Below are 72,089 nucleotides of genomic sequence, written 5' to 3'. Positions count from 1 at the left end.
TAGGCTCTTAAATCCTTCCTTCATCCATCGTAAGATAACCCAAAACTTGAAAACTTCAATCACACAAAACTCAACAAAGCCTTCGTGAGATCCGTTAGTATAACAATAATAAATCACTACTATAAGTGATGTATCACACCAATTCATATTTTGTTTTTGTATTATATCTACTGTATTCCAACTTTTCTATGGCAAAAACTCATCAAAGAAAACCATAGAGCCATCAAAATAAGCACACAACACAAAGAAAACAGAATCTGTCAAAACAGAACAGTCTGTAGCAATATAACTATTTTGAATACTTATGTAACTCAAAAAACTCTGAAAAATTAGGAAAACATGAGAAATTTGTAGATTGATCTACTGCAAGTGGAATGGGTATTTTATCGCTCGCTGGTAAAAAATGAAAATTATTTTCGTGAGTGTAAAAGTTTCTATTTTTTCAGCAAGATCAAACAACTATTGCCCAAGAAGATCCTAAAGGCTTTACTTGGCACAAACACTAATTAAAACACAAAAAACACAATCATAACCGTATCGTAATTGTGCTAACACTCAAAAACAGGAAGCAAAAAGCAAAAATAAATTTTATTCATTGGGTTGCCTCACAACAAGCGATATAGTTTTACGCCCTTAGCTAGGCATAAAGCAAGGATCTAAGTTTTGTCATCTTTGTCCAACTCTTCAATCAAACACTTAGAATCCTTGAAAGATTTAACATAAAGACTTTCAATAGAAACACTTCTAGGAATAAATTTAAAGATTTCATTCTTGCAAAAAGGATCTCTTATCACTTCAACAAAATCAGGGTGGATACTGATCATCTTAAGATCTCCTTTATTGCTATCACTAGAATTTGCACCCTTGTTTTTGTATCTCCTACTCTTTATGGGAGTTTACTCAATAATTTTAGTGGTAGTAAAAGCCATGCTTAGATTACTAAAGATTTCTTCCAATTTACCGATCTGAGACGGACTTTCTTCTATTCTTTCATGGATTAAGGTACCCCTCTCTTTCAACAACTTAAAAATATCGCCTCCTTTTGACCCAAGATTGGTAGCAAAATTATGTAGCTTTATATGTATAGTTTCCATATGATCTTCAGTGAGCATTTTCTTTTCGATAGCATCTAGTCTTTTCATAACATGCTCAAGATTCAAAATTGTTTCATTAACCATAAGAGGTGGTGAGCCCACTAAATTTCCCATAGCCTTAAGAGCATCAAAAGGAGGACTCATTAAGAAATTTCCACCAGTAATCGTATCAAGGATGAATCTATACCAAGTGGTGATGCCAACATAAAAACAACGCAGAAGCACAATGGTAGATTTCTTACGGATGGATCTATTATGGGCATTGCAAATTATTTACCAAGCATCTTTTAAACTTTCTCCTCCCCTTTGTTTAAAGTTGAGAACCTCGTTCTCGGGGGTGCAAGCAATAGAGGAGTAATTATCCATAACGGAAAATAAGATCTCACACACAAAACAGATACAGGAACAAAACGACAAACAGAAAAAAGAGGCGAATAAAACGGTAAATTTTTGTGAAGTGAGGGAGCGGAAAACGAGAGGCAAATGGCAAATAATGTAAATTGCGAGGAGATGCGATTTGTGATTAGGAACCTGGTTATGATGAAGATCCTCCCCGACAACGGCGCCAGAAATTCCTTTTGATGTCGCTTGAAGCTATGTCGGTATTTCCCCAAAGAGGAAGGGATGATGCAGCACATAAGCGGTAGGTATTTCCCTCAGATATGAAACCAAGGTTATCGAACCAATAGGAGAACCAAGCAACACAACGTAAACAGCCCCTGCACACAAATAACAACACCTCACAACCCGATGTGTTAAAGGGGTTGTCAATCCCTTTCGGGTAACGGTGCCAGAAACGGCGTGTGACGGGAGATAAAGTTGTAAATATGGATAGATCGAACGCCAAATAAAATAAATTGCAGCAAGGTATTTTTGGGTTTTTGGTTTAATAGATTTGAAAATAAAAGAAAATAAAAAGGTAGATCGCAAAGGCAAATATATGAGAAGGAAGACCCAGGGGCCGTAGGTTTCACTAATGGCTTCTCTCGAGAAAAATAGCAAATGGTGGGTAAACAAATTACTGTTGGGCAATTGATAGAACCTCAAATAATTATGTCGGATTTCGGGTTCCGGCAGACCCTTGAGGTTCGAACACTGGGGTGCGCACGGAGATTTCGCCTCCTACCTACCTGCACCCCTCCGCCTTGCTAAGATCTAAGCTAAGGAAAGAACAACACAAGAAACACAGGATTTATACTGGTTCGGGCCACCGTTGTGGTGTAATACCCTACTCCAGTGTGTGGTGTGGTGGATTGCCTCTTGGGCTGATGATGATGAACAATACAAGGAAGAACAGCCTCGCGAGGGTCTGTTCTTGGCTGGGGGGGGGACGAACTGCTGGGAGGAGTTCAGTCACCCTTCTCTTTCTCTCTGATTTCGATCCGATCCTTGATCCTCGATGCTCGATCTCGAACCCCCTCTTTTCCCTGTGGGTGGCTGGTCCTATTTATAGGCAATGGCCCTGGGCCTCTCCCCAAATATTGAGCGGGAAGGGAGCCAACAATTGGCCATTTTGAAGGGGAACATATGGTACACTTATCCTGACTAAAGTTGGTCCTCGCCTGCACAAAGCTCTGGTGGTGACGCCGTCTTGGGCTCCACGATGACCTCCATCTTGCAGTCCTCCTGGTCTTGGTCTTGTTGCACCGAAATGGCAACCTTTGCCTGATGCCTCGGTACCCCGCGGCTGCGCTTGCCCCCTTTGCACCAAAGGGGAAAGGAGGACACTGCGCGGGCTGGCGCCCGCCTGGCGCCCTTGGTCGTCATGGCTTGCGTCACGGGCACCTCATGAGGTACCCCGCCTTGATCTCTCCGCCTCCTCACGAGCCAGCCTGGTGAGGCCGTGTCTGAGGAAGCTCCGTGTCGTCTGCCCCGCGAGGCTTGGCCCCTCGCGAGGGTCTTGGGTCTGTGTTGATGAAGATGGGTCGTGCTGGGCCCCCCTTTGAGCCACGCCGCAGGCCGCATGCAGGCAAGTCTGGGGACCCCCATTCCCAGAACGCCGACAGTAGCCCCCGGGCCCAAGGCGCGCCCGGATTTGGCCGTGCAGGGAGGCGGAAGGGCAAGAGCGAAGCGCCGCGGGCCCTAACAGCCTGCGGTCTTAGGCGCCGCGTGGCGGTTGATTGGACGTGAGCACCTTAGCAACCGCGCGAGTTGATAAAGGAGCGGCATCCGCCTAGGATTTGCTTTTTGCTTTCTCCGGTTGCTGCTCAGATCCCCTTTCTTGCGCCTCTCCTTCCTTCCTCCAAAATTTCTAGATCCACTCCGACTGCGTGACCTAGGAAGCCATGGCGCCTCGTCAGTCCCCGGCCGTAGCTTGGTACTCGTCTGCCCTGGACTCGCCGAACGTGTCGGAGGCGAGCCTCGCCCGGTTGCGCCGGATGGCGGCGGCGTGGGGCATCGACGGGGCGAAGGTGTTCAAGGCCGGCTCCGCCACCCCTGAGGGTCAAGGGAGCACCTTCTATCCGTTCTTCGTAAGTGCCGTTGCTGCTGGCCTGGTGCCTCCCTTCTCCGAGTTCTTCTTCTCTGTCCTCTGCCATTATAAGCTACAGGCTCTGCATCTCCACCCCAACTCCGTCCTTCTCCTGGCGATCTTCGCCTATTACTGCGAGGCTCATGTAGGGGTGTAGCCCTCGGTGGCCTTGTCGCGCCACTACTTCTACCTCCGGACCTCTCGCGGTCCTGCTTCCGCGTGCGCAAGCTTCATCGCGTACGGTGGCGCCATTGCCATTTCGAACGCCGGGAAAAGGATTGAGGGCTTCAGGAGCAAGTGGGTCTTGGCAGATGCTGGGCGCATCCACCCTCGGCTGATCTTGCCCACGGAGCAACCCACGAGCTCCAGCGATTGGGGCCGAGCGGAGCTCGCGGACCCCCGCGTGAGCTGGTGTTGGAGAAGATGGACGCGGATCTGAGGCCGGCCAACATGGCGGCGGCGAAGCTGACCGGCGCGTCGCTGCTGAGGGAATTCCTGGAGCACCAGCTGGCTCCGCTTCGGCAGTACTCACTTCCAATGTGGAGGCCCCATCCGAGCCCCGCGGCCTTGGCCGATGGAGATCTAGCTGCGGTCCTCCAATCTCTGGTCGGGGACCATGTGGCGAGGTTGGAGGGCGCTCATACGCCCTTGTTCCTCCGCGACGACTGGGAGCAGGTAGTGGAGTCCATGCCCGTCTTCAACAGGGACGGGCCCGTGCCCATGGAAACTCCCGAGGAACCGGTGGACGTGCCCTCCGACGACTCCAACGAAGAGGAGGAAGGAGGGGAGCGGGAAAAAGGGCCTGACTCTGAGGCGACTGGCGGAGAGTCGAGGGCTCCCCTCCCCCGGCGCAGGTCCCGCATTCTCCGCCTCTCTCCGAGCGATGACGATGAGGCTGATGACGAGCAGGACAGTGGGAGCTTGCCCCCGATCCCGAAGAAGGACAGGACCGGGCTGATCTCCCGCGGGTCTGCCCCGGCCTCGAGGTGGACCGCAGACGCACCTTCCGCTTCCAAGCTTCCGGAGGTTGACCCTTCTAGCCGGCTTTCAGGCTTCAAATTTGGCCGGAGGCCGCTTGAGCTCACTGGCGATGACCCGTAAGTGCTTGATTCTTGTCTTTATTTCTTGTTCTGCTTCTGAGGCTTGACGTCCGCATCTCTTGGATAGGCTGGCGCCCGCAGCAAAGAAGCCGAAGGGAGCTCCTGAGGTTCCATCTGTGGCAGCGCCTCTGCCCGCGAAGGAGGGTGACCGCGACGCACGGGCTTCTCCTGCCCGGTCGTCCTCGCGAGGCCTGGCTGAGCCGGCGGGGGCGAGCTCAGCCCCCATGGCCCAAGTGACTCCCGTGGTGCCTTTGCCTACTGCCGCCACTACAGCCGTTGGGGCGCAGCAGACTCCGCCTCAGGATGTTGTGGCCGCGCTGCCGCCTTCTCCTTCTACTCCACCGACTGCTGTCTTTCCGACTCCTCCTGCCGTTTTGGATCGTGCTGCTGCTGAGCTGGACCGGCTGCGGCAGGATCTTCTTGGCACCGACCCTCGCTTGGTGGCCGGGCGCTTGGAGCTGGCTTCAGGATGGATTCGCTCCGACGCTTCGAGTTAGGCGGCGCTTGTCCAGGCCTCGACAGCTTGCGATGATGAGAAGCAGGCTGTCCTTGAGGCGAAGGCTGCTTGTGATGTAGCCCTGGGGGAGGTGGTTGACGTCCGTGGTCGCTGCAAGGCGCTGGAGGACGAGCTGCAAGGCCTGCGGGGCCAGCTCGCAAAAGAGGTCTGCCTTCGCCAAGAGTAGGAAGAAGGCGTGAAGGCTCGCGAGGCGGCCGTAAAGGAGAGGGAGGTCAAGCTCAGGAAGCGCCGCGACCGCCTAGGCGCGCTGGAGCAGGAGTTGGGGGCGAGGAAGGCCGAGCTGGACGACAAGGCTCTGGTTCTTGCAGAGGACCGCGTGGCCTTCACGGAGATGGAGGCGAAGGCTCGCTCCTCGCTGAGGACGCTTTACGACAGCGGCCTGGAGAGCCCGCTGGCTGGCGCCAAGGACGGCCCCGCCAAGCTGCTTCCCTTCCTGGTTCGTGCTCTTGAAGATGTCGCCCTTAGCGTTGGCCCCAAGGCTGAGGCCGAGGCGCGTGTCCTGTCTTCTGCAGCGCTGACACGGGTCCTCACCCACATCTACCTTCGCGGTCCCGGCGTCGACCTCGACAGCCTGCTGGAGCCAGTAAGCGGCGAGCGTGCCGCTGCCGCTGCCGAGGCCGTGAAGTGTCGCGTGGAGGCTCTGCTGGGGAAGTTCCGGGCCTTCAGCACCAAGCCGAAGCAAGGCGCTGCCGACCCCACTGCTCCATGAGGCGAACCCACTCCGCGCTGCTCCGCCGCCGACAAGTGACTCCGTTGTGGCTCCTGTCCTGCCTTTAATTCCTGCACATGTATCATGCCTCGGGGAGGCGTTTAAACTTGCGTTTGGCATTGAGATAACAGTGTGGACTATAATATTTGCTTTTGAATTCCTTGAGATTTACGCTCTTCCTTCCTACTTGCTTATGTTCTACGCCGGTAGAGCCCGGCCCCGCGCATACCTCAGCCGCCGTTAGCCCCGACCGGAAACCAGGACGGGACCAAGGAGTGAGGGGCTACGTGACAAGTTAGGCTCTTGAGTCGCAATGCTCAGGAGTCCCCCTTAGCGCATGAACAGCAAGTAGGGAGGTATGATGTGGGTGGATCTACCTTTCTACGTCTGCAGAGCCTGGTCGCGTGCATACCTCAACCACCGTTAGCCTTTCAGAACTAAGGAGTGAGGGGCTACATGACCAGTTAGGCTCCTGAGTCACGATGCTCAGGAGTCCCCCTTGGCGCACGAACAACAATTAGGGAGGTATGATGTGGGTGGATCTACCGTTCTACGTCTGCAGAGCCCGGCCGCGCGCATACCTCTACCGCCGTTAGACTTTCAGAACTAAGGAGTGATGGGCTACGTGACCAGTTAGGCTCCTGAGTCGCGATGCTCAAGAGTCCCCCTTGACGCTCAAATGGCCTTCGTACCTTGGCTCCGCTCGGGGAGAGACGCGTGACGAACCAGTCCTGGGGGGCCTGGCTGGGCGCCGTGCGTCTGGGCGTGACACAGGCGCAGCCCCTATGCCCAGCCCCCTCACGCGGCACTCCCGAGGGGAGGCGTTACGATGAGGCTAGACACTGAGCTCTGGGCTCCCTGAGGTTGATGCGGCCCGGGGGCCACCCTCAGTTGTTTATCACCAGCGCGGAGCATAGCGCTTCCGTATGTGTACGGGCATAGCCGCTCCTCGGCAGTGTCGTCAGCCAGCGCGGAGCATGGTACTTCCACTGGTACGTGGGAGGGGCCCCACCCTCCGGGAGGAGCCCCCGGGGCATGTACAGCCCCGCCCTGACACGTGGCTGGCACGGTAGGGCTTGGCGAGGTGTATCTGGGCACCCGTGAGCCAGCGCGGGACTCAACCTCTAGGCGGGTTGCGCCTGGCACTGGGCCTTATCTTGTGATGTGTCCCTGCAAATTTGGTTAGATGCCAGCACTCTACGTCCTCGGGTCCCGGCCCTCGAGCTGGTCTCAGCCGTCGCTGGTATGCCAGGTCGCGATGCCGTGGACAAGGCCAGAGGGTGAGGGCTGGAGAGCCAGTAAGAGCCCTAAGTCGCGATGCTCAGGTACCCCCCCTTTAACGTGCAAGTGGTCAGCATGGAGAAGAAGAGGTGCCGTGGACCGGCATCAAATAATCAAGCATGGTGGGTCGAACGCATAACCGGAAATAAATGCAAAAGGGATACATGCCGCTGGGTCTGGCCCGAGCGACTTGGGGATGATGCAGCCTGAGGGGCGCCCCCAACAAGGTAATCTAACAACATGAAATAAAAGGGGTACATGCCGTAGGGACGGACCCACGCGGCCTGGGAATAATGCAGCCCTGGGGGGCGCTCCCAGCTGGAAATGAAACTTGAAAGATGTCACGTGATGATGTTGAGGACGAAGGACCGTTGGTGTAGCAGACTCGGTGGGCTGCGGAAGCCGAACCTCACGAGCCCCCTGGCCTAGGGGCCTCGGGAGGCTCCAGAGGCGCTGGTGGCTCCTCGCGGACCATCTCCATCTCCGCCAGGGCTGCGGAACGCCTGGCCTCTTGTGCCTCCATGATGCCCCTCATGAGGCGCTGGTATGTGGCAGCCGCGTTCGGCAAACCGTAAGGCATGCGAACGTAGCTGTGGGGTGGACCTCCGCAGCGCCCCACTCGCGAGGGCCAGAGGCGCTCCAGAGAGGCGACTCGATTGAGCCCTGGTATGTCGATGCAGACGCACAGTCCACCATCCTCGCCTGGATGGGGAGCCACTGCTGGTAGGCGGTGGCCGCCTTTCATGACTCTTGACTCCTGTAGCTCCTGAATGGCCTTGCTGACGAACTCCTGAGGGTCTGGCTCTCCTTTCCTTTCTCCTTCTTGAAGGAAACGTGCTTCGAAACACGCCTCCATGTGGTGCCCAAGCGCCTCCCTCGTGACCTTAGCCAGGTCGGTGGCCCTCCAGGGGAGAGCCCCCGAGCCCTGCCTGAGGAGGGTGCCGGGCGCGCTTTCCTATGTGATGGAAGGAGGTTCCCCCTGGGCAGGCGCGGGCCCTGAGGGGCCTGCCTCCTGAGGGGCCGGGCCGGACGATGTCTTCTTCTTCTTGGGGGCGGTCTCGGGAAGCCTCCTGCTTCCGCGATCCGGGTCTTCCAGTGACGCGGCCTAAAAGGCTCGCTCCAGGGAACACACCGCGTCCTTCTCTTCACAGGGCACCGTGATGACTCCGCCACTTCCTGGCATCTTGAGGACGTTGTAGCTGTGGTGAGTTATGACCATGAACTTGGCCAGCGCTGGGTACCCAAGGATGGTGTTGTACGGCAGGCGAATGTGAGCGACGTCGAAGTCGATGAGCTCGGTGCGGTAGTTGTCGCGTGCCCCGAAGGTGACAGGGAGGCAGACCTGCCCAATCGGGACCGTGGAGCCGTTGGTGACTCCGGAGAAAGGCTTGGCTGGCTGAAGCTGGCTGTAGGGCACTTGGAGATTGTTGAATGTTTCCATGGACAGGACATTGAGCCCTGCCCCGCCATCGATGAGGGTCCTAGTGACCATCACGTTGCTGATGATTGGGGAACAAAGCATCGGGAGGACCCCGGCTGTAGCCGCACACTTGAGCTGATCTGTTGAGCTGAACGTGATGGCGCACGCCGACCACCTGAGAGGGAGCATGGCTTCGAGCTTGGGAAGGACTGCATTCACTTCGCGGGCGAACTGCTTGAAGATGCGTTGAGAGGCTGGGGCTTGAGCCCCGCCCAGGATGCAGGCGATCGCGCGCGGCTCCTGGAAGCCCCCAGCCCCCTCGTCCTGGTGGCGGTCCTCGTTTCTCCTTGGCTGCGGCGGTAGCGGAGGGAGGCCTGCGTTGCCTTGCGGGCAATCCTCGCGAGGCTGATCCCTCCAGTCTCCCTCGCGAGGCGGATCTTGCCAGCGATCCTCGCGAGGTAGATCGCGCCACCCTTGGCGTGGGCCGCGGTCTTCCCAGCGTCCTGCGTTCCTTCCTCCTCCTCGACCGTATCCCCGGTCACCGCGGTCGGGGCAACGGCCGATCCTTCCTTCTCGCACGGCTCGGAGCTCTTGACATTCGTTGGTGTTGTGGGTGTGGAGGTCGTGGTACACACAGTACCGACTGCCCTTGGGAGGTTCGGGCAGATCTCTGCCCCGCTTGGTGTCTGGTTCTGCCGCGAGCATGGCAGCCCCCTTGCGCTTCACATCCTTGGCCTTGGGCTTTTTCTCTTCTGGGTCTGCGGCAGGCAGCTCGAGGAGGGAGAGACGCCCTTCCACAGCCCTGGCGCACTTGGTTGCCAAGTTGAACAGCTCCAAGGAAGTGCACAGGTCTTCATGCATCACCAGCTCCTCCTTCATCTTGAAATCGCGCACGCCATCGGAGAAGGCTGAGATGATGGCCTCCTCAGTCACCTTGGGAATCTTGAGGTGTGCGTTGTTGAAGCGCTGGATGTACTTCTGCAGGGTCTCCCCGGGTTGTTGCTTGATGCGGCGCATGTCGCTCATGGCGGGTGGGCGGTCGCGAGTACCTTGGAAGTTGGCGATGAAGCGGGTGCACATCTCGTCCCAGGAGGAGATCGTGCCTGGAGCCAGGTTCAGGAGCCATGTGCGGGCCCCGTCCTTGAGCGCCATGGGAAACCAGTTCGCCATGACCTTCTCGTCTCCGTTGGCAGCTTCGATGCCTAGCTCATAGAGCTGGAGGAACATCGCAGGGTCGGCCACGCCGTCGTAATGAGGAGGCAGGCCTGGCTCTAACTTGCCGGGCCACGCGACGCTACGTAGCTCGGCGGTGAATGCACGGTAGCCTGCTGTGGCCATGGGAGGCCTTGGGTGACGAAGAGCTTGGTATTGCATGCCCCCACGCGCTACAGTTGGGAGCAGCGCGGGGTCTTGGCATGCGGGAGCAATAGCATGGTCGCGACGTGCTGGAGCAGGGAGCGCCTGGGCAGCTTCTTGCGGGCGAGGGACTTCTTGGCAGCTCTACTCTTGCCGCGCTGGCACCTGACGGAGCGGTTTCCGCCCAGGGGCCACGCGCCTTGGAGCCATGGCGCCTACTTGAGGAGGAGGCGGCCGGGACGCCGCCGGAGCCTCGTCGCCTGTGCGGGGCGGGGTGCTGTGCAGCAGGACGGACGGCACAGGAGAGCCCCCTGCGGCGTGGACGAGCTCGGTGATGCGGTCGAGCCATTCTTCATAGACATCATCGACGGGATGGTAGCGCAGGAACTCGTTTGCCGCGATGAGCGCAGCTCGAGCCTCCATGGGTGCGCGGAGCGCGTGGGACGAAGAACCAGCTGGGGTGAGCGAGGGAGTAGCGGTGCGGCTGTCTTGCCGCACTGACGGATGCTGAGACGATGCTTGCTGCTTGTCCCCCGCCGGGCCGGTGGCGGCGTTGACGGCAGGTGACGGGGAACGGCGAGGACGCCCGCCGACAGAAGCCATCTGGGCGACGCGGGAAGCGAGAGCGGCTCGGCGCTCGGCGCGGGCCCGACGAGCATCAGACATGGGCGCGATGGTCGGAGGAGAACGGGGTGGTGGAAGACGAATTCCGGCGCACCCCTACCTGGCGCGCCAAATGTCGGATTTCGGGTTCCGGCAGACCCTTGAGGTTCGAACACTGGGGTGCGCGCGGAGATTTCGCCTCCTACCTACATGCACCCCTCCGCCTCGCTAAGATCTAAGCTAAGGAAAGAACAACACAAGAAACACAGGATTTATACTGGTTCGGGCCACCGTTGTGGTGTAATACCCTACTCCAATGTGTGGTGTGGTGGATTGCCTCTTGGGTTGATGATGATGAACAATACAAGGAAGAACAGCCTCGCGAGGGTCTGTTCTTGGCTGGGGGGGGGACGAACTGCTAGGAGAGTTCAGTCACCCTTCTCTTTCTCTATGATTTCGATCCGATCCTTGATCCTCGATGCTCGATCTCGAACCCCCTCTTTTCCCTGTGGGTGGCTGGTCCTATTTATAGGCAATGGCCCTGGGCCTCTCCCCAAATATTGACCGGGAAGGGCGCCAACAATTGGCCATTTTGAAGTGGAACATCTGGTACACTTATCCTGACTAAAGTTGGTCCTCGCCTGCACAAAGCTCTGGTGGTGACGCCGTCTTGGGCTCCACGATGACCTTCTTCTTGCAGTCCTCCTGGTCTTGGTCTTGTTGCACCGAAATGGCAACCTTTGCCTAATGCCTCGGTACCCCGCGGCTGCGCTTGCCCCCTTTGCACCAAAGGGGAAAGGAGGACACTGCGCGGGCTGGCGCCCACCTGGCGCCCTTGGTCGTCATGGCTTGTGTCACGGGCACCTCGTGAGGTACCCCGCCTTGATCTCTCCGCCTCCTCGCGAGCCAGCCTGGTGAGGCCGTGCCTGAGGAAGCCCCGTGTCATCCGCCCCGCGAGGCTTGGCCCCTCGCGAGGGTCTTGGGTCTGTGTTGATGAAGATGGGCCATGCTGGGCCCCCCTTTGAGCCACGCCGCAGGCCACAGGCAGGCAAGTCTGGGGACCCCCGTTCCCAGAACACCGACAAATTATGAGGATATCCAGGCAATGATCATTACATAGGCATCACGTCTAATATTAGTAGACCGACTCCTGCCTGCATCTACTACTATTACTCCACACATCGACCGCTATCCAGCATGCATCTAGTGTATTAAGTTCATGGAAAAACGGAGTAATGCAATAAGAACGATGACATGTTGTAGACAAGACCCGTTTATCTATATGGCGGTAGACTGACTCATGTCTTTTTATCCTTAGTAGCAATGATACATACGTGTCGGTTCCCTTTCTGTCACTGGGATCAAGCACCGTAAGATCGAACCCACTATCGGGAACCTCTTCCCATTGCAAGATAAATAGATCAAGTTGGCCAGAAAAAACCCAAATATCGGAGAAGAAATACGAGGCTATAAGAGAGATCATGCATAAAAGAGATCAAATAAACTCAAATACTTTCATGGATATAAAAAGATAGATCTGATCATAAACTCAGAGTTCATCGATCCCAACAAACACACCGCAAAAGAGTTACATCATATGGATCTCCAAGAGACCATTGTATTGAGAATCAAGAGAGAGAGAGAGAGATGAAGCCATCTAGCTACTAACTACGGACCGAGAGGTCTACAAAGAACTACTCACGCATCATCAGAGAGGCACCAATGGAAGTGGTGAACCCCTCCATGATGGTGTCTAGATTGGATCTGGTGGTTCTGGACTCTGTGGTGGCTGGATAAATATTCCGTCGACTCCCCTAGGGTTCTGGGATTTTTGGGGTATTTATAGAGCAAAGAGGCGGTCTGGGGGCACCCGAGGTGGGCACAACCCACCAGGGCGCGCCCTGGTGGGTTGTGCCTCCCTCGGGGCACCCCCAGGCACAGCCAGGGCCCGTTGTGTTCCTTCTGGCCCATAAAAATTCTCTGTATAGTTTCATGGCATTTGGACTCCGTTTGATATTTATTTTCTGCGATGTAAAAAACATGAAAAAAAACAGCAACTGGCACTTGGCACTATGTCAATAGGTTAGTACCAAAAACTGATATAAAATGGCTATAAAATGATTATAAAAACCCCAAGATTGATAATAAAACAGCATGGAACAATCAAAAATTATAGATACGTTGGAGACGTATCAGGTATGTAGACACACTCTCCCCTCTCGCTGCTATGCATCTCCTTGATAGATCTTGCGTGTGGTAGAATATTTTTTGCTTTCCATGCAACATTTCCCAACAGTGGTTTCTGAGCCATGTCTATGCATAGATGATATGCATGAGTAGAACACAAGGAGTTGTGGGCGGTGATAGTCATACTTCTTACCACCGAAGTCTTATTTTGATTCGGCAGTATTATGGATGAAGCGGCCCAGACCAACCTTACATGTCCACGCACATGAGACCGGTTCCATCGACATACATGCAACTAGTTTTGCATAAAGGTGGCTGGCGGGTGTCTGTTTCTCCTACTTTAGTTGAATCGAATTTGACTACGGCCGGTCCTTGAAGAATGTTAAAATAGGAAACTTGATGAAACACCGTTGTGGTTTTTGCGTAGGTAAGAATGGTTCTTGCTAGAAGCCCATAGCAGCCACGTAAAACTTGCAACAACAAAGTAGAGGATGTCTAACTTGTTTTTGCAGGGCGTGCTACGATGTGATATGGTCAAGATATGATGTGATATATGTTGATGTATGAGATGATCATGTTTTGTAATATCGACAATCGGCAAGAGCCTTCGGGTTGTCTCTTTATTGTATGAAGTTCAAGCGCCATGTAATTGCTTTACTTTATCACTATGCGTTCGTGATAGTTGTAGAAGCAATAGTTGGCGTGACAACCTCGACACAACGACGCTACGATGGAGATCAAGGTGTCAAGCCAGTGACGATGCTTTGGCAACGGAGATCAAAAGCACAAGATGATGGCCATATCATGTCACATATTTTGATTGCATGTGATGTTTATCCTTTATGCATCTTATTTTGCATAGAACGGCGGTAGCATTATAAGATGATCCCTTCACTAAATTTCAAGATAAGAGTGTTCTGCCCGAGTATGCACCGTTGCGAAAGTTCGTTGTTTCGAAGCACCACGTGATGATCGGGTGTGATAGACTCTACGTTCACATACAACGGGTGTAAGACAGATTTACACATGTAGAATACTTGGGTTAAACTTGACAAGCCTAGCATGTACAGACATGGTCTCGGAACACCGGAGACCAAAAGGTCGAACATGAGTCATATAGTAGATATGATCAACATAGAGATGTTCACCATTGATGACTACCCCATCTCACGTGATGATCGGACATGGGTTAGTTGATTTGGATCATGTATCACTTAAATAACTTGAGGGATGTTAATTTAAGTGGGATTTCACTAGTAATTTGATTAATTGAACTTAAATTTATCATGAACTTAGTCTTAATAGTTTTTGCATATCTATGTTATAGATCAATAGCTCACAATATAGCTCCCCTACTTTTGATAAGTTCCTAGATAAAAATAAGTTGAAAGATGATAGCAGCAATGATGCGGACTGGGTCCGTGATATGAGGATTATCCTCATTGTTGCATAGAAGAATTATGTCCTTGATGCACTGCTAGGTGACAGACCTATTGCAGGAGCGGATGCAGACGTTATGAACGTTTGGCAAGCTTGATATGATGACTACTTAATAGTTTAGTGCGCCATGCTTTACGGCTTAGAACCAGGACTTCAAAAATGTTTTGAATGCCACGGAGCATATGAGATGTTCCAAGAGCCGAAATTGGTATTTTAGACTCATGTGTGTGTCAAGAGGTATGAGACCTCTGACAAGTACTTTGCCTACAAGATGGAGGAGAATAGCTCAACCAGTGAGCATGTGCTCAAAATGTCTGGGTACTACAATCGCTTGAATCAAGTGGGAGTTAATCTTCCAGATAAGATAGTGATTGACAAAGTTCTCTAGTCACTATCACCAAGCTACTAGAACTTCATGATGAACTATAATATGCAAGGGATGATGAAAATGATTGCCGATCTCCTCGCGGTGAGGAAATCGGCGATGGTAGAAATCACGAAATAGCATCAAGTGTTGATGGTTAACAAGACCACTAGTTTCAAGAAAAGGGGCAATGGAAAGAGAGGGAACTTCAAGAAGAATGGCAAGCAAGTTGCCGCTCCCATGAAGAAGCCCAAAGCTGGATCCGAGACAGAAACTGAGTGCCTCTACTGCAAAGGAAATGGTCACCAAAAATGGAACTACCCCAAATACTTGGCGGATAAGAACGATGGCAAAGTGAACAAAGGTATATTTGATATACATGTTATTGATGTGTACCTTACTAGTATTAATAGTAGCCCCTGGGTATTTGATACCGGTTCAGTTGCTAAGATTATTAACTCGAAACAGGAGTTGCAGAATAAACAGAGACTAGTTAAGGGCGAGGTGACGATGTGTGTTCGAAGTGATTCCAAGGTTGATACGAGCACCGTCGCAAACTCCCTCTACCTTCGGGATTAGTGTTGAACCTAAATAAATGTTATTTGGTGTTTGCATTGAGCATGAATGTGACTTGATCATGTTTATTGCAATATGGTTATTCATTTAAGCCAAAGAATACTTGTTGTTCTATTTACAAGAATAAAACCTTCTATGGTCATACACCCAATGTGAATGGTTTATTGAATCTCGATCGTAGTGATACACATATTCATAATATTGATGCCAAAACATGCAAAGTTAATAATGATAGTGCAACATATTGGTGGCACTGCCGTTTAGGTCATATTTGTGTAAAGTGCATGAAAAACTCCATGCAAATGGGATTTTGGAATCACTTGATTATGAATCATTTGATACTTGTGAACCACGCCTCATGGGCAAGATGACTAAAACTCTGTTCTCCGGAACAATGGGGCGAGCTAATGACTTATTGGAAATAATACATATCGATGTATGCGGTCCGATGAGTGTTGAAGCACACGACGGGTATTGTTATTTTCTGACCTTCACAGATGATTTGAGTAGGTATGGGTATATCTACTTGATGAAACAAAAGTCTAACATATTTGAAAGTTCAAATAATTTCAGAGTGAAGTGGAGAATCATCGTAACAAGAAGGATTTCAGAGTGAAGTGGAGAATCATCGTAACAAGAAAATAAAGTTTCTACGATCTAATCGTGGAGGCAAATATTCGAGTTACGAGTTTGGCCTTCATTTAAAACAACGTGGTATTGTTTGACAACTCACGCCACCTGGAACACCACAGCGTAATGGTGTGTCCGGACATCATAATCGTGCTTTATTAGATATGGTGTGTTCTATGATGCCTCTTACTGATTTAACACTATCATTTTGGGGTTATGCATTAGAGACAGCCGCATTCACGTTAAATAGGGCACCACCTAAATCCGTTGAGACAACACCATATGAACTATGGTTTGGTAAGAAACCTAAGCTGTCGTTTCTTGAAGTTTGGGGTTGCGACACTTATGTCAAAAGGCTTCAGCCTGATAACACTACAAAAAAATACACTTCCATGATGATACGTGTTTGTCATAGTAGGTCACGTTTTCTGTCATGCATGTACATCCATGACGATTTTACGATAGAATCAAGATAGTCATACCTGTTGTCGGATTTCGGGTTCTGGTAAAACCCTTGAGGTTCGAACTCTGGGGTGCGCACGAAGATCTCCCCCCCCCTAGCTCACGCTCTCACCACGATCTCAAAGCTCAGCACGTCGAACTCGTATAACAAAGGACACAGGGTTTATACTGGTTCGGGCCACCGTTGTTGTGTAATACCCTACTCCAGTGTGGTGTGGTGGATTGCCTCTTGGGCTGAGGATGAACGAGTACAAGGGAAGAACAGCCTCCTGAGGTGAGGTGTCCTTGAGCTCGATGAACTGGTGAGATGGCCTTGGTGGAGTGGATCCAATCCAAGATGAGCCGATCCTCGACTACGGTGGTGGCTAGTCCTATTTATAGAGGCCATGGTCCTCTTCCCAAATGTAGGCGGGAAGGGATCCAACAACAGCCAAATTTGAAGGGAGACAACTAGTACAAGTTATCCCGACAAAAGGTGGTATTCGCCTACCAAAGGTTCTGGTGGTGACACCGTCCTGGGCTCCATGGTGACCTCTATCATGCCGTCCTGCTGGTCTTGGTCTTGGTGGCACCGATATGGAAACCTTTGCCTGATGCCTCGGGACTCCTCACCTGTGCTTGCCTCTTTAGCACCAAAGAGGAAAGGAGTACACTGCGCGCGCTAGCGCCCGCCTGGCCTTGGTCGCCATGGCTTGTGTCACAGGGACCTCGCGAGGTGCCCCCCGCCTTGATCTCTCCGCCCCTCGCAAGCCAGACTGGTGAGGCCGCCCCTGAGGAGGTCTTGCGTCGTCCGCCTCACGAGGCTTGGCCCCTCGCGAGGGTCTTGAGTGTTTGCTTATGAAGATGGACCGTACAGGGCTGCTAGTGGAGCCACGTCATGGGCCGCAGGCAGGCAAGTCTGGGGACCCCCGTTCCTAGGACACCGACAGTAGTCCCCGGGCCCAAGGCGCGCTCGAACTTGGCTTCGAGGTGAGGCCAAGGGGCAAGTGCGGAGCGCCGCGGGCCCCAACAGCCTGCAGCCTCGATTGACGTGTGGCGATTGATGGGACGTGGGCGTCTCCGCTTCCCCATGCTGCCTCGGCAACTGCCTGATTGAAAAAAGGCTGGCGTGGGCTGCATTTGCCTTCATTGCTTTCCATCTCCTTGCCCTAGATCCCCTTTCTCGCTCCTTGCTTCTAAAGACTCCAGATCCACCCGGATCCTCCTTCAAGCCTGCCGCCAATGGCGCCCAAGAAAGCTCGGGCCACTCCCTCATCGTCTTGGTACAAGCCGGTGCTCGATGCGCCGAGCGTTTCGGAGAAGAACCTTGCCGTCGTGCTCCTGATGACAGCGGAGGGTGATGAGAAAAGGAAGACTATGCTCTGGGCTGGCTCCACCGAGCCGGAGGTCTCAGGCAGCACCTTCTACCCCTTCTTTATGAGCAGCATCGTTGCTGGGCTGGTTCCCCCCTTCTCCGACTTCTTCTACTCCGTCCTTAGCCATTACAAGATCCACACTCTCCATCTTCATCCCAACTCCATCCTCCTCCTATCGATCTTTGCCTTCTACTGTGAGGCGTATGTTGGAGTGATGTCGTCCGTCGGCGCTGCTGTGCCACTTCTTCTTCCCTCCGGATCAAGGAGGGCCACTGCTCTGGGTGTGTTGGCTTCGTCGCGGCCAACAAGACCAACGCCATCTCGAAGGCCGGGAAGAAGGCCGAGGGCTTCAGGAGCAAGTGGGTCTTGATGGACGCCAAGTGCGCCAACCCCCGGCTGGTGCTGCCAACGGAGATGCCTGTGTCCCAAGAGGGGTGGCTTCATGTGAAGCTTACCAACTCTCGGGCGGTGTAGCTGTTGGAGAGGATGACCGCCGACCTGAGGCCTGGTGACTCAAGGGTGGCGAAGCTAACGGGGGCTATGATCGTCAAAGAATTCATGAAGCAGCACGTGGATACCCTTCAGGCGTGCCCGCGGCCCTTGTGGTGTCAGGACCCCGATTCCAAGTCACATTGACCTAGCCGGTAACACCTCATATCACATTGCGGCCTCACGCACGGTATCCCCACGGGTGTCGGCTTACCATGGCCCGGGACCGTTTGTGCCTTTTGGCTCACGTATATGATAGTGTCGCTAGCATCCATATGACAGAGAACCCGGGTCGACATGGCTAGTCGTGAACCCAAAGCGGCACAGACCTATGGAGACAGGCATACATGAATCACATCGAGAATGTCGGTCATCAGCGAGTGAATCCGGGCTGTAGCACTGGGCTAACAGGACTCCGGGGAACCCAGGCTGTAGCAGGCTAGGCAGGACTCCAGAAGTCACCGCGTGACATTTCCCCAAAGGGACAGACATAGGAACGAAGTGAAACACATGCCGGCCATTGATCTGGTATGAATTACATATAGCTGTGCCGGACTCGTCTAACCGTGTCCGAGGTCTTGACGACCTATTAAATGATTTAGTTGGTGAGGCCGTTTTTAGTGTGCGGTTGCCAAGGCAGCCGCATTCTCTTCGGCACGCAAAGATCGCTTAGTATTTCCATTTACTGTAATGATGCCACGTGGACCGGGCATCTTGAGTGTGAGGGAAGCGTAGTGCGGTATTGCATTAAAGCGAGAAAAAGCTTCGCATCCGAGTAGTGCTTGGTAGCCACTTTGGAACGGAGCGATGTGGAAGGTTAAATGTTCGCTACGGAAGTTATCTGGGGAGCCGAATATAACTTTTAGCAGCAAGGAGCCCGTGCAATGAGCCCAAGGGCCTGGCGTTACTCCTTTAAAGGTAGTATTGCTATGGAAAAATTTTGTTGGGTCTATCCCCATTTCGCGGATTGTATCCTGATAAATCAGGTTTAGACTGCTGCCACCGTCCATCAAGACTCGTGTGAAGTGATATCTGCAATTATTGGGTCTAATACCAGGGCAGCCCATCCTGCACGCCAGATACTTGCTGAGTAATCATGATGGTCGAAAGTGATCGGTTGAGAAGACCAGTGGCAGGACTCCTCGGTGATAGGCCCTTGGGCGTATTTTTCTGGGAGTGCCGTTTTGTTTCTTCCCTTGATCACGTGTAACACGTTTACTATTTTGACTTATGGTGGAAATTTCTTTTGTTCCCCAGTGTCTTGCTTGAGAGGCTCATCCTCGTCTTCGCTTGGTGTATCCTCCCCCTTGTGTACGGCATTGAGCTTACCGGACTACTTGAAGACCCAACATTCTCTGTGGGTATGATTAGTAGGTTTACCAGGGGTGCTATGGATCTGACATATTTGGTCCGGAATTTTGTTTAGGCTAGACAGTTCGTCTCTGGCGCCTTTAGAGGGTGGCTTTTGTTGACCTGGCCGAGAGCTTTTGAATTCGGTGTTTACTGTCGTGCTCTTCGTGCTGTCTTCTTTATTCCGGCGTTTGTTACTGCTGTTGCGCCGTGATTTCCCGTTTCCATCTCTAACTTCAGATGTACTGGGGTCGCTGGTGCTGCATCTGGCTAGCCAGCTGTCCTCACCCACGCAAAAGGGGGTCATGAGGCTTGTTAATGCTGCCATTGTTCTCGGCTTTTCTTGGCCGAGGTGTCTGGCGAGCCATTCGTCACGGACGCTATGCTTAAAAGCTGCCAAGGCTTCGGCGTCCGGACAGTCGACAATTTGGTTCTTTTCAGTAAGAAACTTGTTCCAAAGTTTTCGGGCTGACTCTCCGGGCTGTTGAGTTATATGACTCAAATCGTCCGCGTCCGGAGGTCGGACATAAGTCCCTTGGAAATTTGCTCGAAAAGCGTTTTCGAGCTCTTCCCAACTTCCGATGGAGTTTTCGGGGAGGCCTTTAAGCCAGTGACGAGCTGGCCGTTTGAGCTTGAGGGGTAAGTACTTGATGGCATGGAGATCATCTCCTCAAGCCATATGGATATGGAGGATATAATCCTCAATCCAGACCCCAGGGTATGTTGTTCCGTCGTATGCCTCTATGTTTACGGGTTTGAATCCCTTTGGAAATTCATGGTCCAGCACCTCATCGGTGAAACATAGGGGGTGTGTGGCACCCCTGTATCTGGGTGTACCGCGTTGTTCGGATGTTTGTTGTGTTACATTGTATGCTGGGGCGCGCTTGCGTGGTCCATAGATGGATCTGGTTGCGCTGTCCTTTTGGTGCGAGCCCTCGAGTGGATCGCGTATTGGCTTGTGAGTGGCGTTGTTTGCCGCTCGATGTTGGCCGTGAGGTCATCTATCCGGCCAGGTGGCTGTTTTGATTTTTGGTTGTGGGGGGTCTGAGGCCTCCTCATCGAATTCAGGTAGCAACTTCTGCTTTGGGTAGCTCTTGGTGGGGCAATTGTCGCCGTACCTCGCTGCTGTGTTGAGTACTTTACTCCATCTGAGTTGGAGTGTGTCTTGCACAGCCTTGAGCCTTTGCTTCTGCTTTTTCAGACTCCTCACGGTGGCAACAAGCCTTTGACGGGCATTCTGCTGCTCTGGGTGCCTGTCTGGCGTTATGTCACCCGGACTATTATCTTTGACTGAATTGATTTGTTCGGTTTGATTCTCCGCATTGTTGTGGTCCGGCAGTGGTTCGCCTTGCTCCAACGCTGGGTCTCTATGATCGTTATTTTTGCCGAGGCGGGATTTGGGGCCGCTTTGACTGCTTCTCGAGGGAACAAGCCTTCGGTGCGTCCTTCCGTTCCTCGTCGTCGTCTTCTTTTGGTGTGCCCACCATGTATACGTCATATGATGAAGTGGACGTCCAGCGCCCTGTGGGCGGTGGTTCCTCTCCGCCTGCCGCATCATCGTCCATACCGTCGATGTCTTCGGAGTCGAAGTCAAGCATGTCGGTTGAGTCATTGACAGTGGCTATTAAGTGGGTGGTGGGTGGGCGTCGAATTTCTTCATCGTCCCCATCGCAATCCTGTTGGCCATAATCCGGCCAGGGCTCTCCTGACAAAGAGAGAGACCTTAGTGAATTCATAATGTCGCCGAAGGGCGAATGCTGAAAGATATCTGCGGCGGTGAATTCCATGATCGGCGCCCAATCGGATTCGATTGACAGGGGCACGGGCGGTTCGAAGTCAGAAAAAGAGTCCGGCACCTTGGAGTCACGGGCTGCGCAGAGGGGTATGCTGGTGTTCGGCTCGATCGCCGTTGAGACTGCAGCCCCTGAGGCGGTGTCTAACCACCTGTCCTCGATTGGCGCAGTTGGCTCTGAACTAAGGGTCGGAGCTGATGCGGGCGCGGCTTCTGGGGTACTGTTCGGCGGCAGAGCTGGGTCATACCCATCACGACAGTGTGGCGTGCCCGACTGTGGCTCGAATCCGTCGAAGATCAAGTCTCCGCGGATGTTGGCCGTGTAGTTCAAACTTCCAAATCTGACCTGATGGCTAGGGGCGTAGCTTTCAATCTGCTCCAGATGGCCAAGCGAATTAGCCCGCAGTGCAAAGCCGCCGAATACGAAGATCTGTCCGGGGAGAAAAGTCTCACCCTAGACCGCATCGCTATCGATGATAGTAGGAGCCATCAAGCCTAATGGCGATGACACAGAGGAACTCTCAATGAAAGCACCAATGTCAGTGTCAAAACCGGTGGATCTCGAGTAGGGGGTCCCGAACTGTGCGTCTAGGCCGGATGGTAACAGGAGGCAGGGGACACGAAGTTTTACCCAGGTTCGGGCCCTCTTGATGGAGGTAAAACCCTACGTCCTGCTTGATTAATATTGATGATATGGGTAGTACAAGAGTAGATCTACCATGAGATCGGAGAGGCTAAACCCTAGAAGCTAGCCTATGGTATGATTGTATGTTGTGATTGTTGTCTTACTGACTAAAACCCTTCGGTTTATATAGATACCGGAGAGGGTTAGGGTTACATAAGGTCGGTTACAAAGGAGGAGATATACATATTTGTATTGCCTCGCTTGCCTTCCATGCCAAGTAGAGTTCCATCCGAACACGAGACGAAGTCTTCAATCTTGTATCTTCATAGTCTAACAGTCCGGCCAATGGAGATAGTACGGCTGTCCAGAGACCCCCTAATCCAGGACTCCCTCAGTGAGGTTTCATGATCATGGTACGCATGACGACCCAAAGAAAGGAATTGATGGCGGGGCTATTTTCCTTAGAAGATGTTTCTTACATTAAGTAATATAACATATCTCTCCGCGTACCTTTGCTTATAAAACCGTATGGCCAGATTGCCTTGTTTTCCATAAATCTTTGCCCTTATAACGGCTTTATAAAGTAGGACAAACACTCCTCGGCTACTGGCCGAGGAGGTGGAAGCCGATGGTCGGTTAATAAAGTTTTGTACAATGCGGATCTGAGCATTAATGATGTAAAGTACTTGGATACATAGAATCATTACACATATTTGTGATTTTACTCTGGATATCGATCCTTAATTCGGCCACCCGTGCCTGCATTAAGGCTCGGGGGCTACTGGGCTTCGGGCTTATCATTTACTAATATTAAAGGGGAACATCAATCCCCTGATCTGGTGTTGCCACCCGACCAGCGTCTCAGGGGCTACTGCATTGGCAATCCAGTGCAGAAAATTTAAGTGCAATATAGTTTTCGAGGAGATTATGATCCTCAGGTTGGTCGGCCGCACCCAACCTGAGTCTCGAGGACTTTGCACATTGCTTTTTGTGTCTCGAAGTATTCTGCCGAGCTAGGAGTTGATCCTCAGGCCGGTTTTGCAAATCAACCTGAGTCTCAGCGGCTACTGGGATCGGCGGTCTTATGTCATCCTTCGGGTGCATCTCGGGTATTAGACCGATACACACCTTGAGGGCTACTGGCTATATATCTCGGCAGAGAATAAATTGCACCAAACAAAAATATTGACAAAAATCGGCCCACGGTCGGGGTGGTGCACCACCTCGGAAGCAGTCCGGCATAAAGCTCGGGCACAAGTGGCTGGCTCCATAGAGGGAATTTCCGGCAGTAAGCTCGGCTAAACTCCTTCAACTTTTTTGAACCAAGGTGATCTATGACACCTCGGATATAGTCTAGCATTGGATCTTGGACATAGTCCGGCATTGGAGCTCGGATACATTCCGGCGTTGGAGCTCGGAAGCGGTCCGGCGTTGGTGCTCGTCTGCAAAAGATACCTCGAATATAGTCTGGCATTGCAGCTCGGACGCAAGAGGACACTGCCGCCCGAGAACACTTCAAACCCAAGGTTTGGCATAAAAATAACAAGGCATTTATAAAGGCCGAAGACTTAAAGGGCTCCTCGGATACCCGACATGTGAGATCTTCAGATTTAGCTTGGCAATCCTCAACATAGAAGATGGGAAGATTTGTTGAACCAGTTTTCAAGACCGACGACCGAAGACGAAGAACAGTTCGGAAGAACCGTGGAGCGTCCCCAACTTGAAGACCGGTTCTGGGGGCTACTGACGGTGTCCTGGACTAAGGGGTACTCACCACATCATCTCCCGATCAGTTGGATTGGGCCGAGGACCCCCATGGCCGTTTACTCATGGGCCAGTTCGGACAGCCGAAGACATATACGAGGAAGATTCCACAAGACTTGGAGATCAAGACAAGGACTCCTCTCCACCGATGTATTCGACTATGACTCTTGTTATCCTAGGCCTCTGGTATGTTATATAAGCCGAGGCCAGGCTAGTCAATAGAGGATTATGATATTATTCATCATACCCTTAGATTTTAGACCACAACATATGATCTCAAGGTAGATCAACTCTGTACTTGATACTCCATCAATATAAAGAAGAGCAGGGCATAGGGTTTTAAGGCCCGATTCTGGGTAAATATCGTGTCCCATGTCTCCTGTTACCCATCGATCCATGATACACAGCTTGGGACCCCCTACCCGAGATCCGCCGGTTTTGATACCGACAGGAACCTCTTCCCATTACAAGATAAATAGATCAAGTTGGCCAGACAAAACCAAAATATCGGAAAAGAAATACGAGGCTATAAGAGATCATGCATAAAAGAGATCAAAGAAACTCAAATAATTTCATGGATATAAAAAGATAGATCTGATCATAAACTCAAAGTTCATTGATCCCAACAAACACACTGCAAAGGAGTTACATCATATGGATCTCCAAGAGACCATTGTACTGAGAATCAAGAGAGAGAGATGAAGCCATCTAGATACTAACTACGGACCCGAAGGTCTACAAAGAACTACTCACGCATCATCGGAGAGGCACCAATGGAAGTGGTGAACCCCTCCGTGATGGTGTCTAGATTGGATCTGGTGGTTCTAGACTCTGCGGCGGCTGGACGAATATTTCGACGACTCCCCTCGGGTTCTAGGATTTTTGGGGTATTTATCGAGCAAAGAGGCGGTCCGGTGGGCACCCGAGGTGGCCACAACCCACCAGGGCGCGCCTGGGCCTCCTGGCGTGCCCTGGTGGGTTGTGCCTCCCTCGGGGCACCCCCAGACGCAGCCAGGGCCCGTTGTGTTCCTTCTGGCCCATCAAAATTCTCCGTAAAGTTCCCTCGCATTTGGACTCCATTTGTTATTGATTTTCTATGATGTAAAAAACATGGGAAAAACAACAACTGGCACTTGGCACTATGTCAATATGTTAGTACAAAGAAATGGTATAAAATGGCTATAAAATGATTATAAAACATCCAAGATTGATAATAAAACAACATGGAACAATCAAAAATTATAGATACATTGGAGACGTATTAGCATCCCCAAGCTTAACTCCTACTCGTCCTCGAGTAGGTATGTGATAAAAACAGAATTTTTGATGTGGAGTGATGTTCATCATGTCATATCATATTCTTTGCTTTATAGCATGGACAATTGGACTTTTATGTGATTCAAAGCAATAGTCTAGTTTTGACATAATAATTTAGATACTTAAGCATATCAAGAAGCAACCATGTCTTTCAAAATATCAACGCTAAAAATAAGTTATCCCTAGCCCATCATGCTCAAACATTGATCCATTCATAAAACACACCCGAATTTTAACTATACCCAATACTTAAGCATGAGCATCTTGCCTCCTAGTTGGTGCTTTCATAAGAGAAGATGGAGACTCAAAATAAAAATTGCATAAAGTAAAAGAAAGGCCCTTCGTAGAGGGAAGTAGGGATTTGTAGAGGTGCCAGAGCTCAAAGAGAAAATTTTGAGATAAAAACATTTTGGGAGGTGTATCCATCCCACCAACGAAAACGAGTTAGAGTTCCCAATACTTTCCATGCATAGATATATCATAGGCGGTTCCCAAACAGAAAATAAAGTTTATTCCTTTTTCCACCATAACTTTCACTTTCCATGGCTAACCGTACCCACTGGTGCCCTCCATACCAACACTTTACAAGGAATTTATTATTTGACAATATAAAGTTAATTCATTTATTTTTGCATTTCGGGACTGGGCATCCCTAATACCTTTTCCTTACTCTCGTGCAATGACATGTGAATAAACACTCATCTTGAGAATAACACATCTAGCATGGAAAATATTAGCCACCCCTCACCGCTCCTTGAGTGAAACAAACACACAAAAGAGAAGTTTATTTTGAAAATTAGAGTTGGCACATGCAAATTTGCTTAGAACGGCAAAAGAATAAATATAGTGGACTCATGTGGCAAAACTGGTTTAAAGGTTTTTGAATGCACAAGTAGAGGTCATACTTAGTGCAAAATGAAGGCTAGCAAAAGATTGGGAAGCGACCAACCATGAAACGAATAATCTCATAAGCAAGCATTAAGCATAATTAACATCGAATAATGAACCACAAGTAGGATATAATTTCATTGCCTGATTATTAACTTTCGTGCATGCATAGGGAATCACAAACCTTAATACCAATATTCCTACTAAAGCATAATTACTCATCAAGATGACTCACATATCACATCATCATATCTCAAAACTATTATGAAGAATCAAGTTTATTTCATCCAATGATCTTCATGACATTTTTTTCTTTCTTTATCCTTCTTGGATATCTATCACTTTCGGACTAATTTTCATGTGTTTCCTTTCATAAGCTCAAACAAATATAAGTGAAGATCATGAGCATAACAAATTTTCTTTCTCTCAAAATAATTGAAGTGAAGCAAGAGAGTATAACTCTCAAATAAATCTAAGTGAAGCAAGAGTGCATTTCTTCAACAATACTAAGCACACCATGCTCAAAAAGATATCAGTGAAGCACTAGAGCAAGTCCTAGCTCATAAAAGATTTAAGTGAAGCATAGAGAGCAATTCTAACAAGTCATGACATAATTTTAGCTCTCTCAAATAGGTGTGTCCAGCAAGGATTGATGACTTAAAACACAAAATAAAACAAGCAAAGACACATAGCATACAAGATGCTCCAAGAAAAACACATATCATGTGACGAATAGAAATATAGTGTCGAGTAAAATACCGATAGTTGTTGGAAGAAAGTGAAGATGCCACTCAGGGGCATCCCCAAGCTTAGTTGGTTGCTCATTCTTGGATAATAGCTTGGGATTCTGGGGCATCCTCAAGCTTAGGCTCTTAAATCCTTCCTTCATCCATCGTAAGATAACCCAAAACTTGAAAACTTCAATCACACAAAACTCAACAAAGCCTTCGTGAGATCCGTTAGTATAACAATAATAAATCACTACTATAAGTGATGTATCACACCAATTCATATTTTGTTTTTGTATTATATCTACTGTATTCCAACTTTTCTATGGCAAAAACTCATCAAAGAAAACCATAGAGCCATCAAAATAAGCACACAACACAAAGAAAACAGAATCTGTCAAAACAGAACAGTCTGTAGCAATATAACTATTTTGAATACTTATGTAACTCAAAAAACTCTGAAAAATTAGGAAAACATGAGAAATTTGTAGATTGATCTACTGCAAGTGGAATGGGTATTTTATCGTTCGCTGGTAAAAAAATAAAATTATTTTCGTGAGTGTAAAAGTTTCTATTTTTTCAGCAAGATCAAACAACTATTGCCCAAGAAGATCCTAAAGGCTTTACTTGGCACAAACACTAATTAAAACACAAAAAACACAATCATAACCGTATCGTAATTGTGCTAACACTCAAAAACAGGAAGCAAAAAGCAAAAATAAATTTTATTCATTGGGTTGCCTCACAACAAGCGATATAGTTTTACGCCCTTAGCTAGGCATAAAGCAAGGATCTAAGTTTTGTCATCTTTGTCCAACTCTTCAATCAAACACTTAGAATCCTTGAAAGATTTAACATAAAGACTTTCAATAGAAACACTTCTAGGAATAAATTTAAAGATTTCATTCTTGCAAAAAGGATCTCTTATCACTTCAACAAAATCAGGGTGGATACTGATCATCTTAAGATCTCCTTTATTGCTATCACTAGAATTTGCACCCTTGTTTTTGTATCTCCTACTCTTTATGGGAGTTTACTCAATAATTTTAGTGGTAGTAAAAGCCATGCTTAGATTACTAAAGATTTCTTCCAATTTACCGATCTGAGACGGACTTTCTTCTATTCTTTCATGGATTAAGGTACCCCTCTCTTTCAACAACTTAAAAATATCGCCTCCTTTTGACCCAAGATTGGTAGCAAAATTATGTAGCTTTATATGTATAGTTTCCATATGATCTTCAGTGAGCATTTTCTTTTCGATAGCATCTAGTCTTTTCATAACATGCTCAAGATTCAAAATTGTTTCATTAACCATAAGAGGTGGTGAGCCCACTAAATTTCCCATAGCCTTAAGAGCATCAAAAGGAGGACTCATTAAGAAATTTCCACCAGTAATCGTATCAAGGATGAATCTATACCAAGTGGTGATGCCAACATAAAAACAACGCAGAAGCACAATGGTAGATTTCTTACGGATGGATCTATTATGGGCATTGCAAATTATTTACCAAGCATCTTTTAAACTTTCTCCTCCCCTTTGTTTAAAGTTGAGAACCTCGTTCTCGGGGGTGCAAGCAATAGAGGAGTAATTATCCATAACGGAAAATAAGATCTCACACACAAAAACAGATACAGGAAGAAAACGGCAAACGGAAAAAAGAGGCGAATAAAACGGTAAATTTTTGTGAAGTGAGGGAGCGGAAAACAAGAGGCAAATGGCAAATAATGTAAATTGCGAGGAGATGCGATTTGTGATTAGGAACCTGGTTATGATGAAGATCCTCCCCGACAAAGGCGCCAGAAATTCCTTTTGATGTCGCTTGAAGCTATGTCGGTATTTCCCCAAAGAGGAAGGGATGATGCAGCCCATCAGCGGTAGGTATTTCCCTCATATATGAAACCAAGGTTATCGAACCAATAGGAGAACCAAGCAACACAACGTAAACAGCCCCTGCACACAAATAACAACACCTCGCAACCCGATGTGTTAAAGGGGTTGTCAATCCCTTTCGGGTAACGGTGCCAGAAACGGCGTGTGACGGGAGATAAAGTTGTAAATATGGATAGATCGAACGCCAAATAAAATAAATTGCAGCAAGGTATTTTTGGGTTTTTGGTTTAATAGATTTGAAAATAAAAGAAAATAAAAAGGTAGATCGCAAAGGCAAATATATGAGAAGGAAGACCCAGGGGCCGTAGGTTTCACTAATGGCTTCTCTCGAGAAAAATAGCAAATGGTGGGTAAACAAATTACTGTTGGGCAATTGATAGAACCTCAAATAATTATGTCGGATTTCGGGTTCCGGCAGACCCTTGAGGTTCGAACACTGGGGTGCGCGCGGAGATTTCGCCTCCTACCTACCTGCACCCCTCCGCCTTGCTAAGATCTAAGCTAAGGAAAGAACAACACAAGAAACACAGGATTTATACTGGTTCGGGCCACCGTTGTGGTGTAATACCCTACTCCAGTGTGTGGTGTGGTGGATTGCCTCTTGGGCTGATGATGATGAACAATACAAGGAAGAACAGCCTCGCGAGGGTCTGTTCTTGGTTGGGGGGGGGACGAACTGCTAGGAGGAGTTCAGTCACCCTTCTCTTTCTCTCTGATTTCGATCCGATCCTTGATCCTCGATGCTCGATCTCGAACCCCCTCTTTTCCCTGTGGGTGGCTGGTCCTATTTATAGGCAATGGCCCTGGGCCTCTCCCCAAATATTGAGCGGGAAGGGAGCCAACAATTGGCCATTTTGAAGGGGAACATCTGGTACACTTATCCTGACTAAAGTTGGTCCTCGCCTGCACAAAGCTCTGGTGGTGACGCCGTCTTGGGCTCCATGATGACCTCCATCTTGCAGTCCTCCTGGTCTTGGTCTTGTTGCACCGAAATGGCAACCTTTGCCTGATGCCTCGGTACCCCGCGGCTGCGCTTGCCCCCTTTGCACCAAAGGGGAAAGGAGGACACTGCGCAGGCTGGCGCCCGCCTGACGCCCTTGGTCGTCATGGCTTGCGTCACGGGCACCTCATGAGGTACCCCGCCTTGATCTCTCCGCCTCCTCGCGAGCCAGCCTGGTGAGGCCGTGTCTGAGGAAGCTCCGTGTCGTCTGCCCCGCGAGGCTTGGCCCCTCGCGAGGGTCTTGGGTCTGTGTTGATGAAGATGGGCCGTGCTGGGCCCCCCTTTGAGCCACGCCGCAGGCCGCAGGCAGGCAAGTCTGGGGACCCCCATTCCCAGAACGCCGACAGTAGCCCCCGGGCCCAAGGCGCGCCCGGATTTGGCCGTGCAGGGAGGCGGAAGGGCAAGAGCGAAGCGCCGCGGGCCCTAACAGCCTGCGGTCTTAGGCGCCGCGTGGCGGTTGATTGGACGTGAGCGCCTTAGCAACCGCGCGAGTTGATAAAGGAGCGGCATCCGCCTAGGATTTGCTTTTTGCTTTCTCCGGTTGCTGCTCAGATCCCCTTTCTTGCGCCTCTCCTTCCTTCCTCCAAAATTTCTAGATCCACTCCGACCGCATGACCTAGGAAGCCATGGCGCCTCGTCAGTCCCCGGCCGTAGCTTGGTACTCGTCTGCCCTGGACTCGCCGAACGTGTCGGAGGCGAGCCTCGCCCGGTTGCGCCGGATGGCGGCGGCGTGGGGCATCGACGGGGCGAAGGTGTTCAAGGCCGGCTCCGCCACCCCTGAGGGTCAAGGGAGCACCTTCTATCCGTTCTTCGTAAGCGCCGTTGCTGCTGGCCTGGTGCCTCCCTTCTCCGAGTTCTTCTTCTCTGTCCTCTACCATTATAAGCTACATGCTCTGCATCTCCACCCCAACTCCGTCCTTCTCCTGGCGATCTTCGCCTATTACTGCGAGGCTCATGTAGGGGTGTAGCCCTCAGTGGCCTTGCCGCGCCACTACTTCTACCTCCGGACCTCTCGCGGTCCTGCTTCCGCGTGCGCAAGCTTCATCGCGTACGGTGGCGCCATTGCCATTTCGAACGCCGGGAAAAGGATTGAGGGCTTCAGGAGCAAGTGGGTCTTGGCGGATGCTGGGCGCATCCACCCTCGGCTGATCTTGCCCACGGAGCAACCCACGAGCTCCAGCGATTGGGGCCGAGCAGAGCTCGCGGACCCCCGCGCGAGCTGGTGTTGGAGAAGATGGACGCGGATCTGAGGCCGGCCAACATGGCGGCGGCGAAGCTGACCGGCGCGTCGCTGCTGAGGGAATTCCTGGAGCACCAGCTGGCTCCGCTTCGGCAGTACTCACTTCCAATGTGGAGGCCCCATCCGAGCCCCGCGGCCTTGGCCGATGGAGATCTGGCTGCGGTCCTCCAATCTCTGGTCGGGGGCCATGTGGCGAGGTTGGAGGGCGCTCATACGCCCTTGTTCCTCCGCGACGACTGGGAGCAGGTAGTGGAGTCCATGCCCGTCTTCAACGGGGACGGGCCCGTGCCCATGGAAACTCCCGAGGAACCGGTGGACGTGCCCTCTGACGACTCCAGCGAAGAGGAGGAAGGAGGGGAGCGGGAAAAAGGGCCTGACTCCGAGGCGACTGGTGGAGAGTCGAGGGCTCCCCTCCCCCGGCGCAGGTCCCGCATTCTCCGCCTCTCTCCGAGCGATGACGATGAGGCTGATGACGAGCAGGACAGTGGGAGCTTGCCCCCGATCCCGAAGAAGGACAGGACCGGGTTGATCTCCCGCGGTCTGCCCCGGCCCCGAGGTGGACCGCAGACGCACCTTCCGCTTCCAAGCTTCCGGAGGTTGACCCTTCTAGCCGGCTTTCAGGCTTCAAATTTGGCCGGAGGTCGCTTGAGCTCACTGGCGATGACCCGTAAGCGCTTGATTCTTGTCTTTATTTCTTGTTCTGCTTCTGAGGCTTGACATCCGCATCTCTTGGATAGGCTGGCGCCCGCAGCAAAGAAGCCGAAGGGAGCTCCTGAGGTTCCATCTGTGGCAGCGCCTCTGCCTGCGAAGGAGGGTGACCGCGATGCACGGGCTTCTCCTGCCCGGTCGTCCTTGCGAGGCCTGGCTGAGCCGGCGGGGGCGAGCTCAGCCCCCATGGACCAAGTGACTCCCGTGGTGCCTTTGCCTACTGCCGCCACTACAGCCGTTGGGGCGCAGCAGACTCCGCCTCAGGATGTTGTGGCCGCGCTGCCGCCTTCTCCTTCTACTCCACCGACTGCTGTCTCTCCGACTCCTCCTGCCGTTTTGGATCGTGCTGCTGCTGAGCTGGACCGGCTGCGGCAGGATCTTCTTGGCGCCGACCCTCGCTTGGTGGCCGGGCGCTTGGAGCTGGCTTCAGGATGGATTCGCTCCGACGCTTCGAGTCGGGCGGCGCTTGTCCAGGCCTCGACAGCTTGCGATGATGAGAAGCAGGCTGTCCTTGAGGCGAAGGCTGCTTGTGATGTAGCCCTGGGGGAGGTGGTCGACGTCCGTGGTCGCTGCAAGGCGCTGGAGGAAGAGCTGCAAGGCCTGCGGGACTAGCTCGCAAAAGAGGTCTGCCTTCGCCAAGAGTAGGAAGAAGGCGTGAAGGCTCGTGAGGCGGCCGTCAAGGAGAGGGAGGTCAAGCTCAAGAAGCGCCGCGACCGCCTAGGCGCGCTGGAGCAGGAGTTGGGGGCGAGGAAGGCCGAGCTGGACGACAAGGCTCTGGTTCTTGCAGAGGACCGCGTGGCCTTCACGGAGATGGAGGCGAAGGCTCGCTCCTCGCTGAGGACGCTTTACGACAGCGGCCTGGAGAGCCTGCTGGCTGGCGCCAAGGACGGCCCCGCCAAGCTGCTTCCCTTCCTGGTTCGTGCTCTTGAAGATGTCGCCCTTAGCGTTGGCCCCACGGCTGAGGCCGAGGCGCGTGTCCTGTCTTCTGCAGCGCTGACACGGGTCCTCACCCACATCTACCTTCGCGATCCCGGCGTCGACGTCGACAGCCTGCTGGAGCCAGTAAGCGGCGAGCGTGCCGCTGCCGCTGCCGAGGCCGTGAAGTGTCGCGTGGAGGCTCTGCTGGGGAAGTTCCGGGCCTTCAGCACCAAGCCGAAGCAAGGCGCTGCCGACCCCACTGCTCCATGAGGCGAACCCACTCCGCGTTGCTCCGCCGCCGACAAGTGACTCCGTTGTGGCTCCTATCCTGCCTTTAATTCCTGCACATGTATCATGCCTCGGGGAGGCGTTTAAACTTGCGTTTGGCATTGAGATAATAGTGTGGACTATAATATTTGCTTTTGAATTCCTTGAGATTTACGCTCTTCCTTCCTACTTGCTTATGTTCTACGCCGGCAGAGCCCGGCCCCGCGCATACCTCAGCCGCCGTTAGCCCCGACCGGAAACCAGGACGGGACCAAGGAGTGAGGGGCTACGTGACAAGTTAGGCTCTTGAGTCGCAATGCTCAGGAGTCCCCCTTAGCGCATGAACAGCAAGTAGGGAGGTATGATGTGGGTGGATCTACCTTTCTACGTCTGCAGAGGCTGGCCGCGCGCATACCTCAACCACTGTTAGCCTTTCAGAACTAAGGAGTGAGGGGCTACATGACCAGTTAGGCTCCTGAGTCACGATGCTCAGGAGTACCCCTTGGCGCACGAACAGCAATTAGGGAGGTATGATGTGGGTGGATCTACCGTTCTACGTCTGCAGAGCCCGGCCGCGCGCATACCTCTACCGCCGTTAGACTTTCGGAACTAAGGAGTGATGGGCTACGTGACCAGTTAGGCTCCTGAGTCGCGATGCTCAAGAGTCCCCCTTGACGCTCAAATGGCCTTCGTACCTTGGCTCCGCTCGGGGAGAGATGCGCGATGAACCAGTCCCGGGGGGCCTGGCTGGGCGGTGTGCGTCTGGGCGTGACACAGGCGCAACCCCTATGCCCAGCCCCCTCACGCGGCACTCCCGAGGGGAGGCGTTACGATGAGGCTAGACACTGAGCTCTGGGCTCCCTGAGGTTGATGCGGCCCGGGGGCCACCCTCAGTTGTTTATCGCCAGCGCGGAGCATAGCGCTTCCGTATGTGTACGGGCATAGCCGCTCCTCGGCAGTGTTGTCAGCCAGCACGGAGCATGGTACTTCCACTGGTACGTGGGAGGGGCCCCCCTCCGGGAGGAGCCCCCGGGGCATGTACAGCCCCGCCCTGACACGTGGCTGGCACGGTAGGGCTTGGCGAGGTGTATCTGGGCACCCGTGAGCCAGCGGGGGACTCAACCTCTAGGCGGGTTGCGCCTGGCACTGGGCCTTATCTTGTGATGTGTCCCTGCAAATTTGGTTAGATGCCAGCACTCTACGTCCTCGGGTCCCGGCCCTCGAGCTGGTCTCAGCCGTCGCTGGTATGCCAGGTCGCGATGCCGTGGACAAGGCCAGAGGGTGAGGGCTGGAGAGCCAGTAAGAGCCCTAAGTCGCGATGCTCAGGTACCCCCCCCTTTAACGTGCAAGTGGTCGGCATGGAGAAGAAGAGGTGCCGTGGACCGGCATCAAATAATCAAGCATGGTGGGTCGAACGCATAACCGGAAATAAATGCAAAAGGGATACATGCCGCTGGGTCTGGCCCGAGCGACTTGGGGATGATGCAGCCTGAGGGGCGCCCCCAACAAGGTAAGCTAACAACATGAAATAAAAGGGGTACATGCCGTAGGGACGGACCCACGTGGCCTGGGAATAATGCAGCCCTGGGGGGGCGCTCCCAGCTGGAAATGAAACTTGAAAGATGTCACCTGATGATGTTGAGGACGAAGGACCGTTGGTGTAGCAGACTCGGTGGGCTGCGGAAGCCGAACCTCATGAGCCCCCTGGCCTAGGGGCCTCGGGAGGCTCCAGAGGCGCTGGTGGCTCCTCGCGGACCATCTCCATCTCCGCCAGGGCTGCGGAACGCCTGGCCTCTTGTGCCTCCATGATGCCCCTCATGAGGCGCTGGTACGTGGCAGCCGCGTTCGGCAAGCCGTAAGGCATGCGAACGTAGCTGTGGGGTGGACCTCCGCAGCGCCCCACTCGCGAGGGCCAGAGGCGCTCCAGAGAGGCGACTCGATTGAGCCCTGGTATGTCGATGCAGACGCACAGCCCACCATCCTCGCCTGGATGGGGAGCCACTGCTGGTAGGCGGTGGCCGCCTTTCATGACTCTTGACTCCTGTAGCTCCTGAATGGCCTTGCTGACGAACTCCTGAGGGTCTGGCTCTCCTTTCCTTTCTCCTTCTTGAAGGAAACGTGCTTCGAAACACGCCTCCATGTGGTGCCCAAGCGCCTCCCTCGTGACCTTAGCCAGGTCGGTGGCCCTCCAGGGGAGAGCCCCCGAGCCCTGCCTGAGGAGGGTGCCGGGCGCGCTTTCCTATGTGATGGAAGGAGGTTCCCCCTGGGCAGGCGCGGGCCCTGAGGGGCCTGCCTCCTGAGGGGCCGGGCCGGACGATGTCTTCTTCTTCTTGGGGGCGGTCTCGGGAAGCCTCCTGCTTCCGCGATCCGGGTCTTCCAGTGACGCGGCCTAAAAGGCTCGCTCCAGGGAACACACCGCGTCCTTCTCTTCACAGGGCACCGTGATGACTCCGCCACTTCCTGGCATCTTGAGGACGTTGTAGCTGTGGTGAGTTATGACCATGAACTTGGCCAGCGCTGGGTACCCAAGGATGGTGTTGTACGGCAGGCGAATGTGAGCGACGTCAAAGTCGATGAGCTCGGTGCGGTAGTTGTCGCGTGCCCCGAAGGTGACAGGGAGGCAGACCTGCCCAATCGGGACCGTGGAGCCGTCGGTGACTCTGGAGAAAGGCTTGGCTGGCTGAAGCTGGCTGTAGGGCACTTGGAGATTGTTGAATGTTTCCATGGACAGGACATTGAGCCCTGCCCCGCCATCGATGAGGGTCCTAGTGACCATCACGTTGCTGATGATTGGGGAACAAAGCATCGGGAGGACCCCGGCTGTAGCCGCACACTTGAGCTGATCTGTTGAGCTGAACGTGATGGCGCACGCCGACCACCTGAGAGGGCGCATGGCTTCGAGCTTGGGAAGGACTGCATTCACTTCACGGGCGAACTGCTTGAAGATGCGTTGAGAGGCTGGGGCTTGAGCCCCGCCCAGGATGCAGGCGATCGCGCGCGGCTCCTGGAAGCCCCCAGCCCCCTCGTCCTGGTGGCGGTCCTCGTTTCTCCTTGGCTGCGGCGGTAGCGGAGGGAGGCCTGCGTTGCCTTGCGGGCAATCCTCGCGAGGCTGATCCCTCCAGTCTCCCTCGCGAGGCGGATCTTGCCAGCGATCCTCGCGAGGTAGATTGCGCCACCCTTGGCGCGGGCCGCGGTCTTCCCAGCGTCCTGCGTTCCTTCCTCCTCCTCGACCGTATCCCCGGTCACTGCGGTCGGGGCGACGGCCGATCCTTCCTTCTCGCACAGCTCGGAGCTCTTGACATTCGTTGGTGTTGTGGGTGTGGAGGTCGTGGTACACACAGTACCGACTGCCCTTGGGAGGTTCGGGCAGATCTCTGCCCCGCTTGGTGTCTGGTTCTGCCGCGAGCATGGCAGCCCCCTTGCGCTTCACATCCTTGGCCTTGGGCTTCTTCTCTTCTGGGTCTGCGGCAGGCAGCTCGAGGAGGGAGAGACGCCCTTCCACAGCCCTGGCGCACTTGGTTGCCAAGTTGAACAGCTCCAAGGAAGTGCACAGGTCTTCATGCATCACCAGCTCCTCCTTCATCTTGAAATCGCGCACGCCATCGGAGAAGGCTGAGATGATGGCCTCCTCAGTCACCTTGGGAATCTTGAGGTGTGCGTTGTTGAAGCGCTGGATGTACTTCTGCAGGGTCTCCCCGGGTTGTTGCTTGATGCGGCGCATGTCGCTCACGGCGGGTGGGCGGTCGCGAGTACATTGGAAGTTGGCGATAAAGCGGGTGCGCATCTCATCCCAGGAGGAGATCGTGCCTGGAGCCAGGTTCAGGAGCCATGTGCGGGCCCCGTCCTTGAGCGCCATGGGAAACCAGTTCGCCATGACCTTCTCGTCTCCATTGGCAGCTTCGATGCCTAGCTCATAGAGCTGGAGGAACATCGCAGGGTCGGCCGCGCCATCGTAATGAGGAGGCAGGCCTGGCTCTAACTTGCCAGGCCACGCGACGCTGCGTAGCTCGGCGGTGAATGCACGGTAGTCTGCTGTGGCCATGGGAGGCCTTGGGTGACGAAGAGCTTGGTATTGCATGCCCCCACGCGCTACAGCTGGGAGCAGCGCGGGGTCTTGGCATGCGGGAGCAGGAGCATGGTCGCGACGTGCTGGAGCAGGGAGCGCCTGGGCAGCTTCTTGCGGGCGAGGGACTTCTTGGCAGCTCTACTCTTGCCGCGCTGGCACCTGACAGAGCGGTTTCCGCCCAGGGGCCACGCGCCTTGGAGCCATGGCGCCTACTTGAGGAGGAGGCGGCCGGGACGCCGCCGGAGCCTCGTCGCCCGTGCGGGGCGGGGTGCTGTGCAGCAGGACGGACGGTGCAGGAGAGCCCCCTGCGGCGCGGACGAGCTCGGTGACGCGGTCGATCCATTCTTCATAGACGTCATCGACGGGATGGTAGCGCAGGAGCTCGTTTGCCGCGATGAGCGCAGCTCAAGCCTCCATGGGTGCGCGGAGCGCGTGGGACGAAGAACCAGCTGGGGTGAGCGAGGGAGTAGCGGTGCGGCTGTCTTGCCGCACTGACGGATGCTGAGACGATGCTTGCTGCTTGTCCCCCGCCGGGCCGGTGGCGGCGTTGACGGCAGGTGACGGGGAACGACGAGGACGCCCGCCGACAGAAGCCGTCTGGGCGACGCGAGAAGCGAGAGCGGCCCGGCGCTCGGTGCGGGCCCGACGAGCATCAGACATGGGCGCGATGGTCGGAGGAGAACGGGGTGGTGGAAGACGAATTCCGGCGCACCCCTACCTGGCGCGCCAAATGTCGGATTTCGGGTTCCGGCAGACCCTTGAGGTTCAAACACTGGGGTGCGCGCGGCCTCCTACCTACATGCACCCCTCCGCCTCGCTAAGATCTAAGCTAAGGAAAGAACAGCACAAGAAACACAGGATTTATACTGGTTCGGGCCACCGTTGTGGTGTAATACCCTACTCCAATGTGTGGTGTGGTGGATTGCCTCTTGGGTTGATGATGATGAACAATACAAGGAAGAACAGCCTCGCGAGGGTCTGTTCTTGGCTGGGGGGGGACGAACTGCTAGGAGAGTTCAGTCACCCTTCTCTTTCTCTATGATTTCGATCCGATCCTTGATCCTCGATGCTCGATCTCGAACCCCCTCTTTTCCCTGTGGGTGGCTGGTCCTATTTATAGGCAATGGCCCTGGGCCTCTCCCCAAATATTGACCGGGAAGGGCGCCAACAATTGGCCATTTTGAAGTGGAACATCTGGTACACTTATCCTGACTAAAGTTGGTCCTCGCCTGCACAAAGCTCTGGTGGTGACGCCGTCTTGGGCTCCATGATGACCTTCGTCTTGCAGTCCTCCTGGTCTTGGTCTTGTTGCACCGAAATGGCAACCTTTGCCTGATGCCTCGGTACCCCGCGGCTGCGCTTGCCCCCTTTGCACCAAAGGGGAAAGGAGGACACTGCGCGGGCTGGCGCCCGCCTGGCGCCCTTGGTCGTCATGGCTTGCGTCACGGGCACCTCGTGAGGTACCCCGCCTTGATCTCTCCGCCTCCTCGCGAGCCAGCCTGGTGAGGCCGTGCCTGAGGAAGCCCCGTGTCATCCGCCTCGCGAGGCTTGGCCCCTCGCGAGGGTCTTGGGTCTGTGTTGATGAAGATGGGCCATGCTGGGCCCCCCTTTGAGCCACGCCGCAGGCCACAGGCAGGCAAGTCTGGGGACCCCCGTTCCCAGAACACCGACAAATTATGAGGATATCCAGGCAATGATCATTACATAGGCATCACGTCTAAGATTAGTAGACCGACTCCTGCCTGCATCTACTACTATTACTCCACACATCGACCGCTATCCAGCATGCATCTAGTGTATTAAGTTCATGGAAAAACGGAGTAATGCAATAAGAACGATGACATGTTGTAGACAAGACCCGTTTATCTATATGGCGGTAGACTGACTCATGTCTTTTTATCCTTAGTAGCAATGATACATACGTGTCGGTTCCCTTTCTGTCACTGGGATCAAGCACCGTAAGATCGAACCCACTATCGGGAACCTCTTCCCATTGCAAGATAAATAGATCAAGTTGGCCAGAAAAAACCCAAATATCGGAGAAGAAATACGAGGCTATAAGAGAGATCATGCATAAAAGAGATCAAATAAACTCAAATACTTTCATGGATATAAAAAGATAGATCTGATCATAAACTCAGAGTTCATCGATCCCAACAAACACACCGCAAAAGAGTTACATCATATGGATCTCCAAGAGACCATTGTATTGAGAATCAAGAGAGAGAGAGAGAGAGAGATGAAGCCATCTAGCTACTAACTACGGACCGAGAGGTCTACAAAGAACTACTCACGCATCATCAGAGAGGCACCAATGGAAGTGGTGAACCCCTCCATGATGGTGTCTAGATTGGATCTGGTGGTTCTGGACTCTGCGGTGGCTGGATAAATATTCCGTCGACTCCCCTAGGGTTCTGGGATTTTTGGGGTATTTATAGAGCAAAGAGGCGGTCTGGGGGCACCCGAGGTGGGCACAACCCACCAGGGCGCGCCCTGGTGGGTTGTGCCTCCCTCGGGGCACCCCCAGGCGCAGCCAGGGCCCGTTGTGTTCCTTCTGGCCCATAAAAATTCTCTGTATAGTTTCATGGCATTTGGACTCCGTTTGATATTTATTTTCTGCGATGTAAAAAACATGGAAAAAAACAGCAACTGGCACTTGGCACTATATCAATAGGTTAGTACCAAAAAATGATATAAAATGGCTATAAAATGATTATAAAAACCCCAAGATTGATAATAAAACAGCATGGAACAATCAAAAATTATAGATACGTTGGAGACGTATCAGATACGTAGACACACTCTCCCCTCTCGCTGCTATGCATCTCCTTGATAGATCTTGCGTGTGCGTAGAATATTTTTTGCTTTCCATGCAACATTTCCCAACAGTGGTTTCTGAGCCATGTCTATGCATAGATGATATGCATGAGTAGAACACAAGGAGTTGTGGGCGGTGATAGTCATACTTCTTACCACCGAAGTCTTATTTTGATTCGGCAGTATTATGGGATGAAGCGGCCCAGACCAACCTTACATGTCCACGCACATGTGACCGGTTCCACCGACATACATGCAACTAGTTTTGCATAAAGGTGGCTGGCGGGTGTCTGTTTCTCCTACTTTAGTTGAATCGAATTTGACTACGGCCGGTCCTTGAAGAATGTTAAAATAGGAAACTTGATGAAACACCGTTGTGGTTTTTGCGTAGGTAAGAATGGTTCTTGCTAGAAGCCCATAGCAGCCACGTAAAACTTGCAACAACAAAGTAGAGGATGTCTAACTTGTTTTTGCAGGGCGTGCTACGATGTGATATGGTCAAGATATGATGTGATATATGTTGATGTATGAGATGATCATGTTTTGTAATATCGACAATCGGCAAGAGCCTTCAGGTTGTCTCTTTATTGTATGAAGTTCAAGCGCCATGTAATTGCTTTACTTTATCACTATGCGTTCGTGATAGTTGTAGAAGCAATAGTTGGCGTGACGACCTCGACACAACGACGCTACGATGGAGATCAAGGTGTCAAGCCAGTGACGATGCTTTGGCAACGGAGATCAAAAGCACAAGATGATGGCCATATCATGTCACATATTTTGATTGCATGTGATGTTTATCCTTTATGCATCTTATTTTGCATAGAACGGCGGTAGCATTATAAGATGATCCCTTCACTAAATTTCAAGATAAGAGTGTTCTGCCCGAGTATGCACCGTTGCGAAAGTTCGTTGTTTCGAAGCACCACGTGATGATCGGGTGTGATAGACTCTACGTTCACATACAACGGGTGTAAGACAGATTTACACATGTAGAATACTTGGGTTAAACTTGACAAGCCTAGCATGTACAGACATGGTCTCGGAACACCGGAGACCAAAAGGTCGAACATGAGTCATATAGTAGATATGATCAACATAGAGATGTTCACCATTGATGACTACCCCATCTCACGTGATGATCGGACATGGGTTAGTTGATTTGGATCATGTATCACTTAAATAACTTGAGGGATGTTAATTTAAGTGGGATTTCACTAGTAATTTGATTAATTGAACTTAAATTTATCATGAACTTAGTCTTAATAGTTTTTGCATATCTATGTTATAGATCAATAGCTCACAATATAGCTCCCCTACTTTTGATAAGTTCCTAGATAAAAATAAGTTGAAAGATGATAGCAGCAATGATGCGGACTGGGTCCGTGATATGAGGATTATCCTCATTGTTGCATAGAAGAATTATGTCCTTGATGCACTGCTAGGTGACAGACCTATTGCAGGAGCGGATGCAGACGTTATGAACGTTTGGCAAGCTTGATATGATGACTACTTAATAGTTTAGTGCGCCATGCTTTACGGCTTAGAACCAGGACTTCAAAAATGTTTTGAATGCCATGGAGCATATGAGATGTTCCAAGAGCCGAAATTGGTATTTTAGACTCATGTGTGTGTCAAGAGGTATGAGACCTCTGACAAGTACTTTGCCTACAAGATGGAGGAGAATAGCTCAACCAGTGAGCATGTGCTCAAAATGTCTGGGTACTACAATCGCTTGAATCAAGTGGGAGTTAATCTTCCAGATAAGATAGTGATTGACAAAGTTCTCTAGTCACTATCACCAAGCTACTAGAACTTCATGATGAACTATAATATGCAAGGGATGATGAAAATGATTGCCGATCTCCTCGCGGTGAGGAAATCGGCGATGGTAGAAATCACGAAATAGCATCAAGTGTTGATGGTTAACAAGACCACTAGTTTCAAGAAAAGGGGCAATGGAAAGAGAGGGAACTTCAAGAAGAATGGCAAGCAAGTTGCCGCTCCCATGAAGAAGCCCAAAGCTGGATCCGAGACAGAAACTGAGTGCCTCTACTGCAAAGGAAATGGTCACCAAAAATGGAACTACCCCAAATACTTGGCGGATAAGAACGATGGCAAAGTGAACAAAGGTATATTTGATATACATGTTATTGATGTGTACCTTACTAGTATTAATAGTAGCCCCTGGGTATTTGATACCGGTTCAGTTGCTAAGATTATTAACTCGAAACAGGAGTTGCAGAATAAACAGAGACTAGTTAAGGGCGAGGTGACGATGTGTGTTCGAAGTGATTCCAAGGTTGATACGAGCACCGTCGCAAACTCCCTCTACCTTCGGGATTAGTGTTGAACCTAAATAAATGTTATTTGGTGTTTGCATTGAGCATGAATGTGACTTGATCATGTTTATTGCAATATGGTTATTCATTTAAGCCAAAGAATACTTGTTGTTCTATTTACAAGAATAAAACCTTCTATGGTCATACACCCAATGTGAATGGTTTATTGAATCTCGATCGTAGTGATACACATATTCATAATATTGATGCCAAAACATGCAAAGTTAATAATGATAGTGCAACATATTGGTGGCACTGTCGTTTAGGTCATATTTGTGTAAAGCGCATGAAAAACTCCATGCAAATGGGACTTTGGAATCACTTGATTATGAATCATTTGATACTTGCGAACCACGCCTCATGGGCAAGATGACTAAAACTCTGTTCTCCGGAACAATGGGGCGAGCTAATGACTTATTGGAAATAATACATATCGATGTATGCGGTCCGATGAGTGTTGAAGCACGCGACGGGTATTGTTATTTTCTGACCTTCACAGATGATTTGAGTAGGTATGGGTATATCTACTTGATGAAACAAAAGTCTGACATATTTGAAAGTTCAAAGAATTTCAGAGTGAAGTGGAGAATCATCGTAACAAGAAGGATTTCAGAGTGAAGTGGAGAATCATCGTAACAAGAAAATAAAGTTTCTACGATCTAATCATGGAGGCAAATATTCGAGTTACGAGTTTGGTCTTCATTTAAAACAACGTGGAATTGTTTGACAACTCACGCCACCTGGAACACCACAGCGTAATGGTGTGTCCGGACGTCATAATCGTGCTTTATTAGATATGGTGTGTTCTATGATGCCTCTTACTGATTTAACACTATCATTTTGGGGTTATGCATTAGAGACAGCCGCATTCACGTTAAATAGGGCACCACCTAAATCCGTTGAGACAACACCATATGAACTATGGTTTGGTAAGAAACCTAAGCTGTCGTTTCTTGAAGTTTGGGGTTGCGACACTTATGTCAAAAGGCTTCAGCCTGATAACACTACAAAAAATACACTTCCATGATGATACGTGTTTGTCATAGTAGGTCACGTTTTCTGTCATGCATGTACATCCATGACGATTTTACGATAGAATCAAGATAGTCATACCTGTTGTCGGATTTCGGGTTCTGGTAAAACCCTTGAGGTTCGAACTCTGGGGTGCGCACGAAGATCTCCCCCCCCCTAGCTCACGCTCTCACCACGATCTCAAAGCTCAGCACGTCGAACTCGTATAACAAAGGACACAGGGTTTATACTGGTTCGGGCCACCGTTGTTGTGTAATACCCTACTCCAGTGTGGTGTGGTGGATTGCCTCTTGGGCTGAGGATGAACGAGTACAAGGGAAGAACAGCCTCCTGAGGTGAGGTGTCCTTGAGCTCGATGAACTGGTGAGATGGCCTTGGTGGAGTGGATCCAATCCAAGATGAGCCGATCCTCGACTACGGTGGTGGCTAGTCCTATTTATAGAGGCCATGGTCCTCTTCCCAAATGTAGGCGGGAAGGGATCCAACAACAGCCAAATTTGAAGGGAGACAACTAGTACAAGTTATCCCGACAAAAGGTGGTATTCGCCTACCAAAGGTTCTGGTGGTGACACCGTCCTGGGCTCCATGGTGACCTCTATCATGCCGTCCTGCTGGTCTTGGTCTTGGTGGCACCGATATGGAAACCTTTGCCTGATGCCTCGGGACTCCTCACCTGTGCTTGCCTCTTTAGCACCAAAGAGGAAAGGAGTACACTGCGCGCGCTGGCGCCCGCCTGGCCTTGGTCGCCATGGCTTGTGTCACAGGGACCTCGCGAGGTGCCCCCCGCCTTGATCTCTCTGCCCCTCGCAAGCCAAACTGGTGAGGCCGCCCCTGAGGAGGTGTTGCGTCGTCCGCCTCACGAGGCTTGGCCCCTCGCGAGGGTCTTGAGTGTTCGCTTATGAAGATGGACCGTACAGGGCTGCTGGCGGAGCCACGTCATGGGCCGCAGGCAGGCAAATCTGGGGACCCCCGTTCCTAGGACACCGACAGTAGCCCCCGAGCCCAAGGCGCGCTCGAACTTGGCTTCGAGGTGAGGCCAAGGGGCAAGTGCGGAGCGCCGCGGGCCCCAACAGCCTGCAGCCTCGATTGACATGTGGCGATTGATGGGACGTGGGCGTCTCCGCTTCCCCATGCTGCCTCGGCAACTGCCTGATTGAAAAAAAGGCTGGCGTGGGCTGCATTTGCCTTCATTGCTTTCCATCTCCTTGCCCTAGATCCCCTTTCTCGCTCCTTGCTTCTAAATACTCCAGATCCGCCCGGATCCTCCTTCAAGCCAGCCGCCAATGGCGCCCAAGAAAGCTCGGGCCACTCCCTCATCGTCTTGGTACAAGCCGGCGCTCGATGCGCCGAGCGTTTCGGAGAAGAACCTTGCCGTCGTGCTCCTGATGACAGCGGAGGGTGATGAGAAAAGGAAGACTATGCTCTGGGCTGGCTCCGCCGAGCCGGAGGTCTCAGGCAGCACCTTCTACCCCTTCTTTATGAGCAGCATCGTTGCTGGGCTGGTTCCCCCCTTCTCTGACTTCTTCTACTCCGTCCTTAGCCATTACAAGATCCACACTCTCCATCTTCATCCCAACTCCATCCTCCTCCTATCGATCTTTGCCTTCTACTGTGAGGCGTATGTTGGAGTGATGTCGTCCGTCGGCGCTACTGTGCCACTTCTTCTTCCCTCCGGATCAAGGAGGGCCACTGCTCTGGGTGTGTTGGCTTCGTCGCGGCCAACAAGACCAACGCCATCTCGAAGGCCGGGAAGAAGGCCGAGGGCTTCAGGAGCAAGTGGGTCTTGATGGACGCCAAGTGTGCCAACCCCCGGCTGGTGCTGCCAACGGAGATGCCTGTGTCCCAAGAGGGGTGGCTTCACGTGAAGCTTACCAACTCTCGGGCGGTGTAGCTGTTGGAGAGGATGACCGCCGACCTGAGGCCTGGTGACTCAAGGGTGGCGAAGCTAACGGGGGCTATGATCGTCAAAGAATTCATGAAGCAGCACGTGGATACCCTTCAGGCGTGCCCGCGGCCCTTGTGGTGTCAGGACCCCGATTCCAAGTCACATTGACCTAGCCGGTAACACCTCATATCACATTGCGGCCTCACGCACGGTATCCCCACGGGTGTCGGCTTACCATGGCCCGGGACCGTTTGCGCCTTTTGGCTCACGTATATGATAGTGTCGCTAGCATCCATATGACAGAGAACCCGGGTCGACATGGCTAGTCGTGAACCCAAAGCGGCACAGACCTATGGAGACAGACATACATGAATCACATCGAGCATGTCGGTCATCAGCGAGTGAATCCGGGCTGTAGCACTGGGCTAACAGGACTCCGGGGAACCCAGGCTGTAGCAGGCTAGGCAGGACTCCAGAAGTCACCGCGTGACATTTCCCCAAAGGGACAGACATAGGAACGAAGTGAAACACATGCCGGCCAGTCAAGTGTCCTGAGCAGTAGTGCTGGGCTAGCAGGACTCCGGTGAACCGGGCTGTAGCGGACTACTATGGCTCAAGGAGCACTAGACTACATTTCCCCATAAGAGAGGCTGCCAACGATAAACAACTAGATTGTCGTATCCCACGCATATCAAGCATTTCAATTATACACACAATATGCTCGATATGTGCAAATACAACATGGCATCACAACAAAACTCTACAACTCAAGTACTTTATTTAAAGGCTTCAGAGAGCCATACGTAACATGTTCATACAGGTAAGGGTCACATGACCCGACACTCAAGTCATACAAGCATACAAGCACATGCGGAAGCAAATAGTCTGAGTACAGACACTAGAAAGAAAGAAGGCTTGTCGAAGCCTGTCTATCTACATAGGGCCCTCCATGGCCAGGATCACCACCTAGGTGGCAAGTCACTCATCGACGTCGAGATCTACATAAAACCCATCGGAGGGGGTGGTGTTGTCATCTGAAAACAGTAATTAAGCAAACATGAGTACAAAGGTACTCAGCAAGTCTTACAACATAACCTACTATACATGCTCATTCTCAAGAAGGTGGTGGAGTTATTGCAGCAAGCTAGCTTTGACTCTTGGCTAAGCTATCCTACGAGACACCACTAGTAAAATAGTTTTCGCACACGAGTCCACTAATCACCAACACAATACTCCACCGGGGATCCTCCCTCGTCATCCTACGAGAGGGCCATCCTCGGTACTCACACTTATCTTGAGTCTTTTAGTAGTAACCATTAACTTGTCTATGAACTGTATAGGCAACTAAGTAGTCCTTTACCGCGGACGCGACTATTCGAATAGATGAAGTTAACCCTGCAGGGGTGTACTTCTTCACACACGCTCTTACCACTTACCGTCGTTTACACGACATGTACTCGGCAACCTTCAAGCGAAAGACCAACGAGGGTGTCGGCCACGGCCTACCTAAACACTCAAGTCTCTAGTCCAGGTTTATCGCCTATCCAGGTTCCATCCGCAGGGAGTCCGGCCGAGGTTTCCACATACGGCCCCGAACGATGTGAACAGGGTCCCGAGACGCCAAACGCGTGCCCGGCATACCCGGCGACGGTGTATCTACCGCAACATAGCCCACCCCTAGGGTCAGCGCTATGCACGACCGCCAACACACAACCTACAAACACTAGAAAGTAATTGCAACTCCTGGACAGAGTACTAGGGTGATTAAGAAGCCGAGAGGGTCCATTGGTTTTGGGCCCAATGTATGGTAGTAACTGAATGTTAAATCACACATACATATCTTAGTTCTTATGGATGGCCTCAATGAAACAATCCACCATGTACTCCTACATGGTCTCTCAACGATACCTTTACCAAATAATGTTCAACACATCCCTCACATTACCGACATAATCATTTCACTCTAGCCCATCACCCAGATGAACCAGACCTGACACAACTCTAACAATAGCAGGCATAGCAAGGTAGGAAACACATACATGGCTCAATCAACTCCTACACATGCTAGTGGGTTTCATCTAGTTACTGTGGCAATGACAGGTCATGCAGAGGATAAGGGTTCAACTGCCGCAGCACACAGCAGTTTGAAACGTTGTTGTCTTAATGCAGTAAATGAGAGCAGAGGCGAGAACATGGGATTGTATCGATATGATCAATGGGGCTGCTTGCCTGATGGAGTGGTAGTAGGGTACTGCCCTTCAGTTGGATACTTGGAGATATCCTCGGAGGCAGAACCTACCACGAAAGACACCACAGAGTATAAACAACACATGGCAATATGCAACAATATGATGCATGCTATGGCATGGCAAAATTATGTGTCCTGCCTAATGCAATGTGAAACAAGTTGAAATGGGTCCATTTGAATCAAAGATTAAATGAAAGCTTAAGCTCTTATGTATAACAAGTGTATTAGCTTGTTTCACCTAAACAGCAAGGTTAAATTGTTTTGTCATACATGAAACCATTACAGATGGATAGATTGAATTTTTCTGATCATTTTTCATATATAATTTGTTTGATTTGGAGCTATGGTTGATTTTCTATGAATTTTAGAAGTTTTGGCTATTTTCTGGAATTTCCTATATAAGAATAAATCTAGAAATTAAATAACTGCGTCAGCACTGCGTCACTGTGACGTCAGTGAGGCAAAGATGCCAGCCCAGGTCAAACCTGACTGGTGGGCCCCATCTATCAGTGTCTCAGCTAACTAACAGAATTAAATTAGTACTAACTAAACTGTTAGTGGGGCCTGGGCCCGCATGTCAGTGACCTATTAGGTTAACTAATAGTTAATTAGTGCTAACTAAAATCAAAGGGGCTCTGGGCCCACCTGTCATTGACCCAGGGGAGTTAAACCCCTGGTCAAATGAGGTCAACTCGCTGGCGGCTTGACGCCAGCGACGACAGACGCCGGCGAAGGGGCTCGGGTTTGCGTCTCTGGCGACTAAACAGGCGGCCGAGACCATCTACGGGGAGCTGGAAGCAAGCCGCGTCGGTTGGTGGTGGAAGTGGAGCTCGGGGAGGCCAGGAACGAAGCCGGCGACGACCTTGGCGGTCGCCGGAGCTCGGGTGAGGATGAACCCGAGGCTACGGGGCACGGCGAGGCATGTGGGGTGGTGCGTTGGGTTCCTGGGGACGTGGTGAGTGCGGTGACACGCTCGGATTCGAGCTTACGCGTCTGTGGCCATGATGGCAACATGGCCAGCGGAGCCGAGCTCTCGGCCATGATGGCCAATGGGGTTAGAGGGCAGCTCGAGCGATGTGGCTAGGGGAGAAGAAAGAGGAGCTCACGGCGAGTGCATCGGGCGTCGAAGCGGGCTCGGGGAAGCTCGGGAGGCGGCGAATCGTCGGTGACGATCCCCGGTGGCCGACGAGGGTACGGCAGCGGTGGCGACGTTGCAGCACGTCCGAGGCCTCGTGGCTCGTCGAGGAGGTCGAGGGAGATGCTGCGGACCTCGAGCCTGGGGAGGGCTGCATTCACCTCACGAGGGAAGTACTTGAAGATGCGCTGGGAAGCCGGGGCCTGAGCTCCACCCAAGATGCAAGCGATGGCGCGTGGCTCCTGGAAGCCCCAGCCCCCTTGTCCTGATGGTGGTCGTCGTTCCTTCTTGGTGGTGGCGGCAGTAGAGGGAGGCCAGGATTCCCCTAAGGATGATCCTCGCGAGGCTGGTCGCGCCAGGCACCCTCACGAGGCTGCTCCTGCCAGTGGTCCTCACGAGGCCGGTCATGCCAATCCTAGCGGGGGCCGCGGTCGTCCCAGCGTCCTCCACCTCATCCTCCTCCTCGGTCGCAGCCTCGGTCGCTGCACTCGGAGCGTCGACCGAAGCGTCCATCTCGGATGGCCCTGGTCTCTTGACAATCATTGGTGTTGTGGTTGTGTACGTTGTGGAAGGCGCAGAATGGACGACTGCTCTTGGACGACTCAGGGTGGTCCCGACCGTGCTTCGTGTCCGGCTCCGTCGTGAGCAAGGCTATTCCATTGTGCTTCACGTCCTTGACCTTGGCTTTCTTCTCTTCTAGGTCGGCAGCAGGGAGCTCGAGGAGGGAGAGACACCCCTCCTCAGCTCTTGCACACTTGGTTGCTATGTTGAATAGCTCTAGAGTCGTGCATAGCTCCTCGTGGATGGCGAGCTCCTCCTTCATCTTGACGTCACAGACGCCATCGGAAAACACTAAGATGATGGCCTCGTCCGTCACCTTGGGGATCTTGAGGCGGACGCTATTGAAGCACTGGATGTACTTCTGCAGGGTCTCTCCCGGCTGTTGCTTGATGCGGCACAAGTCACCCGTGGCCGGAGGGCGGTCGCGAGTACCCTGGAAGTTGGTGATGAAGCGGTCGCACATGTCACCCTAGGAGGAGATTGATCCCGCGGGCAGGTTCAGGAGCCACAAGCAAGCGCCATCCTTGAGAGCCATGGGAAACCAGTTCGCCATGACCTTTTCGTCGCCGTTGGCCACCTCGATGCTCAGTTCATAGAGCTCCAGGAACTCCGTGGGGTCAGGGGTGCCGCAGTAGCACGGAGGAAGATCCGGCTTGAACTTGCCTGGCCAAACGACAGTGCACAACTCGGGAGTGAAGGCCGGCAGCCTGCTGTGGCCACCGAGACCCTATGCAGAGGTGGAGCCTGCCCTTGATGTCCGCGCACTGCCGCCGCAAGCGGCACGCGGTCTCGTCGTGGTGGCGCCAAGAGAGCAGGAGTGTTCTCTTGTGGTCGAGGGACCTCCTAGCAGCTTCCTTCTTCGTGCGCGGGCACACGGCATGGCGGATCACGCCGCGGGACCGTGTGCCATGGGGCAAGGACACCATCTTGATGCGGAGGAGGTGGTGGCGCTCCATGAGTTGCGCGTCTTGGCGCGAGGGCACCGTCTTGATGCGGAGGCGCTCCGTGAGCTACGTCTCCCGCGGCCGGAGGCGGGCGAGGCAGCAAGAGGGATGGTGCAGGAGAGCCCCCAGCGGCGCTGACGAACTCGGCAATGCGGTCCAGCCAGTCCTCGTAGAGGTCGTCGACTGGGCGGTAGCGCAGGAGCTCGCGTGCCATGAGTAGCATGGCCTGCGCGTCCGTGGGCACGCGACGCACGTGAGAAGATGAGCCGGCCGGAGTCAGCGACGGGGTGGCGGTGCGGCCGTCCTGCCTCACGGAGGGGTGCAGTGATGATGCTTGCTGTTCGTTCATTGCCAGGCCGGTAGCGGCGTTGGCAACAGGTGATGGAGAACGATGGGGAGGCCCGCCGACAGGGGCCGTCTGAGCGACACGGGCGGCGAGGGCGGCCTGGCGCTCGGCGAGGGCTCGACGCGCGTCAGCCATGGATGCGGTGGAGCAGTGGAACCTGGATCAACGGAAGGAAAGCTTCGGCGCACCCCTACCTGACGCGCCAGATGTCGGATTTTGGGTTCCGTCAAAACCCTTGAGGTTCGAACTCTGGGGTGCACATGAAGATCTTCCCCCCTAGCTCACGCTCTCACCATGATCTCAAAGCTCAGCACGTCAAACTTGCAGAACAAAGGACACAGGGTTTATACTGGTTCGGGGCACCGTTGTGGTGTAATACCCTACTCCAATGTGGTGTGGTGGATTGCCTCTTGGGCTGAGGATGAACGAGTACAAGGGAAGAACAGACTCCTGAGGAGAGGTGTCCTTGAGCTCGATGAGCTGGTGAGATGGCCTTGGTGGAGTGGATCCAATCCAAGATGAGTCGATCCTCGACTACGGTGGTGGCTAGTCCTATTTATAGAGGCCATGGTCCTCTTCCCAAATGTAGGCGGGAAGGGATCCAACAACGGCCTAATTTGAAAGGAGACAACTAGTACAAGTTATCCTGACAAAAGGTGGTCTTCGCCTGCCAAAGGTTCTGGTGGTGACGCCGTCCTGGGCTCCATGGTGACCTTCATCATGTAATCCTGCTGGTCTTGGTCTTGTTGCACCGATATGGAAACCTTTGCATGATGCCTCGGGACTCCTCGCCTGCGCTTGCCTCTCTAGCACCAAAGAGGAAACGAGTACACTGCGCGCGCTAGCGCCCGCCTAGCCTTGGTTGTCATACAGGGACCTCGCAAGGTGCCCCCCGCCTTGATCTCTCCGCCCCTCGCGAGCCAGCCTGGTGAGGCCGCCCCCGAGGAGGTCTTGCGTCGTCCGCCTCGTGAGGCTTGGCCCCTCGCAAGGGTCTTGAGTGTTCGCTGATGAAGATGGGCCTACAGGGCCGCTGGTGGAGCCACGTCGTGGGACGCAGACAGGCAAGTCTGGGGACCCCCGTTCCCAAGATGCCGACACATGTGCTGTCGTAGAAGTGTTCCATGACATTATCAAAATTATCATCACGGAAGTGTCCACTTCCATGACGATAAATCGCGCGTCATAAAAGTGCTTTCGTCATGGGTGACCGACACATGGCATGCACCATAACGAGTCGCCGTTAAGCTATCGGGTCCGCTTTTGGATCCGATAACCCGTTAACAGCCCCGACCAATGAGGATTTTCCACATGTAAAATTGTCATTGGCCGGAGGAAACACGTGTTGGCTCACCGTTGGGACAGATGTCATCCATTCATTGGACAGGAGGCGCAGATGATACGCCGACACGTGGCACGGCCCAACAGAGGCCCATTATGGTGAAAAGGCCAGCCCGTTTGACTTGGTCAAAAGGTAATGGGCCGGCCCACGGAAAGCCTGTTAACGGCATGTTCGTATATAGCCCATTTACGGCCCGTTACGGCCTATCGGAATTAAGCCCAGTAGCTTCATCTGGGACGTCCAATATGATTCCAGCCCATTGTAACTTCCGGCCCATGTATGGCCCATGATGTCTTTCGGCCCATACGAGGCCATTTGTAACTCTTGGCCCATTAACGGCCCATGGTGAATCTGGCCCACAATGAATAGTGTACCGCTTTATACCCATTAACAGCCCATTATTCTAATGGGCCGTTTCCAACCCGTGTTATCTTTCGGCCTTCTCAGGGCCCATTTATTCTTGGGCTTATTTCCAACATTTGGTTACTTACGACCTGTTACTGGCCTTTTCTGCTTGTGGGCCAAACTCAGCCCGTGGTTACAACCAGCTCGTTTGTGGCCCGTTAATCCGTTGGGCGTTTTTCATAGCGTCATAAATATGGCCGATTAACGATGGCCGGTTATGGTTGGCCCATGAACAGACGATTCCAAATCTTGCCCGTTTACGGCCCATAATGCAGTATGTTATTGACCCATGTTTGGCCGATCGATCCTACGGCCCGTAGAAGGCCCATTAATGCTACGGCCCGTAGAAGGCCCATTCTTTATACGGCCCTTAGAAGGCCCATTGTTTCTATGGCCCATAGGAGGCCCATAGTACCTACAGTAAATATGTAGCCCATGGTTATTGTGGCCTAGTTTTAAAAAATAGGTTATTGCGGCCACTAGCAAACCGCGGAAAAAGAACTGCACTGGCTACAAGCAAACAAATAAACAAGACAACAACGAAATAAATAAGCAATCAACTTATGCTAGGCTATCATGACTATTACACATATTACTTCCACTGGGCATCAAAGTTTGCCACCAATGCAGATATAGGGAACAAAGCCGCATATCATATATACTGGTTGTCAAAGTTGGCGATCAGTGCAAATAAACGCCGCAGCAAAACAAGTCCAGAAATGAAACCACTTCAGAAGAGCTCAAGAAACAATATCCTGGGTACCCATAATGCTGGCAAGATGCTTAGCAAGCTTATTAACTTTCTCTTGTTTGGCGGTTAAATCCTCCAGCGCTTGCTATTGCACCAGAAAGAATGCATCTGAATTCTGCAGGGACTCCCTCAGTCCTTCAGCTTCCTGTCGCAGCACATCTGATTGATGTCTTTCAACTTGATGTTGAGACTCAAGAAGACGAAATGATTTAGGCAGCAAGTTCGAAGAGCTTGTGCTAGCAGTAGTGGCCAGTAACTCGAACACTACATCAAGACAAGACTTTTGGGTTCTCTCACTATCGTCAAGATAGTTTTTATCAGCTTTCTTGGTGACCAACAAGGATGTCTCAATATCTTGAACCTTATCTTCATTACTTCCTTTACCATTGCATAATGGGGTAATGTTCTCCAATATTTTGTCCGCATTCTAAAAGAGAAACAAGCAGACATGTAACGCCCCGAGACCGTTGCACCAGGTGTCTTCCAGTTATTCGCTGTTGTTGCCATGTCTTTTGCTTGTGTGTTGCATTTCATCATGTCATCATGTGCATTGCATCATCATGTTTTCAAAACTTGCATCCGCCCGGGTCTCCCCCTTCCTTCCGTTGTCTGCTCTGAGCCCAGACACACTTGCACGCGCCCGTGGCACGTCCGAAATATTATTTTATAAGTGGATGGAAAATATTCTCGGAATGGGTTGAAAGTTGACATGCGGTGTTGTTATATTGTTAGTAGACCGTCTGTCAAATTTCATCGCATTCGGAGTTCGTTTGATAGCCCGAACGTTAAACTATAGTGGCAATAGTAGCCGGTCTACCATCGGACGTTTTTCGGTCTCCGGAAACTACCGCCGAGCTGCTCTGCTTCTCTCTCTTCTCAGCCCAACATGTCTACACAACCCATCTAGCCCTCCTAAACTTCCCCTCCACTCCGGACCGTCCCATGGTGATCGTACGGCTCCGAAACGGTCTCAAACCCACCAAACCCTAGCCCCTGCCTTTTTAAACACCTCCCCTTGCCAAATTTGGAAACCTAGTCTAAACCTACCCCTAGCCTCCTCCCTTGGATCCGGAGCCGCCAGCCCACCTCCGCCACTTGGCGCACCGCCAGCGGACAGCCGCCGCCCAGTGCCTCCCCCACGGCCTCTCCGCTGCTGCCACGTCGCCCCGAATGGCTCCCACCACTGCGGCCCGCGAAGCCCACGGGAGGCCCGCCCCGGGCCGCCCAGGGCCCGATCGCCCCCGCGCCTCCCGTTTCCCTCGCTCTCGTTCTAGATCGAGGGGAGGAGCCCCTCGACCCCGACCTCGCCGTTTGCTCCTTCCCGCTGACTCGCTGGAGTCGCTGCCGGTGACCAACTCTGGTTAGGTCGCGCCGCCCCCTGCCTCTCCTCCTCCCTTCCCTGTGCTACTCCCTCTCCCTCACGAGCACTATCTCTCCTGCAGGAATCCCACCGCCAGGGACTGTCGCCGCATGGAGTTTCCAGTCCTCGTTGTCGCCGGTGCTCATTCCAGCCGTCCCCGTGCCAGATCCGGTGAGCCGCCGTCTGGATCCCCTGCGCCCGCGTCCATCCCCGTCGTCTGCCGGACCACCCCGCCGCCGGAGCGTCACCCCACCACCGGTCGTCGTCGTTCCTGCCTGCACGCGCGTGTGCATGCGAGCATATGCCGCCTCCCGCGCATGGGCCTCAGCCCGCCGCTCGCGTTGACCGCGTGTGGGCTTCAGACCCAACCAACCTCTACTGCAAGCCGCTCCACAGGCCAAGGCCTCAATGGCCCAATGTGAGCATCCGCCCAGCCCCCCACTATGCACCGTTGGGCTAGACAGATCCGGCCCATTTAGTGTTTTTCCCTCAGGATGAATTTAGCTATTTTTTTCAGGATTTTCAGTTTTGCAGAAAAACCCTCATCGGACATGCATATCCTAACTCACAAACTGTGCATCGGTTTAAAATGTTTTATATATGAAAAATGCTTGAAATTATGTGTAGATTAATAATATGATACTTTCATCCATGTTTAAAATGTCGTTTGATTGATTTTGATCATCTGCCATGCTAAATGCTTTAATTCATAACTAAATAACCGTAGCTCCAAACCTAACAAACTTTATATGTAAATGGGGTAGAAAAATGCCTAGTTTAACATGGTGCCCTCATCTTGCATGTTTAACAACTCTAAAATATGCTTTAGGATAGAATAGTACCAAATATAATATTTGCATATGGGGATTCTCCGGACTTGTTGTTTGATGTTTCGGCCTCATTTAAACTTGCCTAGATAGGTAGTTTTGTCATGCTTCACCTCTTGCCTTGCTAACCAACATTTAATATTGTTGAGTACATAAACAGGAGAGAACTAAATAATTGATGTGGTGTTTCGTCAATACGCAACTCATTGCATATTGAGCCCCACTTAACTTGTAGTATTGTTTGTGCACTTTGCCATGCCATGCCTCATTAAACCGGACATGCATCACAATTGGTTGTGCATCATGTCATGCTTATGTGATGGTTGTTTACCATGTTGTTTGCTTATTTCCGGTGTTGCTTCTTCGGGTTAGTTCCGATAACATCGCGCTTGTGAGGATTTGTTGGACTATGTCCATTTGTCTTCTTCATGGACTCGTTCTTCTTCCTTGCGGGATCTCAGGCAAGATGACCATACCCTCGAAATCACTTCTATCTTTGCTTGCTAGTTGTTCACTCTATTGCCATGTCGCGCTACCTACCACTTGCTATATCATGCCTCCCATATTGCCATGTCAAGCCTCTAACCCACCTTTCCTAGCAAACCGTTGTTTGGCTATGTTACCGCTTTTGCTCAGCCCCTCTTATGGCGTCGTTAGTTGTAGGTGAAGCTGAAGTTTGTTCCATGTTGGAACATGGATATGTTGGGATATCACAATATCTATTATTTTAAGCAATGCATCTATATACTTGGTAAAGGGTGGAAGGCTCGGCCTTATGCCTGGTGTTTTGTTCCACTCTTGCCGCCCTAGTTTCCGTCATACCGGTGTTATGTTCCTTGATTTTGCGTTCCTTACGCGGTTGGGTGTTATGGGAACCCCTTGACAGTTCGCTTTGAATAAAACTCCTCCAGCAAGGCCCAACCTTGGTTTCACATTTGCCTAACAACCTATTACCCCTTCCCTTGGGTCAGCCAACCCGAGGGTCATCTTTATTTTAACCCCCCCCCCCCCGGGGCCAGTGCTTCCCTAAGTGTTGGTCCGAACTGGGCGATGTTTGGCGCACCCTGGGCAACCAGGGTCTATGCCAACCCGACGTCTTGCCCATCCGGTGTGCCCTGAGAACGAGATATGTGCAGCTCCTATCGGGATTTGTCAACACATTCGGGCGGTCTTGCTGGTCTTGTTTTACCATTGTCCAAATGTCTTGTAACCGGGATTCCGAGACTGATCGGGTCTTCCTGGGAGAAGGTATATCCTTTGTTGACCGTGAGAGCTTGTGACGGGCTAAGTTGGGACACCCCTGCAGGGTTTTGAACTTTCGAAAGTCATGCCCGCAGTTATGGGCAGATGGGAATTTGTTAATGTCCGGTTGTAGAGAACTTGACACTTAACTTAATTAAAATGCATCAACCACGTGTGTAGCCGTGATGGTCTCTTTTCGGCGGAGTCCGGGAAGAGAACACAGTCTCGTGTTATGCTTGAACGTAAGTAGCTTCAGGATCACTTCTTGATCACTATTAGCTTCTCGACCGTGTTGTGCTTCTCTTCTCACTTTCTTTTGCGTAAGTTAGCCACCATATATGCTTAGTGCTTTGCTGCAGCTCCACCTCACTATCCTTTCCTACCTTTAAGCTTAATAGTCTTGATCGCGAGGGTGTGAGATTGCTGAGTCCCTGTGACTCACAAATACTTCCAAACAGATGCAGGTGCCGATGATGCCAGTGCAGGGGATGCTACTGAACTCAAGTGGGAGTTCTACGAGGATTCGGTCCGTTACTATGTTTCTTTTCCGGATGATCAGTAGAGGAGCCCAGTTGGGGCGATCGGGGATCTAGCATTTGGGGTTGTCTTTCTTTATTTTGGTTCCTTAGTTGGACCTTTGATTGTACCTTGGTTGATGTATGATATATTTATGTATTGTCTGAAGTGGCGATTGTAAGCCGACTCTTTATCCCTTTCTTATTCAGTACATGGGATGTGTAAAGATTACCCCTCTTGCGACATGCCTACCCTGTGGCTATGCCTCTAAGTCATGCCCCGACACGTGGGAGATATAGCCACATTGTGGGTGTTACAAGACACATCACAGGTTTACCATGTTGTATATGAAACTCATTTTGGTAAATCAGTTCAGTAGTAAAAAGTGGACAGGATTACGGCATGAAACAAACATATATCTATGTACCATATTCACTTTATGGTCTATATCATTCTAGTTTTTGTTGCCAAATCAAGATAGAGACACATTTCAAATAATATTTGTTCAAGACAAAACAGAATAGAAAAAATATAAGTGTGGGAAATTATAGAGCAATAACAACACTTGTAATGTGCATGACATGAGAACATAACTGTTTATTCAATTGAAACTGAAATCAACATAGAGCAAGTTATAACAGCAAACCAGTTAAAGAAACTGGTTTAAAACATACCTGTTGCGCCATTGGAGTTTCAATTCCATCCTTCAAATTTGAAAATAGTTGGTATGAGTAAATACAGTGATGCAAGAGCAAAGGATTATGAACCATAGCTACAGAACCTGACCTGAGAACAATTCTTCTTCTCCTTTAAGCGTTGAGTCGGGATTCAGAGTGGTGGTTCTCTTGCTTTGGGCACTGCAATTCCCTTAGTAACTTCTCGTGTTTGGGTGCTCTGTGGTGGAGACGGTGATGTGTCAACTAGAACTAGGTTAATATCTACTGGGGTTGGGGTTAGAAGGGGTGTACCTGGTTCTCTGTCCAATTGGGTAGGGGTACAATCTGCAAGAGTCTGCGTTATGTGTGGTGGGGCTGGTTCTTGGGCAAGTACAATCGTGGTTCTATCTGCATCAACTGGTAGCACTACCTTTTCTGAAGACCGTGTTGTTAATCCTTAAATACTGCCATCACCCTCTCAAATTCAAATGGATGATAAACAAGAAAAGTAATTGCATGTATAGACATTGTATGATAGACAAGTGCAATGGATAGTGAGGAATAAAAGAGGGCATGAAATAATTCACATGTGTGTTGTCTAACCAAACAGGATAGCATGACATAATTTCACATATATGATGCCTAACTAAACAGGATAGCATGACACAATTTCACATTATGATGGCTAACAAAAAAACATAGAAAGACATAGTTCAAAATATGATGACTATGTAAACAGGATGACATGATATAACTATATAATGTGTTTATTTAATAGGTTGGCATGCCATAATTCACATACATGCCGCCTATGGAAACATGATAGCATAATATAATTCACGGATAGAATGACATAATTCAAAATATGATGACTGTAAACACTAAACATGATGAGATGATAAAACTATATGATGTCTTTATTAAATGGGTTGCCATGCCATAATTCAGATAGATGTTGCGTATGTAAACATGATGGCATGATATAATTCAAATATATGATTTATATAATAATCAAGTAAGAAGATGGCAATCCATATATGATGTAAAAACTGAGGAATGCAAGACAACATGCATGACATGGGTAATATAACCCTGGAAAGTTTGAGCATAGACCTCAGGGGGGAAGTAGGACTGGTGATCAGTCTCTAAATCCTCCTCTGAGGAGCTCTCTGTAACCAGCAAGATGTCTGCTTTAGCAGGTACCATTGTCTGCTCTGAATACCTTGTTTTCACTCCAGATACTTCCATCACCACTTCAAATGGCTGATGCACAGGAAGATTAGTTGAATATACAAACATTGTCGACCAATGGAACACGTAATCCAAAAAATGATGGCATGATATAGTTCACAAACATGATGATTGGCTAAACTGCATGGCATTGCATAATTCACATATATAATGCATTTGCAACAAGATAGCATTGCATAATTCACATATATAATGTCTTGTAACAAGATGGCAATGCATAATTCACATATATGGTAATTAGACACTAAACAGGTAGCATTCACACAAAGCATGTCTAAACTAATCAAATAACATAGCAATGCAAGACACCATACGCATGATATGAGCAACATAACCTGCCAAGTTAGAGCATACACCTCGGGGGGGAATAGGACTAATCATCTATCTCTGAATCATCCTCTGAGGAGCTATCCGTAACCAGCAAGTTATGTGCTTCGTCAGATAGCATAGTCTGCTCCGAAGACCTTGTTTTCACTCCAAAATTTTCCATCACCATGTCAAATGGCTGATGCACACGAAGAGTAGTTGAATGTACTAACATTGTTGACAAATGTAATACATATAGGGAAAAAGGGATGGCCTAATATAATTCACATATAAGATGACTGGCTAAGCAGGATGGCATTGCAAAATTCACATATATTATACCTGGCTAAACAAGATGGCGTTGCATAATTCACATAAACGATGAATAAACTAAACAGATGCATTAACACAAAGCATGTCTAAACTAAGCAGATGTCATATTTGATGTATAAAGTAAGCAATGCAAGGCACCATATGCATGACATAACTAACATCAACATTCCAAGTTAGAGCGAAGACCTCAGTGGATAAATAGGAGTGGTCTTCTGTCAGGACCCCGATTCTAAGTCACACCGATCTAGCCTGTAACACCTCATATCACTTTGCGGCCTCACACATGGTATTCCCACGGGTGTCGCCTTACCATGGCCCGGGACCGTTTGCGCCTTTTGGCTCACGTATATGATAGTGTCGCTAGCATCCATATGACAGAGAACCCGGGCCGACATGACTAGTCGTGAAGCCAAAGTGGCACTAACTTATGGGGACATGCATACATGAATCAACATCGAGCATGTCGGTCAGCAGCGTGCGAATCCGGGCTGTAGCACTGGGCTAACAGGACTCCGGGAACCCGGGCTGTAGCAGGCTAGGCAGGACTCCGGATGTCACCGCGTGACATTTCCCCAAGGGACAGACACAGGAACAAAGTGAATCACATGCCAGCCAGTCAAGTGTTTCAGAGCAGTAGTGCTGGGCTAGCAGGACTCCGGTGAACCGGGCTATAGCCGACTACTATGGCTCATGGAAGCACAAGACTACATTTCCCCATAAGAGAGGCTACCAAGGATAAACAACTAGGTTGTCGGATCCCACACATACCAAGCATTTCAATCGTACACACAATATGCTCGATATGTGTAAATACAACATGGCATCACAACATAACTCTACGACTCAAGTATTTATTCATTAGGCTCCGAGGAGCCAAGTATACAAACATGGGTCTCATGACCCAACATACAGAGCATACAAGCAACAAGCACAAGCGGAAGCTTAACTTGTCTGAGTACAGACATCTACAAATGAAGAAGGCTGAGAAGCCTGACTATCTACAAGACCCTGCCAAGGGCACAAGATCGTAGCTGAGGTATCAAGCTAAACGTCGAAGTCCACACGGAACTACTAGCGAGACTGACGTCTCTCTGCAAAACATAAATTAAGCAAACGTGAGTACAAATGTACCCAGCAAGACTTACACCAGAACTAACTACATATGCATCGGTATCAACAAGGGGGTGGTGGAGTTTAACTGCAGCAAGCCAGCTTTGACTCGGTGGGTATCTTAAACTACGACTGCAAGTAACTCTTTTGAGGTGCCGCACACGAGTCCACATATTCACCATATCAATACACCACTATGGATCCGCTCCCGTCTCCCTACGAGAAGGCCATCCATAACACTCACGCTTATCTTGCGAGTTTTAGAGTATCCACTTTCACTTGTCTATGAACTGTTATAGGCAACCCAGAAGTCCTTTACCACGGACACAACTATTCGAATAGATGATGTTAACCCTAGAGGGGTGTACTTCTTCACACACGCTCTCGCCACTTAGCACCATGTACATGTCGTGTATCTCGACAACCTTCAAGCGGAAGCCTGGCGAGGGAGTCGTCCATGACCTGACTAACCACACAAGTCTCTAGTCCAGGTTTATCGCCTATTCGGGTTCCATCCACGAGGAGATCCGGCCGGAGTTTCGCTCACAGCCCCAAACGATGTGTGCAGGGTTCCCGAGACACCAAACGGGTGCCCGGTACACCATGCCACAGTGTATCTACCGCATCATAGCCCACCCCTAGGGTCAGCGCTACACACGGCCGCCAACACATATCCTATAAACACCAAAAACTAGTTGCAACTCCTGGACAGAGGACTAGGGCAGTTAATAAGTCGAGAGGGTCAATTAAGGATCCCAATGAGTGGTAGTAGCTGTTCATGGATCACAAACACATAACTCAGTTCCTGAGGGCGGTTTCAATGAGACAACCCACCATGTACTCCTACATGGCCTGTCACCGCTACCTTTACCAAATCGTGTTCACACACTTAGCTCACACACAGTAGGACATGTTCATCGCCATTCTAATTCATCCCCGATGATTCAGACCTGACTCAACTCTAAGCAGTAGCAGGCATGACAAACAAGCATGAATGAGTAGGCACATCAGGGCTCAAACAACTCCTACTCATGCTAGTGGGTTTCATCTATTTACTGTGGCAATGACAGGTCATGCAGAGGAGAGGGGTTCAACTACCGCAGCATGTAACAGTTGAATTGTTGTTGTCCTAATGCAGTAAAAGAGAGCAGGAGCGAGAGAGTGGGATTGTGTCGGAATGAGCAAGGGGGTTTTGCTTGCCTGGCACTTCTGAAGATAGTATAGTTCTTCATCTGTGTCATCGATCATGTCGTCAGAACACGTCTATCGAGAGGGAACAAATACCGGCAACAGAGAAAGAACACAATCAATGCAACGCACAATATGATGCATGATCATGACATGTCAATATGCTGTGATTTGAGCTAATGCAGCTAAGAACAGAAGAGTTTGAGTTGATTTGAACCAAAGGTTCAAATTCAAATTCAAACTAAGAACTTATAAGGTGCATTATCATGTTTTGATGTAAACAGCAAGGTTAAGTTGTTTCAACATGCATGAAACCAGTACAGATGGATACATTGGATTTTTCTGATCGTTTTTCATATATGAATCTTTTCATTCTGAGCTATGGTTGAATTTCTATGATTTTTAGAAGTTTTGGATATTTTCTGAAATAAATAAATCATTTTTGGTTTATTTAAAATCCAGAAAATATTTACTGCATGAGCATTACATCATGCTGACCTCAGCAGGTCAACAGGGGCTGGTTCGGGTCAAACCTGTCCTGTGGGTCCCACTGGCCAGTCTCATAGAGCAGGCTAGGGTCACAAACATGTGGGTCTGGTCAACGACAACGTCAGCACGGTCAACTCTAGTGCATGGGTCCCGCTGGGTTATAAACTAATTAAGCATAAATAGAATAGGGTTAATTAGGGCTTGGGTCCAACTAGTCAGTGGCTCTAGGGGTGATTAGTGGTCTGATTAGTGGCTAATTAAGACGGGCACGTCACCATCACTGGCGTCGTAACGCCGGCAACCAAATCCGCGGCGGGTGTGCATCGGAGTGGCTCGGGTTTCACCTACAGGAGGCTGCTTGGGCCGCAGGTGGTTCTGTTGGAATGCTGGCACTCGGCCGCATCCAACGGAGGTGGAGGGAGGCCCTGGGGTTGCCGGAGTTGGGCACGGCGATGAGGTCAAGCGGCGGCGGGGCTCGGGTTCCATGGGCGCAGGGTTGCAGCTCGAGGGCGAGCAAACGGAGGTGCTAGGCAGCACCTAAAGGTCATCAAAAGCACGCCGGAGCATCTAGTAGGAGCGGAGGGGCTCGGGGCACGGAGCTCGCCGGCCATGGCGGACTACGGCTTCGGGTGCTCGCGGGGCAGCGGCTACGATGCAGGATAGAGCACGAGGGAGGAGGGGAAATGGATTAGAGCTCACAGTGCATCGAACGGAGAGCTTAGCGGGCTCGGGGATGCTTCAGAGATGGTGAATCGTCGGTGGCGATCCACGGGCCAAAGGTTGAAGACGACGGCCTAGGCGAGTCTGCGTTGCGTTGGCGTCACATGGCTTGGTCGAGAGGAAGAGGGCATCGTGGAGGAGCCTCTGAGCTGTACCGGGGGGGTAGGGTGGCCGGTGGACATGCGGACGGCGGACGGTGGCGACGAGCTCCGCTCGGGCATGTGCGGGAAGAGAGAAGAGGAGGGGGAGGTAGAGCAGCGAGTGAGGAGGAGGGGGAGAGGTCTCTGGGCGTCTCCGTGGCGCGTTCAGAAGAGCCGGGCGTCGCGGTAGAAGCAGGAGCTGGCGCGCGCGCAGCAACCACGCACCCCTGCTCCTACTGGCAGCAGGTAAACGACGCGGTGAGGAGGTGGGTTGGGCCCTCTACAGTGCTGGGCCGCAGCTGGGCCGCTAGGTGGGCTGCGTCAGGTAAGTTAGGTGGGTCTCTCTCTCCTTTATTCTCTGTTTTTTTGTTTTCTATTTCTTTCTGTAACTTTACGGCTTAACTTAAAATACCACCATTATCTCAAAAATCATGAAACTGCTCAATGCCGCTGTTTGGATTATTTCCAACAATAAACATTTTAGTTCATGAGTATTTGGACATTTAAATTATTATATAGCATTTAAATGCCCAAATGCAAATAAAGTATGATTTAATTCAGTGACCCAATATTGTCCTAGAAAAATGTGAACCATTTTTGTCAGAGGTTCTAGACCAAGGCAAAGATGATGAACATTTTTTAAAGGCATTTCAGGTTCATTGAAAATATTTTTATTTTGATCCTAGTTGCATTTCATTTGGTGCTAGGGTTTGAATGTCCAGTACATCCCCATTTCAAGTTTAACTGAAATTTAAACGTGATGCAACACCAGATACTAGCACTAGGCAGTACTAGAGCTAGGGATGTGACAACTCACCCCCACTAAACAAGAATCTCGTCCCGAGATTCAAGCGCAGGGTAAGATGAAGGGGGAACACAAACTAACATAATCTTCACTATCTAGGTTCCACTTCATAAAGGCGTTGATTCAATAACCATCTTTGTCTCGTCTTCTTGCTCTGAGAACTCCAGCCAACATGACAACGAGAGGAAAAGGAAACTCTGGAAGGATCGATCTTCTCGAAGATCGAACAACTCAGGATCAACTCACGGAATGAGACATAGCAACATCTCTTGAGCTGAGACACGAAGCACACATCTAGAGGGATGGAGTGGAACAGATGACAAGGGTTCGCTAGGTAGACAACAATTCCACACCTAAGAGGGTGGTGAATAGTGGTCAATGTAGCGAGGATTTGAGTTGCCATTATACCATAATGAGACACCCTAGAGAAGGATGACTCGTAGAATTATCCCTTAAGTGGCAAAAAGAATTACTTTTGATTCAGAAATCAATAAAATCCTCTATACCAGCCTAGGGCAAATCTCGAGCAATCGTTTGAAGGAGTTCAAAAGAATGCCATACCCTGACTAGAATGGATGATGTGGACTACCTTGTTGAAGGCAACGTAATGGATGATCTCTACTTATCATCGGAAATGGATGGAACCCGTGGTAGGATGGCACAACGGCGGTGCAAGATGGGAATAAAAGGCAAATGCTGGGAATGATTCTAGTAACTGGGGAGAAACCCAACAGTAGAGAGTGAGCCCACTGTTTGGAAAGGTTATAACATAACCGAGGAAACCGAGAGCACAAGGATCCCTAAGGAGCAACTTCTATAATAAGTCGCACGAAATCCTCATGGAGAAGATAGTCAAATAGTTCAATCAAGATACTACAATGATAGATCTTCCGGCTAGGTGTGTCGGCCAGAACATCAACCTTGTCGGGGCCTACATCATAGGTCTTGGAAAAGCTCCAACATCATATATGCCTGAGATTCAGATGTGGTTGGTAACAGGATATTTTAGACAACATGTCTGGAAAAGAAAGTTTGCAACACAAACCGATGAGATGACGTTGCGAGATTCCGGGAAATGAACTACGGCAGCATGCTCCAAAACATGAGTTGGTTCTGCTAAACACATGTGAACATGTTGTCCCAGACAAGCATGACCACATAGTAGTCTTACAATGAAACACTACCGAGTCCTAGTTGGGAACCATCATCAAGGATATCGAAGTCCTTGCATAAGTCATATGATTAGCTCTTATGAAGAAACTTCTTTTCCCTAAACAAATCAGCCAGTGGCTTGGTGTGATAGGGAATACAAATGGAATGGAGGTAGCGAGCCTATCAAACCATAGCATACTTGGCACATGCATGACTGACTTGGGATGGTACCAGAGCAAACAAAAACAACCTTTCTCGAACTCACGGTGGCAACTTGCATCGTTTGCACGTGAACTTAGAGGAGGTCACTACTTTCATCCAAACATATTCTACATGAACGGGGCATGAAGAAAATGCTTGCACAAGTTTTCAACACTAGCTGGATGTTCAACACAAATCATGGAGGAGACAAAATATTGCTGATGGGCTCAATAGCAACTCATCAGAATTTCCATATCACTGGACTTCCACCATTATGTGAACAATGTGATAGTATTGGTCATACCAAAAGATGTAATGGTGTATGCTCGAGGAGTCAACCACGAGTAAGACAACATTACGAATATCGTTGGTTCTAATTTGATTTGAGGATAGCCCATACTCGAATTAAAGATTGGATAAGATGATAGGTCCATTAACTGATCACGAGGGTCAATCGATGAAAATACCATCTTTCTTCAGCACACATACAAGATATCCCTTAAAATGAACTAAGTCGGACAAGCTTTTATCTTCCAACTCTCCAAGTTGTTGTTGAGCTTAACCAACTAGCTCAGGGGTATCCAACACAGATTATTGGAGAAAGGGGTGGTTTATAAGAAACCAACTTGATCACGACCTCAACATAGCGGTCAGGTGACAACCTGGTTATACTTCCGAGAAGATATATGGAAAATCACGAACCACCGATATGTCACTAAGCTCGAGAACAATCTTGCTTTTCAGGGCAAGACGATATGATCAAATAAGCAAGGGATTGAATAATCCTAACTCATTGATCGAAGAGTGCAATTATCATGACATTCCTGACATCAAGAGGGCAATACTTCAGGGTAGAACAGAGAAAAAGATGGATTGGCATTTTGATCTGCGGAATACAACTACTTTGACCCAATCCTAGAAATGGACGAGATACTTGAGTTTGTTTCTCCTAGTCATTCCGGAATAGAATGGCTTGACGGACCACAAGAATAATAGGCATTGATGAACACGAATGCACAACTATTCCTGACTATCAATTGATAGACTAGGGTCGGAATACAGTTGAGGAGGGTTGTCGGTGTCAAAACCGGCGGATCTCGGGTAGGGGGTCCCGAACTATGCGTCTAGGCCGGATGGTAACAGGAGGCAGGGGACACGATGTTTTACCCAGGTTCGGGCCCTCTTGATGGAGGTAAAACCCTACGTCCTGCTTGATTAATATTGATGATATGGGTAGTACAAGAGTAGATCTACCACGAGATCAGAGAGGCTAAACCCTAGAACCTAGCCTATGGTATGATTGTATGTTGTGATTGTTGTCCTACGGACTAAAACCCTTCGGTTTATATAGACACCGGAGAGGGTTAGGGTTACACAAGGTCGGTTACAAAGGAGGAGATATCCATATCCGTATTGCCTAGCTTGCCTTCCACGCCAAGTAGAGTCCCATCCGGACACAAGACGAAGTCTTCAATCTTGTATCTTCTTAGTCTAACAGTCCGGCCAACGGAGATAGTCCGGCTGTCCGAAGACCCCCTAATCCAGGACTCCCTCGGTAGCCCCCGAACCAAGCTTCAATGACGATGAGTCCAGCGCGCAGTATTGTCTTCGGCATTGCAAGGCGGGTTCCTCTCCGAATTTTGTGTACCTATCGAAATAATGTCCGGTTTCTTGTGAATGTTGCACTCCTTGGCTTCCACGCCCAATAATGGCCACTTTCCACGTGTCGAGGGAATGTGAAGAGCCAGGGTGTTTTCACATTTACCCCCCTAGCTGTGTGAATGAGCCGCCTATTTAAAAAGACGAGGATTCAGATCCAAATCACACCATCCTCCCTCGGCGAGCCTTCATCGGAGCACACCCGACAGAGATCCATTCCATCATGGCCGGTCGACGCAGCTCCTCCTCTCGCACCCCTAGCTCCAAGCCTGGAGATTGGGAGAGATGTTCCGTCCTGCACAACAAATTAGTGATGCTTCAGTCCAAGGGATTTCTTCCCCCAGCGTACCTGGTCCCGATTCGAGCCGGGCTTGCCACCTATAATGGCGGAGAGCAAGCGGAGAGCCTTCCCAATCCCTCCAAGGGAGAGCGGGTTTGCCTTGTCCCTTATTTGGTAAGAGGACTCAGATTTCCAATTCATCCGTTTCTCCGGGGGGCTCTTGGAGTTCTACGGCCTCCAGTTGCACAATCTTACGCCTGCCTCCCTGCTGCATATCACGGGGTTCGTAGCCCTTTGCGAGTTGTTTTTGGGCTGTGAAGCTCATTTCACTCTGAGGAAGAAGCTGTTCTGCCTTGTGCCCCGTTCTCAGAAGGGGTCAATATATCAAGTGGGCGGAGCCGAAGTGTTGCGTATTGCCGGGATCGGATACCTGTCCGGGACCCCAAAGAAGACGTCCGAAGACTGGCCTTCAGAATGGTTCTATATAGAAGACTTCCCCCTCCCGGATCCTATTCGGATCGGCCTTCCTAAGTTCAATAACGCCCCTTTGAAGAAGCACCGGAGTTGGCGTCCACGGAGCTCCCTGGAGGAAGATGACAGGGACATCATTTACCTGATGAGCCGGATAAGTTTTTTAGCTCGATCCGGATTGACCATGATCGAGGTCATGGCCACATGTATCATGCGGGGGGTGCAACCGCTTCAGTATAGAGGCCACCACATGTGGGATTTCAACGGGGAGGATGACGCCACCCACCACGGCCGCAAAGGGCCGGGATCGGCTGCTGGTCTAATAAATATCTTATCCACTTTGTACAAGGGAGAAGAGGAGGAATTCCTTCGTGTCAATCCGCAGGGCGGATTTTCTATGTACAACCCTCCGAGCTGGGTAAGCGGAGACTTTTTATCGCCCATCCATTTCGTATTCCCGTAGTTAAGTATTTATTCTAGCGATTTCATCACAGGAGCTGCGCAAGGCTGTAAAGGAGATAAACAACCCTCCTCCTCAACCCGAGGACCCTGGACGGTCCCTTGATCCGGCCTCCTAGGAGGATCCGGACATATCTGTGGAGCTGATCGATGGGGTATTTTACCAATCGAGTAATGACAATGCTTTGGTGGCCATTACGGCCGATTACCCTGAGCTAGTTATAGCCTCACAGGTGACTGAGACCAAAGTCCCAGCACTTAAAAAGGGATCCGTCCTTGCGGTTTTTTGATTGCCGTATAACAGCCGTGTTTTGCATGGGAGGTCCTCGAGGCGGAAGGCCAAGCCTGTGGCAACTAGCCAACAAGGGGCCGCGAGGCCAGGCAGGCTGAAAAGACCCGCAGTTTGGATTGAGACACCGGCGCAGCGGTACGGCGCCCCGTCTTTATTGTAAGCCATTATTCAGAGGCATAGTAACGCCCATGCCTTCTTTCAGGAAAAAGAGCGCTCGCCGGACTATACCCGCAGAGGCTACCAATCGCGCCTCCACCAGTCAGGCTCCAAGGCCGGATTCGGAGGCGGGAATGAATACGAGGCGTGCGTCGGGCGCTCCTCCAACAGAGGATGCGGACAAACTGTCCGCCACCAATTCCGAGGTGGAAAGTGCCATGAACCACAGGCGTCGCCGAACTGTTCTTCGTGACGCTTGTTTCTCCCAAGAGGCATTGGATGCCTTCAACTCGAGGGACGCGCACCTCCGTGCCGCTCAAAATGGTCTAGCCAGAGCCACGGAGCAGTATGTAAAAGACATACGGGTGAGAAAATTTGATGATTATATATATCAGTAGCCCCTGAGACTTGAAACAGTTAGGATAGCTGATTTAAGGATCATTTGTTATGCAGGTTCTTACAGAAAAGAATACTCAACTATCCCAGGAGCTGGAGGAGTGCAAAGCCCAACTTCAGGCCGCACTGGCCGCAGCATGGGAGCCCAAAGAGACCCCCTCTGGTAACATATCTATTGAATGATAAGTATCATATAGAATGCGGCGTACATGCAGATCTGACAATAAAATTCCAGATGACACTGGAGTAAATCCGGATAAGCAACAGCTCATACGCCAGCTAAAGGCCGGTGAGAACATGCTTACGAGGGTGAGGCAGGAGAAAAATGATCTCCAAGATGCCAACACCAAGTTGGGCGTGGAACTACAAGATGTTCGCGCCCAACTGTCGGACTCTGTTAAGGAAAATCGGCGACTTCGACGCGGCATATTTAGTAAGTGCTTGAACGAACTTTGAAAAAGAGTTCGGAGAGGAAGCTGGCTGACAGAGTTATGTCTGTAGGTATGCCAATAGGTCGTCCTGCCGAGGAAATGCCCGGTTCAACGGGTGACCTTCTCCCCGAGCTCTCACAGCTGCACGAATGAGTTCGGCACGTGATGCAAGCCCCCAGACCGCGAAGGGCCATGTAATGGGGATTGTTTGGAGGGCGGTGGGTGGCATGTCACTTTGATTTGCAAAGAGCTGGCAACCGGTGCAATGTTGGACCAAGTCCTGTGCATCTGCCCGGGCCGTTGGCCAATAGAATCCTGTACGGAAGGCCTTGCTTACAAGAGCCCGGGCTGCGGCGTGATGACCGCCGAGTCCGGCGTGAATTTCTGCCAAAAGGTTCCGCCCTTCCTCTTCGGAGATGCGCCTTTGAAGGACTCCGGTAGCGCTTTTTTGTACAATTCTCCCTCATGGACCCTGTAGGCCTTGGATCGCCGCACTATGCAGCGTGCCTCATTTTGGTCCTCCAGAAGTTCCTGTCTAGTTAGGTAGGCCAGGAATGGTTCTGTCCATGGGGCAATAATGGCCATTATTTCGTGGGCTGATTGTGTTATTTCGGTGGCGGAGCCTCCGATTGTGCCAGAGAGTTCGGTATCGGGTATTTTGGCCGGGTCCGGACTGTTGTTACCGGTGTCCCCTTCCCATGCTACGGATGGCTTGAAGAGCCGTTCCAGAAATATGTTGGGAGGGACCGCGTCGCGTTTTGCACCGATGCGGGCGAGGATATCCGCCGCCAGATTGTTTTCCCGAGCCACATGGTGAAATTCGAGCCCCTCGAACCGAGCTGACATTTTTAGGACGACATTGTGATAAGCTGCCATTTTCGGATCCTTGGCATCGAAGTCTCCATTTATCTGGGATATCGCGAGGTTCGAATCCCCGCGCACCTCTAGGCGTTGAATGCCCATCGATACTGCCATCCGGAGACCATGTAGAAGGGCCTCATATTCGGCTGTGTTGTTGGAGTCCGTATACATTATCTGTAGTACGTATTGGACAGTATCTCATGTTGGGGACGTCAAAACGACGCCAGCCCCCAGAACAGCCAACATTTTAGAACCGTCGAAGTGCATGATCCAGTTTGAATATGTGTCGTACTCTTTAGGGAGTTCGGCTTCCGTCCACTCAGCGATGAAGTCAGCCAAAACTTGCGACATGATAGCTCGCCGTGGCTTGTAAGTTATGTCGAACAGGAGGAGCTCAATGGCCCATTTGGTAATCCGGCCCGTCGCGTCGCGGTTGTTTATAATATCGTTAAGTGGTACTTCCGAGGCTACCGTTATCGAACACTCTTGAAAGTAGTGTCGCAGCTTCCGGGATGCCATAAATACCGCGTACGCTATCTTTTGATAATGCGGGTACCATGATTTGCATGGAGTAAGGACAGTGGACACATAGTAAACCGGCTTTTGAAGGGGGAATTTGTGTCCGTCCGCTTCTCGCTCGACGACGAGCACTGGGCTTTCTACTTGATGAGTTGCTGCAATGTATAATAGCATTGGTTCGCCAATGTTTGGCGCGGCCAGGACTGGGTTTGTTGCCAATATGGCTTTTATTTCATTGAGTCCGGCCGAGGCGGCATCCGTCCACTCGAAGTTTTCGGTGCGCCGGAGGAGGCGATAAAGGGGTAATGCCTTTTCTCCCAAGCGGGAGATAAAGCGGCTTAGAGTCACCACGCATCCAGTCAATTTTTGTATTTTTTTGAGGTCTGTTGGGGTAGCCAACTGTGACAACGCTCGGATTTTGGCCGGATTAGCTTCAATACCTCTACTGGAGACAATGAATCCCAGGAGCTTTCCGGCTGGTACGCCGAAAACGCATTTTTCTGGATTGAGCTTGATGTCATATGTTCGGAGGTTGTCGAATGTGAGCCTCAAGTCGTCTACTAGAGTTTCGACATGCTTGGTTTTAACGACCACGTCGTCCATGTATGCCTCCACTGTTTTGCCGATCTGGTTTGGCAGACATGTCTGAATCATGCGCTGATATGTTGCGCCGGCATTTTTGAGCCCGAAGGGCATTGTGTTGAAGCAGAATGGGCCGTATGGTGTGATGAATGCCGTTGCAGCTTGGTCTGGCTCCGCCATTTTAATTTGATGGTAGCCGGAGTATGCGTCGAGGAAACACAATGAATCGTGTCCTGCGATAGCATCGATGATTTGATCGATGCGTGGGAGGGGGAAGGGATCCCTTGGGCAGGCCTTGTTAAGGTCCTTAAAATCGACGCACAAGCGCCAGGATTTGTCCTTCTTTGGTACCATCACCAGGTTTGCTAGCCAGCCCGGATGTTTTATGTCTCTGATGAATCCGGCCTCCAATAGCTTGGCTAGTTCCTCTCCCATGGCTTGTCTCTTAGTCCCGGAGAAACGTCGAAGAGCCTGCTTGACTGGCTTGAATCCTTTTAGGACATTTAGGCTGTGCTCAGCCAGCCTGCGTGGGATTCTTGGCATGTCTGAACGGTGCCAGGCAAAAATGTCCCAGTCCTTGCGTAGGAACTCTCGCAGTGCGGCGTCGACATCAGGGTTTAATTGTGCCCCGATGGAAGCTGTTTTTGTAGGGTCCGTTGGATGGACTTGGAATTTGACTATTTCGTCCGCCGGTTTAAAGGAGGTGGACTTGGTTCTTTTATCGAGTATCACATCATCCCTATTCACCGTGGAGCGCAGCGCAGTTAGTTCCTCGGCCGCTAGGGCTTCGGATAGTGCCTCGAGGGCCAGTGCGGCTGTCTTATTTTCGGCGCGGAGTGCTATGTCCGGATCACTAGCAAGAGTGATGATTCCGTTGGGCCCAGGCATTTTTAGCTTCATGTACCCGTAATGGGGTATGGCTTGGAAGATTGTAAACGCCTCCCGCCCTAGTAGAGCGTGGTATCCACTGCTGAACGGGGCCACTTGGAATGTAATTTCTTCGGACCTGTAATTATCCAGCGTGCCGAATACCACATCTAGTGTGATTTTCCCAGCACAGTGTGCTTCCCGACTGGGGATGATTCCTCTAAAGGTTGTGCTACTTTGCTCAATGCGGCTCTAGTCTATTTCCATCTTTTGAAGAGTTTCCTCATAGATGAGGTTTAATCCGCTGCCCCTGTCCATGAGGACCTTGGTGAGTCGAAAGCCGTCCACGATTGGACTGAGGACCAATGTGGCTGGTGCTCGGGCTGTTCGGAATTTGGGTTCGTCACT

Source organism: Triticum aestivum, chromosome 7A (assembly GCF_018294505.1).
Source record: "Triticum aestivum cultivar Chinese Spring chromosome 7A, IWGSC CS RefSeq v2.1, whole genome shotgun sequence".
Taxonomy (NCBI): Eukaryota; Viridiplantae; Streptophyta; class Magnoliopsida; order Poales; family Poaceae; genus Triticum; species Triticum aestivum.
The sequence above is the reverse complement of the archived record's forward strand: the minus strand, read 5'-3'. Positions refer to the sequence as shown.